Below are 71,618 nucleotides of genomic sequence, written 5' to 3'. Positions count from 1 at the left end.
TCAACTTTTATAAACAACTTTACAAATCATAATTAGTCACTATTTTTAATAATTGATTAATACTTATAATCTTTTATAAATATGTTATGCCACTTCTTCCAAAAAATACAAAAACTTCTTTACTACATGTAAAAATCATGAGTTTTAAGAAACCTTTCCTGTAAGCGGAGGCTCGGTTACTGTATAGCGGAGGCTCGGTCCGCCAACCAAATCTGGGAGGCTCATAGCGTCCGGGGGTTCCCTTCCTCTTGCAATAGTGGAATAAAAACAAAATTCACCGTTTAAATGTAATAAAAGCTTTTTTTGTTTTAATTGAAAAAGCAAACTTAATTGTTTTAGCGGAATTAAAGCGACCTTAATAGAACTGTAATTAAAGCAAACTTCAATATTTTAGTGAATTAAAGAAAAACTTTAGTTGAATTTTAAACGAACTAGATTGTCTTGTAAGAATAAAACCCAATCTTATGGATACCAAAAAAGGCCTTCCAGTTGTAAATACAAGTAAAGAAAAAACCTGAAAAATACGTAAAATAAAAACCAAAAAATTTAGAAAAATTACTTGGTAAGAAGTATAAGTAATTTTTCGTATAAATACTTTTCTTGAAAACCAATGCATTTAAAAAAAAATTACATGGTATGATAAATACGTAAAAATACGTAAGTTCTTTAACCAAAAGTTGAGCATACGTATTTATACGTAAAAATACCTATTAATACGTATACCTATAGAGACTTTGGTATTTTTAGGTTTTCGGGTTAGTAGGGTATCTTAAGATTTAACAAAAACTAAATTTGATATTACATTTAGTACTTATTTTTATTTTCTAAGTTTTCCTACATATAAAATTAATACTATGATATTTAACATTTGAAACTGTTTCTTAATACAAAAAAATAACAACAGAATAATTATAAATGTTCTTAAATAATTTTAACCAATTTTCATCAAATATTTGGTTTCGTCCCAAAACCTTTAATGCCGGGAGAAAAATAACTTCTCAAAAAAGGCTTTAACATATTAATTTAACGATTATGTCAATGACTGTACTGTAAGTGTACTTATGTAAAACATTACAAGGATTCTCCCCAATTCAACGACATTTAATAATATTACGACAGACAACTATATTATAAAATTATGAACCTGCTTAATATGAAAATTTAAATGCTATTACACTAAATTAAATATATATCAGTGAAATGACGACTCCTCTGAATTTTCAAAGTTTCGTAGTCTCAAGACGCCTACTCGACAATTTTCAGAGTTTCGTAGTCTCAAGACGATACTCGACAATTTTCAGAGTTTCGTAGTCTCAAGACGATACTCGACAATTTTCAAAGTTTCGTAGTCTCAAGACGCCTACTCGACAATTTTCAGAGTTTCGTAGTCTCAAGACGATACTCGACAATTTTTGGCCTTCTTTACATTGAACCGTTTGATAGTATATACTTAGTAGTAATTATTGTAATACATTCTAATCCTGACAATATTCACTGTGCTACCCTCACAATATGTGTATTCTGTATAAAAAAATAGTGCCCGAGGTACATTTCCCTAGTTTTAGATTACAGATATGTAATTTCAACATGAATTCATTGCTATTTCATCTTTGCTAAGTTTGCAAGTCAAGATGGTAGCTCACTTGGATGACTTGGATTCCTGGTCCCAGTTTTAGTGGTCGGCTAAAATTTCCATTCCCCGTCCCCTATCAGCTGATGATTTGCCGTGACAGATGACTTTCTTGTGTCAACTGATGAATTGATGAGTTGTGAATGGCTGACATGATCCTGCGTCAGCAGATGAATCGACTAAACAGCTGACATGATCCTGTGCCAGCTGATAAATTGTTTTAACAACTGACATGGTCTTGGGTCAGCTGATGGTGTGTCTGGACAGCTGACATGATTCTCACGTTTCAGCTGACATGGTCCTATGTCAGCTGAAAGATATCAAGGATCAGCTAGTGCTTTGTTTTAAACAGCTGAAAGATTCCTTCTATCAATTGAAATCGGATGAAAGTTGCTTGAAATAGCTGCAGTTGGATTGAATTAGAGTAATATTCAGGACGAGCTGATATTTTAACAAGATATCAGCAGCGAGCTGATCATTTAACAAGATATCAGCAGCGAGCTGATATTTTAACAAGATATCAGCAGGTAACGTAGTAGCCCTGGAACAGATTCGTCTGAAAAAAATACACATTTTATTATTTAAACTTTAAATATTCCAGTTTAAGGGACTTTGAGCGTATTTTCAAGTGACCTTTCATGCAAAGATGACAATGCCCGATTTACAATGGTACCCTTTAAAGGTTTGTCTGATCAAGTATGAATTAGATATCCGTGTGTTAGTTTCTGTTAATTGTTTATTTCCAGTTGCGATTTCTCTGCAGAAGTGACTTGCACATTCCATGCTTATAAGAGGCAATGAAGAAATTCACAGAAATAAACACTTTTCGAGTCAGAAAAACGACTTTCTGTACCTGTGTAACTAATATGAACGCTGTAAGAGCTCCCCCGGCTGACCCTATTTGTGTAGCTGCTCCGCAGTAGAACAATGCTCCAGCCTCACGACATAACCCAGCTATCGACACCTGCAGTACACAACATACATTCAAAACTGCAGTACACACAAAAATAAACATAAAAAGTACAGTGTCCGAATTCAATGAATTTGAGCCGTGTCTTAAATCCGCCAAAAACATGTTTTAATTTAGCGCCGGCTTAAATCTTGAAACAGTGGATGTAATTTTAAGTGGAACCAACCATATTTGAGCCGCGTCTCAAATTTATGCCGCGGCTTAAATTCTTTAAGTTCGGCCTCAGTACACGTAAAGCAAATATCGAACACATTATATTGGGCACATTTCCATTTCTTAATAAGTTCTCCTTAAATCTATTTACTTGAAATGTTTTGATATCATTATTGAAATTAGGTGGAAAAAATAATAAAAACAGCCAAAAGCTATTTTCCACCTAATTGCTTTATACTTGTACTGTTAACATAATCACCAATTTGTAATTATAAACTCGTTTTGTACACAGATACAAGTATTTTATAAATAAACTTTATCTATCGATCTAATCTTGAATTACCAATTCAGGATTTGAACCGGCGGTATGTAGTTAAGCGACCTCTCCAAATAGTTTAATTTAGTCCCAGGAATGAGAATTTATAAATAGACCGATAGTGATCGGTTGTGGGGTTAGTTACGGATAGTTCAACCAATTCCCCATGCCCTTCTAATCACAATTAGAACAAGCTACTCCTCACTGTTCATTATAGTCCCTGAAAGACCGTTAAACTAGACTTGATTGCTTTAGTGCTAACCTTGACATATGAGAAAAGAGCTCCAGAAGCTACCCAGCCTAGAACAGTTAGAACAGCTCCTAGATCTCCCCAAAGCATAACTGGAGAATTCAAGGCAGTAGCTACTATATAGCTGGTGGTAATAATACCCAGTAGTGCCAGTAATCCAACCATCTTCTTGTTGTAGCAAGGCAGGAACATCGCCAAGAAAGCCATCAAAGGATTAGCCATTGCGTTAAGCGTAGCTGCTAAGTGATAAACTGTGTTTCCTAAATATTTTTTTTGAATTAATAGGACTTTAGACGTATTTTAGTCGTGAATTAAAGAGATGTCTTTGCTTAGCGCATGGAATTTTATTTCTCTACAAAAGTGACTGCTGCAGGAACAATGAAGGAAATTGTCTTAATTAAAAAGATTTAAGATAGAATTATTATCGGAAATGCCACTCTATAGATGGAGGGTCCATTTAAATAAATATGCTCCTCCATTTAAATTAAGAGAGTATTTCTCAAACTTCTTCGATTCAAATGATGCCCTCCCCCCCCCCCCCCGAGACCCAGGGGTGACAAGAGTAAGATTAGAGAGATGAGTTTCTATTGTTAGAATGGTTTATAGTTTAGAATAGTTTAGTATAGTTCAAAATACCCAAGATATATGCAATAACTAGGAATTGCAGAGATAGTAAGCTCTGTTTTTTCGCTTTCATAAGATTAATGATGTAATAGTTGGTTTTAGTTTTAAGGCATTTATCTCTAGCGCAGGAGCCTATGATTTTTTATATCTTTTATAAATACTTCGCTTGTCTGTTTGTATCCAATTCACGTCAAAACGGCTGAACCGATCGGGCCCAAATTTTGTGTGGGACCTCATATGACCCCAGGGAAGGTTTATGAATGATCAACATTTCAAAAATTTGCCTCCAACAAAATACAATTTTCAATAAATTTAAAAATCCATTGAATTGTTTATTAAATCCACGATTTTTTTAAAATCCGCGAACTTTTTTTGATTTTGTTTTACAATGAATTCAGAGAAATGTTCACATTAGAAATTATAGATGGGCGCGATAAAAGTCTTGTATTATAGAAAGGATGAACCATTTTAGTTAGACATATTAAGAGACGTAGTTTAACTAACCGTAAACGGTTCAACTACTTCTCGTTTACCTTTAAATACGACTTCAGGCCTATATTTTCTGTTAAACTCTACATTTTTTAAGTGGAAGAAAATCAATCTAGTAGTAATTAGAAAATTATAACATGGGATACTGCAGCCCTAAATGCAGTGCTTAGGATCCTGGATCCGGATAAAATTGAAAATAATCAACCAAAACCTGCTTCAAAAAAGTTTTTGCTCTCATAGCACAAACTTAAACAAATACCCTCAGACTGCTGTTCCATCAAGTTTCAGCATAAGATTAAGCGGAAAAAGAAACTTAAATGTAAAAAATTTTAAATTTGTCAAATAATAAGTAAATTATGACCTGGATCCGGATCCCTTTTTTTCAGGGTCGAATTCTTCGGATCCACATCAAAATAAACTGGATCCTAACCATTGATTTAATGTTAAAAAAATGGTCAGACATGATCCCTCTGCACAACAATTTTTAAGCATGTTAGAATAGTGGGGAGGGGGGCTCATTTGTTAATTTAGGTCACTATTGATTATTCAGTATATAAACTTATACAGTACAGTATATATTAACCAAGGTGATAAATGAAAGCCCAAAAATACCAGATATTCATTTGTATCTGGCTGGAGATTGAAGAAGGTGTGAAGAAGGGCCAATAATGTTTCTTTTACATCAGGCAATATCTTCAGAAAGTTGTCAAGATAAATAATGAGAAACAAGTCTCTTGGGATAGGTCGTGCAGGTTGTGTATTTTGGAACCAGAAAATCATCTCATTTATTTATTTCTTTAAAAAAAAAGTTCCAAAATGAAGTACATAATTTCATTTTAAATTTGTTGTAGTTTCCTAACAATAAACTCTTTTTTGAAATTGATAAGTTATCAAGTACTCCTAAAATAATAAAAAAATATAATCTGTGTATTGAAACACTGTAATATTATCAAGTTATCAAGTACTCCTAGAATGATAAAAAATATAAATCTGTGCATTGAAACACTGTAATAATATAAAGTTATCAAGTACTCCTAGATTAATAAAAAAACATAATCTGTGTATTGAAACACTGTAATATTATCAAGTTATCAAGTACTCCTAGAATAATAAAAAAGATAAATCTGTTTGTAATATAATGAATCTACAAAATACTCTTAAGAGTAAAAAAGATAAATCTGTGTGTTGGAGCAATGTAATTTTATCCGTCTTCAAATATTGACACCACAGCTCCTCGGTGGGGATAGTATTGGGAAGAAGAAATATAAAACAAAATCTAAATAACATGCTAAAAATATTTTCGACAAAAACAAAAAATGAAAGGATTCTAGCCGTGATTTAAAGCTATTAGAGAATGGGAATGGAGCAGGAGAGTTATATATGAGGTTCACTTGTATTTTTTTGTAGCTAATAACACAGATGATAAACACACATGTGATAATTGATTATAGCAGTCGGTAACGTACTGGACAAATCTTTAAAGAACCATCTTTAAACTATCTAAACTATACTATATTGGATTGAGTGCAAAAGCTGGTCAATTTAAAATTTGTTTAAGGTTCTTTGGCCCTGGAAAATATTTCCGTATAAAAAATGTCAATTTGTGCAAACGGGGAAAGTCGTCAGTGGAGCATAACACCCATGTCCGGAGAAGCAACACCTCTTTTGTAATCTTCCCAAAAACATGAATTTTACATTTCTGCAGGTAAAATCTTTATAATCTTTTACTTTTGTAAATTAAATCAAAGAGACAAATATTGGGGGAACCTTGTAAAACTATTTCCTGGGAGTTTAAAATTCCACTGAATGCATTCAAATACCTAATGAGGGCCGGGTTTATAATTTTGCTGGAGGGATTCAGATATATGTCTGAGATCCTGAGCACTGCACTGGTGGAACTGTGAAGGCTAAAAACTACTTACCGTAAGGTAGACAGGAGTAGGATTGTATTGATGGAAGAGCTCCATTGGCCAGGAAGCATACAGCTCCAAGGAGCACCAAAAGAGGATAGATGCTCCCAGGTTGGATTACAGGAGTTACAGCTCGGGGAGATATTTCACCAGAATCATCCTGAAACAACAGGGTTTAGTTTTCAACAAATATTTTCGCTCAATTCGAAAAAAAGGATTTTCAGGGGAAAAGTATCAAGACCAAATAGAGGGGGAGAAAATTTTGTCCAATTTTCCTTTTTTTTGAATTTTTTGAAATGGGTGATATTATTCATTATATATTCTCCAGTCCCAAATCATCCCATATATTGAATATTCATTCACATTTAACCACGTTTTATTGTTCAGATCTAAATACAGGGAACGTACTCAGTGTAAGAAATGGGCCAAGTGTTAGTTTTGGAATTTACCCTAATATAGGAACGTGAAAATTTGTTAAGTTTTTTCGAGGGAAATTTCAGGTCACATGAAATGAATCAAGTGATGATTTTAGTTAGAATCGATAACATATAATCCTGTTATGAAGAAAGGACCCGGAACTCATTAAACCAATTTGTTTTCTCTAAACTTTCTCTGAAAGCGATTCATTCTATTTCTAAAAAGGTTAGATATGATGAATCCGTATCCTTTCTAGGGAACTCATTAATATTTTAAAATGTCTTTTCCAGCAATGAAAATAGTTTAACCCTATCCCTGCTGGGGTACTTGAAAACCAGGATATGCTGGGGGGGGGGGGTCAATTTGACCCCCCCCCCTAAATCCCATGTTTTATGTCCAAATATGACAAATGATACATCATTAGAAAGCTCTTGTGCTCTACTTTTAGAATCTGGAAAAAATTGCAAATTTGCAAAAATAGAATTTTTTATCGCAAAATCCATGCAGTTATATAGAAAAAATGTTTGCAAAAAAAAATTTATCCAAAAAATGAAAAATTATACATTTTGAAAAGCCCTTGACCATGCCATTTCAAATATGCAAAAATTTTTGCAATATTTGAAATTACCTGATTTTTAATCAAGAAAAACTAAAAATGTGCAAATTTCCTTTGACAGGTTATTTGCAAAAAATTTGCAATTTTTTTTTCGCAAAACTTGTGCAATCCGTTTCCTTATGTCNATAGGATGGTAGAGTAGTATCTGAATATATATATCCTGTAATATCTCTTGATTAGGTTGAGTCTAGTATGGTGTAGAGGAGGGTAGAGTAGTATCTGAATACGCGTCCTGTATCAGTTCTCTCTACTCCTATATCCGGCATCCCTTCAACCTTCTCCTAACTGCAGAGAAGGTTTACTGACCCCCCCCCAGCAGGAATAGGGTTAAGAAAAATAAATTAGTCTTTGAGAAAGTTAAAGGCTTTAAACTTGAATGTTGAACTTCTTTCTTTCATCTGAACCCAAGGACGGGGATGCCTGAAAAAGACGTTCTCACAAACCAAATACGATAGGTTCAATTTCATGCAATTAAAAAGAGTCCCGGGGTGTATACTTTCTTTAAAAATCATGTTTAACCCAGAAATTGAGTATTTTTACAATTGTGTGTTCTCTGTAAAACTGAGTTGCGGATTTTATCGAATTTAGCCCTTTTTAAGATGGGAAAACGACGATATCTTTCCCAATGCTGCACAGATAAGATTTAAAGATTGTGAATCGGACATGCCAATCCTTACTTAGAATCTGAATAAAGATTACACCGCAGTCCCTTTAATTTTCCTTACCTTGTCCCTGTGCTGGGTTTGAAGATCCTCACTTGATCCTGATCCTCTCCTACCGCTAGGGATCAATCCTTCTCTTTCCTCTCTACAACCCAGAAATATATATAATCAAGGACGGAGATCTTTGTGATCAAAAGGAGTAATATGAGAACCGTAATATCGTAAATAATACTAAAACTTTTTTAATCATAACAATCATATCCTTTTTGTATCTATTAGTCTTTACAAAACATGTTTAATTATATTCAATTTATTTTCCTTAAAATTCGAGTATTCTCAGCAAAGAGTTTTAAATTAAATTAAATTAAGATTGTACTCAATTTCCATTAAAAAAATGTTACATATGGAGAAATTTCAAGGAAAAAAGTAACCAAAAAAACCCGATCGCTTTAAAAGGGTAAGTTCGGTTCGTTTTTTCTCGGTTATTTTCTTTTAGGATGGTGTGGTGTAAGAAAACCAAATGTTTAGAATAAACACTTCAAAATTTGTAGAACATCTGAGATTTTTGTGGAAACTTTTAAAGATACAAAAAGCTCTTGCCCATCAAATTGTGCATGTTTATACATCACAAGATATCAGGTGGAAACTCTTCGAAATAATTGATAATAAAATCCTTTTTTTAACCAGTGAATTAGTTAATAATTATAAAACTAAATAAAAATAAAAATAAAAATAAATCCAATAAATCTCCGGGTTTCCTTGAAGAAGGTAGGAAGTGAAGAAGAATAAATGCAGTGAGTGAAAGAATCATCATCCCAAGAAGGAAAAGAAAGAAGTCCTGAGCAGTAAACCTCGGTTCCTCGGATACAGGAACCAAGACAGTTGTTCCGTTCGTCAAGGTCTGGTTCTGACAAGTTGGGTTTCCTCCAACACCCTGAGAATATACAGAAATTAGATCAAGAAGTTATCCGTATTTTTTAAGTTTTAAATTGCTCTTGGATATCAGGTTGTCGGAACCCAACAGAGATAACTATAGATTGACAAATCAAGCAATTATGTCTTGACATTCTGGCCGAGTGAAAATCGAGATCAAGCATTGTAAATTCATGTTATCTTATACACAAGTTTTAACCTCAGGTTACCTAGGAATATTGTTGCCGTATTGAACAGAATAGTTTATAATTGCATAAAAATTCCGTGTAAGATATAAAAATAAATGTCATCCGACTGTTTTAAGTCTCTGCTTCTCTGTGAGGAAAAATCTAAATTTTCCAAATTTAAGGAGTGTAATGTAATACATCCATTTACTCTGCTGAAGGGTTTCTCTCAGTTCAATTTATCCTGATTCTAAACTTAGATTAAACATTTTTCAACAGTTCAGTGCTCAGTGAACATATCCCTTAATATTGAGTAGGGGGAATACACCCCCCCCCCCACCTAATAAAAAATCTTGTTTTTAAAGTTCTAAAATTATTTATTGACATAAACTCTACGTTATATATAATAAACCCAAGAAACTCTATAAAAAAAACATTTTTTAGAGCTTAGTCAGTGGTTATTATTCTTTTTAAATATAGAAAATACAAAAAGTATCAGAGGAATAAATGATTAAGAAATATTGTTCTTAATTTCTAAAAAAGGGGGTGATTTTTGATGATTTAAAAAAAAATTGAACGTTTTACCTATGAAAAATTCATTTATTTTCCTTGTAAATCATTTGTTTTCCTTTATCCGGGAAAGAAATTGGGGAAAATATACACCCCTGTAAATTAACTCATATTGAAACATATTTAAAAATCTTTTATAAAGATGATTTAAAGGGTAACCTGTGCTAGCGCTGCGATGGAAGGAATAAACCCGCTCATCCCCTCCCCCACCAGATAGGAGTTGAGGTAGACGTCTCTATACAACCCCATGTAGGGCAGGAACAAGACGGAGCTGGTGCAGTCCACCAGGGACAAGAGGAACACGAAAACAAACAACATCGTCGACCTCTCCACACCAACAATCTGAACGTTAACTGTCGTTGTAAATACAAGTGACCATAAACTTGAAGGGGGCATGCAAGATTCACAGAGGTACCCTCTGAACCTTTATTTGATCAAAAATGTAGAAAATGTAATAGTTTTTAAAAATAGTCAATTTTCAAAGAGAAAAAGATTGTTCGCATTATTGATCAGATAACGCTTTTAAGGATACCGTTGTAAATCGGACACTAAAGCTACGTCTGCATACATTTAAAGTTTTCTCTTTTCTTTATGAAGAGAACTGTTTCCATCTGAAAATATTATATGTGAACTTTAAAAATTAAATTCCCACTTTTTTCATTTCATATTTTTATTGAATGTTAATGGATAGGTCAGTTAATTTTCTTCATTGCAAACCAGTGAGAGTAGATTTGTCCTGGTTCACAATATCAAAACTTGAATTAAATTAGGATAAGAGGATAAAAATTGATAATCTTTGTTGAATAAAAATACGAGAAATAACAAGGAAAACAAAAAATTATGAAAAGGGAAAGAGAAATTTAAAAAAAATGAAATAAATATATCAGAGCCGTTAAAAAATGGCTTATGGAAAGTAAAGACAAAAATAAAAATAGGATCACTTAGTAATAATGATCCGTTTGTAATGGACAATTTCAGACAAAATAAATAAGCATTAATTTAAAACGGGAAAAGGTCAGATATAAAATGTTTCAGAAAATCAGGCAGTATTAAAAATAAGAACCTGAAAACCAGTGATTACGATCTGCCACAGTTTGGTTTCCTGGATCCGAATTTTTTTAGGGTTTTATTCTTATAATTTGGGAAAATAAATGATTTTTTAAGGAAACAATTAAGAAAAAGAAAGAAAAAAGTTGCCTCATAATGTCCAATCAATTTATCAAAACTCTGAAAATAAACACCCCTAAGACGTATCCGAACCCAAGGGGGATAATATCAACTAAAACGAGTTAAAACGTATTGCGTTTAAAACAAAAACAAAACTTAACTATTAACTAATGAGAGATTATTGAAAAATTCCTAATATCTGAAAGGTTCAAGTCTTAGCATAAAAAAGCAATTAAAAAAATTCTTCATTATTTAAAAAATAAATAAAATTTGAAGAGATGTCAACGACCTTGATCCATATTCGCATCAAAATGAAATGGATCCCAAACATTGGAACAACATTATAGAGAACCCAGATGATAAAAAAGTTAATGAATATTCTTTATTACCTCCGAGGTCACACTCCATGACAATGCTAGACCTAATGAGGCTCCGCAACCTAGGACTAGGACGATAAGAATGATGATGTGAGGAGGGGGAGGGCGGGGGAGAAAGGCTCGGAGGAGACTATATCCAATAGGACCAATATTGGCGATCTAAACACAGGATAATAAATTAGTTGGTTTAATAAAAGTATTATGTTTTTTTTTTATTCATTTAACATTAACTCAGGAAAATTATCAGTTCGTTAAAAATAATGTTGGAGAAGTTTAACAAAAACAATTTAAAAATTTTGACAAAATTAATTTTGATGAAATTTATCATAAGTTTAATAAAATTCTTTTTGTTTTGTTTAGCCATTAGATATTAGGACTGAAAATGACAGTCACTGCATAATATTACGCGACCCTAGATAACAGCGACCCTTAAATTTATTAGCGCTGTTAACGATCCACAGCATACACCCCAGTTTTAAAATTTTGAACACAAATAAGACAATCTGAACAAATCAAATTTATTTCCGAGTACCAGACAAATTTAATAATTTCTGTCAAAATAACCATTTTGTTGATAAAAACAAGGAGTTGGTTTGTAAATGCAGATTTTATTAGCTGTAAGAAGTGAATTTATTTTGCATTATCTAAAAAATATCCACAGAAACCAGAGTTTTGGCAATAATGCGAGTTATTTTGACAAAGGTCATTAAAGTAAAGCGAGGAAATGGCCGAGATATCGCAGAACGAAGATATCGCTTCTTAGATAATAGTTAAAGGACACCCGTATAGGATGGAATAAGAAAAATCTAGAAAAGGGAATAGATGTGTCCTTTCAGCATATAATAATATAATCTATATAATAAAGCTCTGATATATTTGTAACCATATATATATTTGTCGGCTACAGATGGCCTAACGGCTGGACCGAATGGGCTGAATTTTTTTTGGAACCTAGGGGTATCCCGGGGGTAATATAGGCTAAAACAAATTCGGAATTTTTTTCTTCGAAAATTTAATTCTTTTTAAATCGATTTAAAAAAATCAAACATTTTCTTTAATTTGATTAAAAAAATTCTATGGGCAATGCCCGGCATTTCAGATAATATTTCATAAATGATCCTTTTATGTTGGAAAAAGGACGCAAGTTGACGGTAAACATTGAAGTAACTAAATACATCCGAGGACGAACATTGCACTGCAAAAACGTGGAACATACATACATCACACAGCTTTTAATTCATAAGATACCTGTACTATAGTTGATAGATACGAGGGTAGAGCCCATCCCTCCGGTAGCTGGTTTACTAGGACAGGGAGCTCCACCCATAGCCCGTTTATTGATATCCAGGAGGATATTCCGAACACAACAGCTAGTAGGTCAACCAGCACAACACGACCTCTGGAATACACAGTTATCATCATTTTTTAGATATTATTTGAATCATTAACATTCAATCCATTAAAAAGGTATCGACGCTCCTTGCCACCGAAGTGTATCAATGGATATTTTAATGGTTTTTATATTGTTCAAAAAGGGTAAATGCAACGTAGCATCGGCTATCTTAACTTCCCTGTGGTTTGAACCAACAAAAACACGAATTAATAATTTAAGAAATATGAGCTTTGTGACGTTCAATCAAGATGCTTCTAAAAAATTCTTAAAATTGTATGTTTTTATTTGCATATCATGATTTGAGTCCTATAGTTTTTCAGTTAACATCATATTTTTAATGTTTTTTCTTATCATCTTTTTTTATTTTGATGGTTTGACGTTCACGAGGTTCCTCAAAAATTTGAAAAGTTCAACAAATCTTTTAAATGATTTAACATGTAACATGTTAATTTATTTTTTTAATCAAACAATGTCTTAAATGTTTTTTTCTCTTGTGATCTCTGTTTATTTTTTATTTTGATTTAGTAAGAACAGAAAAGGGTAAACAAATCAAAACAAATTAATATTTTTTGACGTTCAAGAGGCTTCTTAAAATTTTTTTAAGTTCAACAAATTTTAAAATTGTAATTGTTATTTCCATATCATGATTTGGGTTCTTTTCTATTTTTGGTTGTTGTGATTTATGTTGATTTTTTATTTTAATGGTTTTAATACGATTAGAACTGAAAAGGGTAAAAATAGGGAAATAATTGTTTGACCCAAAATCCACACCAAATGACAAATTTTACAAAAATGCGAGTTTTTTGACGTGCAAGAGGCTAAACAAAAATATTAAATTTTTTATTCTATGCAAAATTTTAATTTTGACCTAAGGTATAACCCTAGACAAGTTTTCAAAACATTCGTTAAAATATATTTGGGTTTCTTATTTTAGTTCTAAATATCCAGAATGTGCCTAAATGTAATTAAAGCAAACTTAAGATACAATTTTGAAACATAATAGACTAAATAGATTTTTTGCGGAACTGCCTAAAAGCTCAAAAATCCTTGACAGAAGAAACCCGACTAAAAAAAGAATTAGAAGAACAATAAATAACTTGAAAATACCCCCCCCCCTTCCTAGTCCGGTGCCCTAAATGTAAAAATTTGAATAAAACCAGGTTTAGAATATTTTGTTATTCTACCTGATAAACTCTTGAAAACTCATCATTGTTGTCTGGTTCAACACTCTAGATATTCACATTAGTTTCAAGTTAACATTGTTTTAGAATCCGTTAATTCAGATCTGTTTACTCCTGTCACATATATTTTCATCGTCTTAGGTATTCACATGTTGATCACCTTGGGACTTAGAATTTGTAATTCACTTTATTTGTTTATTTCTGTATTCGTGAGTTGAAAAGCATAACGTTTAACAGATGTTTATGATTTAAAATATAATTTGTCATGCATTCTTATCATTTGCAGAGAAGGGTTTGGATTTTGCTTTGATTTCTGTTGCGTCATTCAGTGCACATTTTAAGCAATAGCTAGAGAGGAAGTGATCTGTCATCTAATCATGCTAACACTGGAACTCATTGTTCTGAAAATAATTTGTCATTTAAAATTGTAAATTTTAACAAATTTAGATTTATTTTAATTTCCATCTGTTTCAATTTGGTTAGAAATAGAACTAAATTGTTTAATTTAACTCTGAACACAGCAAGCAACACTTTAATTAAATTAATAGGACTAATCCAACAGAACTTAATAGTTTTACATTAATCTGAACAGGGTGTTTTGTATTATATAACAGGGGGTTCACAAAAATTAAATAAGAACATCTTTTTATTTTTAATTTTCTTGAAAATTTAAAATTTTCGGTGTCTTAGTTTGAAAGTGGCCAGGAGAAGTCTATCTTTCATCACTGCGAACTAGACAGAAGGGTAGGGTCAAATTTATTCTACATCTTTGTTACCTGTAGCTCTTCTTTACGCACAAGAATGAGAAAAACATATTTATTCAGTTACACATTACAAATTCCCTAAATTTTTGTTCTTCTCAATAGCTCTTTAATTAAGAGTTATGATTGCAAACATATCAATATTACGAGAAAAATACTGAAGTGTGACGTGTCCTGACTGAACGATAAGTTTTACTGTCTGTATTGGATCGTTCAGTCAGTAAACGAACAAAATAGATGGGAAATGAACGATAATTTTGAGAACATCCCATAATCGATTTTTTTGAACAATTGAAAAAAACAAACGAAATGAGTCGTTCACGAAAGATAAACGAAAAAAAAACTCTAGACTGTCATGTTACCGTAATCATCACTTGGGGCCTCCTTACTACTGCTATATAAAGAAACCTCTCCCACCTTACCCCCCACCCCTTTTTTACTGGTTAGGGGCCCCCGGTCCTTCAATTTATGATCGTGAAAAGAAATAAACCCCGTCAATTTCATTCCTGTTCTATGCTGCACAATCAGTTATGTAGAAAAACAATGATATCTCATTAATTTTAGATTAGCAAAAGTTTGAAGGTGCTATTGTGAATCGATTCTGTGACTTGTTACATGAAAGTACGTTGATGCAGTCCTTTAAAGATGAACAAAAGTTTTGTTATTATAAAATAGAATAAAGAAGAAATAATTTTACATCTAAATGCATAAATTAACAAAAAACAGTACGATGCAACCTTAGTAAACATTGATGGAAAAAAGGGATGCATTCTAGATTACACAAATTCAATTCTTCAGGGGATATTTTTTCGAGAAGGCCTTTTTTACTTTGGTATTTTAAGGGATTTTATTGCTCAAATTTCAGAAAAAATTATTCTTTAGAGGGTAAACATTTTTTTTCAGGCAGATCGCTATAGCTAAAATTGCTCACCAACTCCCTCCCCCTGGCTTCCAGAAAATAAGGTGACATTTGGTTTCTAATTCTGCCCCCCCCCCTAAGAACCTTTCAAGGGCCCCTACCCAGTCCCGGGCTTTATGCGAGAAATAAATTATAATGATAATAATTATTCAGAACCAATTTTTATAATTTCCCATCGAATTTATTTATTCCATTTCTACAGTTAAAAATCAATGTTTTACTCGTAGAGGAATGTTAAAATTCTAGAATATTTTTGTTAATGATTAATAATTAACAATTTTTTAATTCCTAAAATATTAATCTTGACAAGTATAATTGTGCATTGAAGATAAACAATGTTTGCTCACGTTTATTTTCACGTTCTTCACGGAGTTTTAGAGATTCTTAATTTCTCTTTAAAAATCAATAATTTTTTTATGCAGCTGAATAGCTTTAAAATAAAAAGTATTAAAATTCAATAAACATTTTGGAAGATAGAGAAAATTATTGAATACAAAATTTACGCACAAAATTAAAATCCTGGACGCTTAAAAAATCATAAATAAAATAAAATTGTTTTAAAATATGAAGAAAAAAATTTAACAACATAGAAATTAACTTTTTCACACCTCTCAACAAAAAATAATTTTAAAAGTAAACATATAACTTCTTGTGAATATTTGTACTTTAATTTTGCAAAAGTCTATTAGTAAAGGCCCTTTTTCTCGCTCCGAAAATAATTTGTGGGAACTGTTCTCGTTTAATACACAAAATTTGACTTTTAAGTGAACTGTACTTCAGCCATAACATTTTTTAAGCTAAAGGGGAGGATAGCGTTTAACGAAGCGTTATTTTTAATAACAAACCAAGAGTATATAATAACAATCAATAAAAATTACAAGTTTAAAAAAAGATATAACAATGAATGATATGTATTTGTGAAAAATAACTGTTTGTTGGTGTTTATGCCTCGAGCACCCAGACTCAACTGCTTACAAAATAAATACAACACGGAACGAATAGGTTGTCTAAATACTGGTGTGAAGTGAGTGTAGAGATATACGAGATGTGGACCCGCATTTTAGCGTGAACCTAAACATGCCTCACTATGAGACAACCAACGCATTACAAATTTAGGAGGTAAAATTTGATTGGACGGAACCAACTTCATATTAGCTAAATTTATTATCTTCTCTCTTGATTCAACTCAAATCAAATTAGTTCAATCAAATAAAACATATGCTTTGTTCAGAATGGTCCAAAGGCAACAAATTTTCGAGTTAGTATATGCATATTAGAACGGGCAACGGTGCTATGTGGACTGCACAATTGAAAATTGATCATTTATTTATTTATTTTACTCAAACGCACAGTGATTGTATTATGTTTGTGATTGTGTCACCAGCCTCAAAGAGTACAGCAAGTGTTCTTTAAGTGACCTTTCAAGCAAAGATGACAATGCCTGATTCACAACGGTACCCTTAAACACTTTGTCTGATCAAGTACAAATGTTTTTAACTTTAAAAATTATAAATTTCCATTGTGGTTTCCCTCCTGAAGTGACTTACGCATTTCTTCTGCAGGAAAGCATATAAGAATTATCAGAATTAAAACTTTTAACCTAAAAAATCGACAATATCTTTTACAAAATTGATAAGATAAAGGTTGGTTGAGAAGGTACAGAATTTGTTTCCTTCCGTTCAAATAATGAAAAGTTAGGTTTAAATAATGAAAAGTTAGGATCAAATAATGCAAAAATCCAATAATGATTCGTTGGTTTAAAATAATAATAAGTTTGTTTTAAATAGTAGATAACTTTTAAATAATGAATAGTCAGGTTAATTTGTTAATAGTTTGGTGAATATTATAAAGTTATTCATATTCTGAATAGTTTTTCGTTTACTAATCATATACAAATCTAATATACGATAAACACGTGAAACATATCATCTCATGTTTAAGGAAACTTTGACAGTAATTCTTCACAGCTTTTCTGTATATTTACAGAAAACTTTCTCCAGGTTTTTTTCTGGTTAAAACATGTCCGTGCATTTTTATATGTAAAGATATATGTAATTTTTCATTTTAAAACATTACATCACTATACAGTATACACAAGTCACGTTTAACAAACTAACATTATCATCTGAAAAGCACAAAGGTTAAAAAATAAGTCAAATTCAATTATATAACAATCGAAATTACAGTTTTGATGGAAGTTAGTCAGGCGATAATGAAATGACGAAACTGAATATGTGAGTACGGATTGCACTAGAATCAGCTGGAGCTGGAGGAATTGAGAAAGCTAGAGCGCCGACTCCATCAATATTCTGTTATTACGAGTTGTAATATATCTATACATAAACTTACAACATTTATAACACATTATCTATTATCTATTATTATATACCCTTAACTAGGACAATTTTTGGACCTTTCATTTAACTTTAAATAATTCTCATCCTTACATTTCCTCGTATATTCTCAACAACTCCTCCATATGTTTCCAGGAGTATTCTACACACCTCCTCCTGTTTTTTTCCCTGGAGTACTCTACACACCTCCTCCTGTTTTTTCCCTGGAGTACTCTACACAACTCCTTCTTTTTTCCCTGGAGTACTCTACACAACTCCTTCTTTTTTCCCTGGAGTACTCTACACACCTCCTTCTTTTTTCCCTGGAGTACTCTACACAACTCCTTCTTTTTTTCCCTGGAGTACTCTACACAACTCCTTCTTTTTTCCCTGGAGTACTCTACACACCTCCTCCTGTTTTTTCCCTAGAGTACTCTACACAACTCCTTCTTTTTTCCCTGGAGTACTCTACACAACTCCTTCTTTTTTCCCTGGAGTACTCTACACAACTCCTTCTTTTTTCCCTGGAGTAATCTACACAACTCCTCCTATGTTCTCCAAATACAACACAACTCCTCTTATGTTCTCCGAGTACTCAACACAACTCCTCCTTTTTTCCCTGGAATACTCTACACAAATCCTCCTTTATTTTCCCTGGAGTATTCTGCACAACTCTTCCTAAATGTTCCCTGGAGTATACAACACAACTCCTCCTTTATGTTATCTGGAGTACTCTATACAACTTCTTCTTGTTCCTGGAGTACCTTAAAAACTCCAAGTTCCTAGAGTACTCAACACAACTCCTCCTAAATGTTTCCTGGAGGACTACTCTACACTACTCCTCCTTAATATTTCTTAGAGTACCTTAAACAACTCCTTTATGTTCCTGTAGTGATTTACACAACTCTTCCATGCGTTCCTTGGAGTGCTCTATACAACTCCTTCTATTTGTTCACGTGAGTACTCTAAACAGCACCACTTATGTTCTCACAAATAATTTAAATTCAGAATTTCTTTCCTTTTTCTTTCCGTATTAAATAATTTTATATTGTTATAAACTTGGTGATGAATTTAAAAAGAACGGTACCAATCATCAACCCTAGAGGCAGGGAACCCATGGGTATTCCAACTTATTGCTTATCAGATCTCAAAGTAGGGTATATTGGATTAGCTTGAGTAAGACAGTCAAAAGTTTCAATTAAACGATTTAAAAAATATTTGCGTTACTTACACTATTAAAAATTTTGACCCTGAAAAGAAATCTGGACAAAAATCGAACATAAGTAAAGTAATGAACTCTAGGAAGTTTTTTACGAGTTTTAAACAGCGAACCTAAACGATTAAGAACAAGAATACAGGAGAGGTGATTTTTTTTGTACAAAAATTAGTTCGGTTTCCTCTCGGCCAATTTTCATAGCATCAATGTGACATATTGCTCTTTAGTTTTTAATGATGTCTAAATTTTAAAAAAATACTATGCGTGCAAATTCTTGGTAAAATATTTTATTCTAATTGCATCACTAAGAATTTGCTGACAACCCCTGTATGCTTAGTGCAGAATAAATTGGAACAAAACTGTCGCGTAGATATTTTGGTATTTCTTTAAATCTCAATTATCCAGGGCCGTGAACCCAACAGTTACTGTACCAATAATATTTACCTTCTTTGATTTGCAATCAAGAACATAATATAATTAATTACGAATACTTTCACAAAAACGTGGTGTAACTAAGCTCATTTTTTTCTAAAAAAAGTAGCATGTTTTTTAAATACTTATTAAACTTTTTTATTTGACACAAAACATTGTTCCCTAAAAGCACATTTAATATTTATTTTAGGTAAAACTGTGAGCTAAATAATATTAAACGGAAACTAAATAAACGTGAATTTATAATATATGAAATGTTTAAAGAATGAATTTGCTTCCTCCCAACTTCTCCGTTTCCAGCTCTCGATGGTGAAAATCTAAAAATACAAGAATTTCTTTGGCTATGACGTTGATTGGTAAACAATAACATGTATTCTAAAATCAGTCCTAACTCCACTCTATGGTTCAGTTTCTTTTTTAGAATGGGATACTGAACCGTGAACGGTGGATCCAGACCAGAACATTTGTTAGACTTGATTTTAATTTATATTTAATTATTCGTTTTCACATTTATTTGTCCGACCCACGACCCAAACAGTGTTTTGGAGATCTTAACGTCTGATCTTAGGCGTAATATATATTTTTTTTCTTTAGAAATAACGCCTTCTCCATTTAAAATTGTGTTGAGACCAAAAGTAAAAACTATGAGCATGTTTTGTTATCCGCGACAAGAAACATAAATACCGCTATAAAACTATTTTCAAAATTCATAATTGTAATTGGATATATGTTTCATAATAAAAACAATTATCATTTTCATAAGATCATGGATGCAAATTGCAAGGTGTTCACATATTCATTTGGTTAAGTGTTTTCGAACTAATACCCCGGCGATATGCAAGAAACGTTTGCACGGAATGAAAACTATTAAGGGGGTCTCATTTAAACAGAGGAAAAGTAAATATTTTTGTGGGGTTAAAATCTTTAATTGACCTTTTCCCTTCTATTATTTAAATTATGATACAGATCCAAAAGAGAATGCAGAATCGGTGGATCTTAAGTACAACTTAATTTTTAATTTACCTCGAGTACTTTCACTTCCTCCTGTTTCCACCCATTCCCAAAATTTGAGCAATTCTGATGAAAATATTGATGGTATCCATGTAGATTCCAATACTAGCGTTGACAGGATCAAACGGAGGTGCTCCATATCCGACAGGGTGTCTCTCCGCCTTGTTTATGATCTTCTGTGTATCGTAGAGAAGAAAAGCTCCGAACAGGATTAATCCTCCATAGATTGCAACACTGTATAAACCTGAAATATTTCTGTGTATATCACGGGTATATATTTTTAAGATAAAAAAAAATTAAGAAGATTTTTTATATTTTCCTCTTATATTGTAATGCTTATTTTTCAACTCCCATATTTTTAAACATTCCTTTTCTGCAAAAATAAAATTTCACCAAAAAACATATTAAAACCCAGAATGAGAATAAAAGAAATTTTAAGGGTATCGAACATAAGTAGTCATCATTTTTGTCCAATAAAAACAATTGTTTTTTTTCTTGAGTTTCAGAAGACGTACGTTAATGAACGGTTGGATTTGCTTCATTCAGGCATAAATACTAAGGCAGAGTCACAATTATGCCTTAATTTATATGAGGAAGAGAATGACACGATTTTTATAGTGTAAGAATAAAAACCTTAATTACCTGATCCTAAAGCAGTGGTTGGTGGAAGGAACATTGTTCCTAGACTAGCACAGAACACTATTCCCAGACCCATAGCTAGAGGTCCACCCCAGGTTAGGAACTTATCACTAGGAGCACACACTGCTACAGTAGATAATCCTCCAACCATACCAGCAGTATACCACGCAGCACGGGTCAGGATAGGGCCTCCTACAAATATATATTTAGAAAATATTAAAAATCTATGGAAAATTGGGAGTCCTTATTTAGTAGAGGAAATATTTATCCCTAATTATAATAGTTTGAGTAATTAAAAAATTAATTCTCAAATCAGCAGAATTATTATCATGCTAAAATTGGTCGTAACAAGAATGAAAAATGCCTTTCTTTCCGCATCAGCAAGGGTCTGAATATTGAAATAAAACTTTCTACGAACCCGACTGGAGTCTGAATTGGCACGCTCAGTTATCAGTGTTTTCCAATCGTTACACTTTTCATTAAATAATACTCTCGTTACCGTATTTTACTCCAGAGATGGAATTTAAAGAATTTGAGCCGCGGTTTAAATCTGCCAAACCCCGGTTTAAATTAAACGCCGGCTTAAATCTTGAAGCATTTGAAACAATTTTAAGTGGAACCATCCATATTTAAGCCGCGGCATAAATTTAAACCGCCGCTCAAATTCTTTAAATTCCATCTCTGGTTGTCATATTTTCCTTTTCGTTTGGTCTCAAATTTATTCAGTGATCCCTTCATTATTTTCTTGTATAAAACAGTGATTAGGATCCGGTGGATCCGCAAGATTTTGACTTCCTGGATCCGGAACCGCAAAAATATGCGGATCCACGAACCTGATCCAAGGGGCAAAATATCAACCAAAAACTGCAAAAAAAATTTACTCTCAAAACCCAAATCTGAACCATTGAAAAAAGAAAGGTTAAAAATATTTCCTGACTTCTGAATGGTTCATCAAGTTATAGCATAAAAACAAGAGAAAAAAACAAGACAAAAGATTTGAAAATTCAGCTTTGTTAAAAAATTTAGTAAATTTAGTAAATTTTTTAGATATAACCTGGATCCGGATCAATTTTTTTCCAGTTCGGATCCAGGATCCGGATCTGCATCAAAATTATGTGGATCCAAGGCACTGGATAAAAAACCAACCTAGAAAACAGATTGGCGCAATTACAGCTCCGATAACTGCACAGTGTAGGAGCCAGGCTGCCTGCTTAGCACTGGGAGCTCCTTGATATGGGATGGATCTGGCCAGCATTCCACTACCAATCATAGCAGCAATGGATACTCCCAGCGCAAGCCAACCTTGTCTTCCGACGATATTCATGGCTGCAGGGGACCTAGGGAAAACATTGTTTTACAATCATTTTATAATTGTTTTATATATTGAATATTTATTTTAGTTTTTACAGGGTTACCCACAAACAATTTTATTTTTTATATTTATTTCACTGTAGTTAAACTTAATTATTTCTTTGCTACCTGAATACTGCTGCAGCTGTACCAGCAGTTACGAGTATACTGCTGCCGAAATACATGTATGTATCCCTAATTCTTTCCTTCACATATGTCGGCCAGAGAACTTGTTTGTCTACTGCTCCTAGCTCACCACTGAACCCCAGACCGTAGAAGGCCAGTCCTCCAAGACCAAGGACTGCAGCTCCAGCTAGAGCACCCTGTCCTAAAAATACATTTAATTAAAACACTAATATAAAATAATGTGTTTCTATGCTCTCAACCCCTACCACTGCACTTGGTATTGTTTACTGATATAAGATAAATTTGAAAATATTCTAGTATTGATCAAAAAGAACAGAGAAAATTAACATTAGCGGAATCTGCGGAATAAATTAATCAGGAAAAGCACATATTCCGCAGGTTGGGCGCAGGGGTATAGGAAACTTTATAGTTGCACCATGACTCTTCAAGTACAGATAAAACAAAATCCCAAAATTCAACTTCCATTTTTGTTTGTTATAAATCTAAAATTATATGATATATCTTTGATGATTTCATTAATTTATGATAATAAGGGAAGAAAATAAATTTAAGGATTAGGAATAAGTTTTAACATCAATTACCTGCGGATATAGCAGAACCAGATGCAGGAGCTGTTGCAGTCTCTTTAAGAGTTTTTCTTCTAGCGGCTTGACGGGAGAACGCCCCCCTGGCATCCTGGCTGTAGACACGGAGCTGGCCCGCCCCAATTCCCTGCCTGAGCAGGCCGCCACTGTTCCTAATGTAGGATATCATTATTTAACGATTATTTAGAATAAGGTTTCGATATTTAGAGGTGAAATTAGGGCATACAACTTCCAAACAACAGAATTGCATTCTAAAATATTTTTCGTAAAGGGTGTCCCAAATCATTTCGGATCGATTATGGCTCTACATTACGATATTTGGAACTATCAGTAAATTTATGAAGAAATAATCGTTTTTAAATAGTTTATAAGCCTATTATGACAATTTGCATGCAGAAAACATTCGCTTTTTCGAGTATTATGTGCGTGTTTCAGCGTCAAATCTAGGGGATAATCCTATATGATATGGGACGCTCTGTATATAAGCTTGCCGTGATTTTAAATCCTGAGTTCAAAACCTTAGCGTTGAGAAATTGACCAACGAATCTTGTATGTAACCCGGGTCTGTCCTAGTATACGATTTTTGGCCCCCCCCCCCCCCTCCTATCAATTTTGAACATGACCATTTATTTTTCAGCAAATTTATTATTATTTATTTTTTTGTTATTTAGGGTTAGGTTAGGTTAAGGAAAGGCCGAGCGCTGCGGCCACACTTTCTGGGCCGAGCGCTGCGGCTAGGATGGGCTAGGGGGCCGAGCGCTGCGGCCACACTTTCTGGGCCGAGCGCTGCGGCTAGGATGGGCTAGGGGGCCGAGCGCTGCGGCCACGGGTTTGGTTAAGTTAAGACACTTCCTGTCAGACCCATGTACAAAATTGATAGGAGGGGGGGGGGGGTCCAAAAATCGTATACTAGGAAATTACCTAAAACCCTTTATCTAATAACACGAATTCTCTAAAATCACAATGTGGGGGAAAATGGTAAATCACGATTAAAAATTACAATGAAATACATCTAAATAAACGAAGGGACATTTGATAAAAGTTGAGGTTTTAAATTATCAAAATATTTACCTCATAGCACCGCACAATCTTGCAGCAAGCATTTTAATAACTTCTTTGGTTCGTATCTAATTCTCAACTGGGCTTATGGTTTCTGAGAGAATATGATGAAATTCTACTAGAAACTGCAGTTATGCAAGAGTATATTTACGCAGCTTTAATTCCTGTCCTGGAAAACTCTGGAACGGCTGTACAATGTTTGGTTTGGAAGACAATGTCGTCTTCGCACATTTCGTCAATATAATTTTGAGGATTTGTTTTCAGTTACAGTTTCTGAAAAAAAACATTTTTCAACTTATTTCTGCGTACATGACGAGAATTTTGTACATTACAGCACGATAAGCAAATATTGTGCACATCTCTAAAAATGGACTCAACAGAGACTAATTTACTAATTTAGATACAAAATTCTGCAATCCAAGAAAATATGTTTTGAATATTTCCGAGATAACAAATATTCCGAAACACGATCTACAATTATAGCATCTAGTTTAAAATGCAAACAAAAAAACACATCTTATTGTCAGTTTTACAATTACATATCCAAGTAATTTGGACATATAGTGCCATCACGTTGTTGACTAGCTAAGTAGCTTCAATACACCGTACAGCAAACTGAAACATAATCAAGACTGTTTCTATCTGAGCTGATATCTGGCCAGTGTTACTGAACCCCAAAGATTAAGCACCAACAGCGCACGTCCATCACTGAAAAAACGATTATTTTCAGCTTACATTTACAAAATACCAGATATGAAATTAAAAGTGACATAATAAAGCTGAAGCCTGGACAAGCTTTGACCTCAAACATTACAAGATTTTTTGTATAAAAATCATGCACCAATGAAAAAAAAATGCATGTACGAAGAAAAAATGGTTGACGGGGAAGTAATGAAGTATACATCAGAGAGTAAAATTATTACAATAAACAGAGATGCGCTCAGCTCTCGGTTTTCCGATTAAGTTACATGTACCTGGATAAACAGATACCACTAGGACGCTTAGTTGGAGGAGAGAGTTCCAGCTTACAAACAAACTTCAGCTCATTAGTATACAGAGCTAGCTTGTGGTTCCTTAACAGAACAGTTTATTATTATACAGGGCTAACTTTAAAGTTCCTTAAAGGAACAATTTGTTAGTATACAGAGCTAGCTGGTGGTTTCTTAACCTAACAATTTGTTATTTTCCAGAGCTAGCTTGTGGTTTCTTAACAGAACAATCTGTTAATATGCAGGTTAGCTTAATGTAGTTTCTTAACAGAACAATTCGATATTATACATGGATAGCTTGTAGTTTCTTAACAGAACAATTTGTTATTATACATGGCTAGCTTGTGGTTCCTTAACAGAACAATTTGTTATTATACATGGCTAGCTTGTGGTTCTTCACAAAACAATTTGTTAGAATACAAAGCTAGCGTGTGGTTCCCTAACAGAACAATTAGTTATTATACATGGCTAGCATGTGGTTTATGAACAGAACAATTTGTTATTATACATGGCTAGCTTGTGCTTTCTTAACAGTACAATTTGTTATTATACATGGCTAGCTTATGGTTTCTTAATAGAACAATTCGTTATTATACATGGCTAGCTTGTGCAGGTTTCTTAACAGAACAATTTGTTAGTATACAGAGCTAGCGTGTGGTTCCTTAACAAAACAGTTTGTTATTCTTAAGAGCTAGCTTGTGGTTCTTCACAAAACAATTTGTTAGGATACAAAGCTAGCTTGTGGTTCCTTAACAGAACAATTAGTTATTATACATGGCTAGCTTGTGGTTTCTGAACAGAACAATTTGTTATTATACATGGCTAGCTTGTGGTTCCTTAACAGAACAATTTGTTATTATACATGGCTAGCTTGGAGTTTCTTAACAGAACAATTTGTTATTATACATGGCTAGCTTGTGTTCCTTAACAGACAATTTGTTAGTATACAGAGCTAGCGTGTGGAAGGATAGCTTGTGGTTCCTTAACAGAACAGTTTGTTATTAAATAGAGGTAGGTTGTGGTTTCATAACAGAACGAATTATTTGATTTTTTTGTAATTATTGAACCAATGAAATAAACAAATGTTGTTTAAAAAAAAACTACTTGCTGTCAGCAACAATAAAGTTCCCGAAATCATCGACAGCAGTTCCTGCAGGATCATTGAAACAATCATCTCTAGGTCCTGGTTTACCCACACAATACATACGCTCACTTCTAAAAACAAAAGTATTTTAATCGATCTAGACATATCCAAATTGTTCAAAATTAATGATGTAAACTTAAAGTGGCTGAACGATATTAAAATTTTTAGTGGTATATAAAGCAAATTTTATCTAGGAGGTGAAACAGGCCTATTTAAGGCAGTGGGCCTGGACCCTTGGGCAGTCAATAAAGTTTTCAATTTTTTTCCTAGACCTAGGATTTAGGAAAAGTCTTTAACCCATAGTTTCTCAGCAATGTTAAAAACCCCAGCAGGGAGCAGGAATAGTGTTAAGCTTTTATTGAAAGTAAAAATAATCACTTGTGCATTAAAGGGAGAGACCGGCTAGACATGGAAGTTGAGCTGAAAGTGCAGTGTCATGGAGAAACTTTAGGATTTATTTGATACCAATAATACAATTTTCCGATGTTCTACTTTTAAATGAGAAAGTAAAGTAGTTCTTAATGTTTAACCAATTGTTTCAGTCAGCAGAAGAAACGTTTTTAACAATGACTTAATAACACAGACAAAACATGTAAAAAATTGTCTTGTAGACTAATTTGGAACATATTTCTTAGAAAAACATTATCGATGAATAGTAGAACCGTAGAATTGATCAGTTTATTATCATCACTACCTTTGCTGTTTATATAATTGTATTCGCAGATTTCTTCAATAGCTGAAAGACTTTGCATTTTTGATATCTTATTTTGAATAATATAAGTTCGTTATTTTTCTAAACTTGTTTGTATATATGTAACTAGCTTGTAGAATAGTATTTGTTACATGTTTTGTCAACGTTATTTAAGAATTGTAAAAAAATGTTTCTTCTGCTGGCTTTTAACAACAGGTAACATATAACAACTGACTTTACTCTCTTTTTTGTAGACCATAAAATTTTCTCAATTGTATCAAATTAATTTCTAAAGTTTATTTTTACAATACTGCACCTTCATCGTTGAGATGATTAAAGCCGGTCTCTCCCTTTAAAGATTTATTTTTATCAAAGTTGTCACACTTACATCTCCTCAATGATGTAGACCCTGTTTAGTCCTAAATCAGTTACGTAGAACCTGCCATTCCTACTGGAGAGGAATCTACACTTCGAGTTACCAATATCCTACAAGATTTAGTAAAATTATAGAACTAAAAAAAAAAGGTTACTTCTCGGAAAGCTTTCCCATTTAAGCAAAGGTTGAGTCACAACAATAAACATTTAGCCGATTTCCTGAATTTACCTAAGAATTGCGGTGCGAGGTTAAAAACCGCCTGAGATAATATTTATCATATATATTCTTTGCTTGTCTGGGTATTTGTTTGTTTGTAACCAAAAAAAAGTCAAAACACTGAACGAATCGGGTCAATTTTTTGTGGGCCTCACATAATCCCATCATGGGAAGGTTTATGGATGCTCAAAATTACAAAAACGTTGTCTCCGAAAGTTTTGATGCTTCGTAAAATTTAGAAAATTCACGAAAAAATATTATTAAATCCGCGAACTTTCTTTGTTTTAGTTTTATATTGCATAAAGAGAAGATGCTCAATGCTCACAAATAGAGCCACAATTAAAAGTTGAAAAAGTAGGTGAATTTTTGAATATAAAAACATAAACATTGCAAACAATTAACCCTGAATTCCTTTTAAACTTACTTGTCGAGCCAGGTACAGGTGTATTCTTCTCTCTATTAATCCAGTTCCAGTGTTGACACAGACAAGACAGGTTTCAAATATCCCTCGACCTATAATATCTTCAATCCAGCTTCAGTGTTTAAATACAGACAGATGTCATGTATCCTTTCTTCTCTTCTTTAGAAATGGATAAATTTCAAAGATAAAATACAGATAGTACGCCTCTCAACTTCTAATGTTTAATGGCGCATCTTATTAGTGTCACAAATAAGCACGAAGAACTCTTAGCTTGATGCATTACTAAGAATTCAGTACATTAAAGGGACAGTAAGCGTAATTTTAAAAGACACTCTATGCAAAGATACTCCCGATCCTAAAAAATTTATCTGATCAATAATGCGGAAGGCCTAGTCTTTATACTAAGGTTAAAAGTGTAAAACTCTGAAAATTCCTATTTGTTTTTGAACAGTAGAAATAAGGTAACTTTAGTAGAGAATCCGCAATTGGAAATAATCAGTTTTCAAAATCATCAACAATGTATCTAATTCACTTGAACGGACAAAGATGTTAAGGATACTGTTGTGAATCTGACATTGCCATCTTTGCAAGGTGTCACTTGAAATTACTATTACAGATCCTATGAGAACGAATTTTTACAAGAATACCATGTATTAATCTGATCAAAGTTGAATAATTTTATGATTAATTGTTACCTCGGGTTTCTTGAATGATGACTATCCGACCTACTCTATCTTCTCCCAAACCGTAATACCTGGCATTTAATAAACTTGACGTTTAATTTTTTTATTCCAGTTGATAACTAATGGGGAGCTTTGAGCACACTTTGAGTGTTAATCAGTCGGAAGATTTGAGTACGCATAAAGTGTTAATTAGTATGGAGCTTTGAGTACAATTAAAATTGTTAATTAGTTGGGAGCTTTGAGTACCCTTTAAGTGTTAATCAGTTGGGATGTTTGAGTACGCTTGAAGTGTTAATTATTTAAGAGCTTTGAATACGCTTGAAGTGTTAATTAGTGAGAAACTAAGTGTTAATTAGTGGGGAGCTTTGAGTACACTTGAAGTGTTAACAAGTTGGGAGCTTTGAGTAGACTTGAAGTGTTTATTAGTGGGAAGTTAAGTGTTAATTAGTGATGGAGCTTTGATTATACTTTAAAGTATTAATTAGTTGGGAGCTTTGAGTACGCTTAGAATGTTAATTAGTTGGGTGCTTTTAGTACGCTTAAAGTATTAATTTTGTAGGGAGCTTTGAGTACACCTAAAGTGTTAATTAGTGGGGAGCTTTGAGTACGCTTGAAAGTTTTAATTAGTGGGGAGCTTTGACTAGGTTTAAAGTGTTAATTTGGGGGGAGCTTTAAGTACACTTTAAGTTTAAATTAGTGGGGAGCTTTGAGTACACTTTAAGTTTAAATTAGTGGGGAGCTTTGAGTACACTTTAAGTTTAAATTAGTGGGGAGGTTTGAGTAGGCTTAAAGTGTTAATTAGTTGGGAGCTTTGAGAACGCTTAACGTGTTAATTTGTGGGGAGCTTTGAAAAGGCTTTTAAGTGTTATAAGTGTGGAGCTTAGAGTTGATTTCTGACAATAAGTTGAAACTTGAAACTTTTGGATGAAGCTGATAGGTTCAGATAAGCCCTCTCTCTATTGTTAAGGGTACATAGAGTTTAATAATATTAAGGTATGACAAACAGTTGAACCCAATTAAACTGAAATTTTATCAATTTCAGAGGTACGAACAAGCTCAGAGCCTCAGACTAAGTCAGATGAGCTTATTTTATGGATGCATTTTTTATTTCATCCCCAGAAGCCTGGGTTGGATATAAAATTAAAATCACCTCGAATCTGGAGATAAATCAAAGTACCCAGATATTTCCCCGTTCATGTAGAAACCCTGCACCCTGAGTTTAAAAAAAAAATTAACATAAAACAATAAAATTTTAAATAAATAGGACTACTCGGATCTACTTAAAATTTGATTAGAAATGAATCCGGATCAAAGCAGAAAAACTATTGTCTCATATTCACTGAAACTTAAATAATTTTCCAAAATATACATTCTTGTTTTGAGTAAGAGAAAGGAATTAAGTCTTTGCTACAAATAAAATTTTCTATTTTCCCATATCTTTGAAACCTGATGGTGTAAACCATATATGATATTTCAAACTTGGATTATTTTGATCAAACATTATCAACTGTTTAAACTTATTAAGGTCTACGGCATTGAATTGCAAAGATAAATAGAAAATCAGAGTTTGCAGCAAAGACTAACTTCATTAGTAAAATATAAGACAATTAATACAAGCTAAAATATAAATCCTGATGGGATTTGTATTTTTGAGGATTGATCCAGGATTCGGATCCGCATTAAAGGTGAATGGATCCTAAGATGGAGTTTAAAGAATTTGAGCCGCGGTTTAAATCTGCCAAAACCCGGTTTAAATTAAGCGCAGGCTTAAATCTTGAAACATTTGATACAATTTTAAGTGGAACCAACCATATTTAAGCCGCGGCTTAGATTTGAACCGCAGCTCAAATTCTTTAAATTCGGCCACTGGTTAAATAAAAATGTTACCTCAAATCATCGAGAATTGCAAAACCACCATTACTTAAAGACAAGCAGGCGGAGGGCTTGAGAAACGGAAACTGAAAATATTTTATCCATCATTAAGCAGGCTAAATATCATTGATTCTTTCCGACAGTTTTTTTGCCACATATTATTTAATGTCCACTCAAACTAAATTCAAAAACATCAAAACTAACATTTTTACTAGCAATTTTGTTTATTCTTAAGCATATCTCAAAAACGTCACACACATTTATGACCTAGAATTTTTCGGGATTTTAAGGTTTTAAATAAGAAAAAAGGAGTGTACAGTTTTGAGATATATTTTACTCATTGTTACTCAGATAAGAGGTTTAGAGGGTACCATGGTTAACTAGACATTCCCAACGTAAAATTGATGAGGGCATATGAACATATTATTCTGACCTGTGGTTGAACCTCCATCCTGAGCTTGTTCTCCATGTTGAACATGTGAACCTTGTACGGTTTCTCCATCGTCTCAGCGCATACAATGGTGTTGTCCATCAGCTCACACACTCCAATACACCTTCACAGGAAACAATTGTACAATAGTTAGAGATGTCCATTTTACATTAGTTCCGAGGTCATTTAGAAAAATATCGAAAATTCTGAATTATAAAACATTTATTTGCCTCAAACTATTTTTTGTCACCGGTTGTTTGTAGGTTTACTAAAAATAAAACTCAAGACATTAACATACAAACCTTTTCACAATATTGTTCTCCAGTACAGAGCTAGCCTTCAAACTCGGCTTGTTGCCTCTCAAAAGCCCAATGAATGACAACTGCATCTCTAATCAAGACATTATCAAAAAAAAGTTTTCATATATTCAAATAGCTGAATAATGACTACTTTAATGTCCCAAGTTCCCAAAAATAAGCTCAAAATGATAAACTTGTGTAAAATACCTATGAATAAATCAATATTTGACCAAATGTCTCTCTGAAGTACTGAAATAGTTTAGAATATATTGAATTTTTTAAATTGAACTTTAATAAAATTTGGTAGATTTATCTGCCCTCCTCCCCCGGTGGTACCTAACCTACCTAACCTGAAATAGCATAATCACGAGCGGTTGCTTTTTTTCCAGCAGGAAGGGGGAGGGAGTTCAAGAGGAGGACAGACCTTAAACTAGGAATACCTGGAGATGTGTACTGAGTAGAACCTCTAGTTGAAACTGGAAACAATACTTTATCACGTAACTCAGATTCTGTTACTATGAAGATCTTCTCTTTGGTTTCAGGATCTCTACAGATCTTAACTATGGGCTGAGCTAAGACTTCTTCCATAATCTTAGGGTTTAGTTCTTCTCTCTTGGTGGGACAAGTTTGATCTTCGAAGGTCATCTTATTCAAGAGTTTATCCAGATCCTCGATATTTTGCTCAGATGATGTGTTCGTGATACTAGGACCAAAATTATTGAATAGTGATACGTAGTTGAACTACATGGACTAGAAGGAACCAATTCTCCTGAGAGGTGGTTAAACTTAGTCTACGTAGTTCAAATAAATACTTTTCGTTATTGCTTTAATTTGGTTCCTAGAGAGAGGTCTCCTCAGCGTCTTCTTCTTCATTCCTTCCATGTATCCTGTAGACTTCACTGGACTCATGAACTTTACAAATATAAATACATCTAAATTAAGTTAACATCTTAACTACCAAATTTTTAAGTTTTCAAAAATACAGAGTTGCACAAAAAAGAATATGACTTTAGAGATGACTGTACGGAATTTATTCCGTCTTTTTCTTATATTGTTTCATTCCCTGCATCATTCAGTTTACCTTTTTCTTTCTATGCTTAATATAAGTACAAGACAGAAACTAAGTTCAATCTTGATAGATCACTAAGATTAAAGGTTCCATAAGGCATTAATCATGTATACAAATTGAAAAACTCGTAAATTTTAGAAAAGGGCGAACTTTAAAAGCGGTAAAATCAATAAAATCTGTTAATCAACTTACAGCAGTCTCTCCTCCTTCTTTGGTAACTGGAATAACAAGATCAAGAGAATTTTGTGTGTCTAGACGAACCTCCACCGCTGGACTCGGTTTCCTGTTTACTTTCTCTTCAACAAGGATAGGAACATCGGGTTTAATCGGAATGGGAACGCTTATCCGTGACCCTTTGGCAGGAATGATTAGTGGACTTCCTCTAATATTCTTCCCGAAGAGGAGCACAGTGACAGTGTAGATGGTGAACTCATCCAGGAGGATCTCCAGCTTCATGGTTAGCTTGTCAGCACTTAAACTTAACTGTAATATAGAGTGGGAAACCTGATCTTTTCCCAACTTTTTCCTAAACAGAAATGTCAAATATTTAAAAAAATAGATCTAAGCTGGGAACTAGTGTTGGATACCCATAATCTCAATCGCTTTATCTCGATATCCAATCTGGGCTTTATCTCTATATTTCAGTTATTCCTTCAGGATACAATTACGCTACAGATATCAAATAAAGATCAAATTAATCTGCAGATTATCAGTAGTTCCAAATTCTGTTAATGTAGAATTTCTATTTTCTTGTTGAATCTGATAAGAGTTCCAACAATAATTCATGAAATAATTCCGTTGAATCTACAAATATTCCGTTACAAGAGCAAACCCAGGGATTATCTATTAATACCTAACCTAACCAAAATATAGTATTATCAGGGGGAAATATTACTTTTACTGGGATCAGGAAGAACTAAAATAGGTGCAGGGGGCTAAATCCCTCATTTTAATTTCAGTCATAACCAACAGAGCCCATTCAATATTGAAGTGGTTAATTATTTATCAACATATATACTTAAACCCTATGTAAAAGACCCGTACCTGATAGTGAACTTCATGTTTTCTTCAACCATTGAGCAGATGGGTTCCTTGGTTTTAATTTTAAAGCACAAGATATCCCCTAGCTTGATAGTAGTGAGAGAAGTCAACAAAACCAGGCTTAAATCAGTCTCCTTACCCTTGCAAACCTAAGCGTGAAAATATTAAACAAGATTAGAAACATAACAAAAAGATGACATGCACTTTATAGTTGGTAATTTAGGTATTATGACACCTAACATTTACAAAAAAATTACGATAATTTGTGAATGCTTACTTTAAAAAGTTCATGATCTAATATCTAGTAATTTCCTAAAAAAGATTTTTGGACCCCCCCCACCCTTATAAAAAATTGTAAATGGCCAAAGAATGACTTGGCCGCAGCGCCCGATCCCCAATCCTGTCCTCATCGCGGCCGGCTCATAACTTGTCTTAGCCTAATATAATCGTCGCGGCCTTCGTTAAAGAATACATCAAGATTATTTCATCTCGTTTAAGAATTCCATTATTACATTTTTTTCCTCATAAAATTAATATTAATGTTTTTATATTTCACTAAGTTTATTAGATGGAGAGAAGGTAGAAAATAGTAATGGGTTGTCTCATCCTACTGGCCAAAAGCATGAGATCATTTACAGAAGAAATCAGTTGCTGGATATAATATCCTAAATCTTCCAAAATGAGGAGAGAAAGGCAGGTTATCTAGCAAGAACCAGTTCAAGAAATGAAATGATGAAGATGAATCAAGATTTATTGCTTTGTTTTCATTGCTAAGAAATAAGAAATAATTATAAGATCTGAAAAGGAACCCGACATGGAACCCCCAGACCGCCCTCAGGGTGCAGAGCATCAATATGCAGTCTGCAGCCTGGAATCCATCCGGGCTATCACACAATGTTTAACGCCCGTGTGATAGTGATACACTCCTAGTGGCTGGCAGCCCAGAAGGCCAGTTGCTTATCAAGCAACTCCCCATAATGGTAACCCCAGTGCAGGCCACTTGGATGAGGCCAGCCAGTCTACCTGAGTGTTAGAGAGAAGAGACCTGCTGGAACCAGGACTCCAACACTTGCTTGAGTGTAGCAGCTTGCTGGTTGAGTGCTCCAACATCGACACCATCCCCGCCTACATACGCCCGGAGCACCCTGGACTGGAGGAAACCTCCACCAAGAGCGTACGCATCGACGTAGGCCTGAAGGCCTGGGACCCTTCTGACATAGGCAGAAGCAACAGATGAACCATTTTGGAGACAGAACGGACACAGTTTGTAAGATTTGCCGAAGTCGTCAGGGCGTCTATTACCCAAACCAACATCCCCTGCACGGACTCTGCATAGTAGCCATGACAACGGTAAGTCAGTCACATGAGGCTGAAGTTTGAACCAAAAGGTTGGCAGAGGCATGTATCTCAGGGAGACGTGCTCACGCTTCTTGGCAATCACTGTCTGAATGGCCGCCTGGAGTATGGTCCTTCAGACCATGGACCTTGGCTTAAGGAAAAGACCACTCCCTGCCGGGTCTAGGTCTTGGACTGATTTTGCCCAAGGGTCCTCTCCAGACCTCATGACCGAGGCGAACACACTAGTTAATAATGGGTCCCTCCGCTTGTTCACAATCGTCCACACGTACAGGCCGATCCGCTCCTTGATACACTCACCCATGGGTTTAAGGCCAGCATCAATATCCAGCGACACCTGATGCGGATGAAGGGAGCTGGAGAATAAACCTGGCCACCTGGCCTTGGATTCGTTCCAGGGCCCCCACTGTCGTGGCTGAGATGATCATGGCCTCAGTACCGTACAGGACTGCAGGGATGGCGCACCACTCCCAAAACTTGCTATCAGGGTTCTGTCCAGACCTGACCGGGTTAACCCAATTATGGTATGAGCATAGGATCTTGCCACCGTTATCATCCTCTCCTCCCTAGCCTTAACCAAATTTCGTCCTTTCACTTGGATATCGACCCCCAGGTACTTCCCGACCAGGAGAGCCTCGACCTCCGGCTAAGGAGTGCTAAGACCCCACAAAAAGTTTGTGACACTAATATTTCAATGACTTGTTTCCATAAACTATGATTATGGTACCAATTCCACTACTCGAGTCCCGAGCTATGCGAGATATTTTGACTGCTGGGGTACTTCAAAGCCAGTTTTAGCTGTAATGTGGGGGGGCAAATCGACCCCCATCACCTCTTAATTCTGTCTATTTTGTCCTAATATTACAACTGAATGTGGAATTTTGGAAAAGCTCTTTTCCAGTTATAAAGTGAAAAAGCAGTTGATTGAAATTGTGAAAAACATGATAACCTTTTCATTTAAGCTCTGACTGTTCTATTACAAATATGCAAAATCTTACAACACTTGGTTTGCAATAACGAAAAACTAATTTTTTTTGAATAAATTGAAAAATTTGAACAGTTTGATGAATATGTCTAATATAAGGCTTACAGCAATGTCCATATTTTTTTAGGAAAGGTCGGAAAATTTGAACATCCTCTGAATCATTTCTAAAATGAGATATGTTAATTAAACATAGGGGAAGTCTAGGTCAAGATTTAATTGGAAATTTCTGAATAATTAGGTAGAAAACTATACAAGGGAATTGGGGGGAGGGGGGGGGCTTTCTCACAGAACGATTTTAAGACCCACCCCCCATATCGATTTAGTACATGACCAAGATTTCAACTAATTTTTAAGTAACAAAATTCAGATTTATTTAGTATTCTTCAGGGTTAGGAGGTTCAGGGGGTCCGAATGCTGCAACGAGATCAGTCTGGGGGCCTAGTGCTTATAGGGAGCCGGGCGCTACGGCAACATGTCCAACTTTTTTATATGGGGGGTAATGAAATGAAAAAATCTAATTATAAATATGAAATAATAATTACGATCTATAAAATTATAAAAATTCTTCTTCACCAATATTCTAACCTTTCCAAATTGACCCTCATCGTGTGCAGATGTATCACAGGTCATAATTCTCAGCAACAAGTTAGATCAAAGTCCATCAATTATTTCTGAAAAGATTGGTGGTGGTCAATGTTTAAACACACTATACATGTGTTTAGAAACTACAAAATTTCGTGGGACTAAAATAATTTCCAGGCCGAAACATTTTTGTTGATAAAATATCTGATAACTATTTACTGGTTAAATACATGGGTTACCCACAGTTTGAGATTTCTGGTACGACTGTACGGAATTTACTCAGTCTTTATTATTTCAAAATCGGTTTCCTGCAACTTATAAATTGTTTGCTTTTTTGCCAAATCATTAAATACATCTCTTAAAAACGCATTCCAAAAACAAAATTTAGCCTTCAAATCGTTAAGTCGGTGCTAAAGATCGTCATTAAACTATCAACGTTTCTCGTCGACTGTTGATGCATCCATGAGCTGCTTTCGCGATATTTTTATAATTATAAAAAATAGAGGATGCAAATTGGATAGTTTTAGAAAAGTTTATATGTGACAATGAACTTCCAAAAATCGTTCACTAGGACAGACCCACTTTTTCTCTAAGTCTTACTCGAAACATCAAATTCAAATTCAAAACCCGAGGCCGAATAGAAGCTGTGTCTACAAGCGTACAAGTGTACAGAGTACAAAGAAAAAAAATTGTGTACACAAGACTCAGGGGCGCATTAACCTTTCCTGGGGAACCTAGCTTGCTCTGCTCTGTTTGGAAAATAGATTAGCAATATGCAGAGCTGAAAAATTTAGAATGTGATATCCTTAATCCCGATCTGTTAATTAATCTGGAGATTAAAATCATGAGAACAAGCAATATTTAATCTGGAGATTAAGAAAAAGAGTGGATCAAGCATTAATCCCGATATCCACCATTCAAAAGTTCCCAGCTCTGGCAATAATTTTTTTTAGCTCAGAAACGTATTTTAAATATCTAAAAACGCGTTTCTTTCATTCACTAGCTCGTTATATAGGCATATATATTATGGCAAAGCGGCTGGACCAAATTGGCCATGATGCAGTTTTTCAGGCCGAGGGAACCAATATAAGCCAGAACGATAATGTTTTTACCATTTATTCTGCATGTAATGTTCATGGAATCTGCTGGAGTTTATCCCGCATATATATTCTCAAAAATTGAAATTAGTATTTGGTAATTTTTTTTGTAGTTTCATTTGGAAGAGGTACGATGCACATTATATGTAATTGTTTGAGCCTGCAGCTAGAATTGGCTCATAATCTGCTGATTTTTATTTTTTCCATAGCTTTAAAATTTTATTGTAAAATAAACATAAAACAAATCATGTTTCTNAATTTTGTCCTTTTTTTAAAGATTAGAATTACATAGACAAACTTATTCCAAAGTTTTGCAGAGTAGCTTTTCCAAAGATTTAAAAAAGAAGCATAGCTTTACCTCCTAGAGTAAAATTATTTTATATCTTGTTATAGTATGTATTTAACAGTATTAACAGAATAAAATAAATCAAGTTTTTTTTACAGATCTTTAGTTAACGTAAAATGAATGACTATAATAACGAAGGATATAAAACTAAGTAAAAGTTGAAAGGTATGAAATGAAGCCGTTAAATTTGTATAGTTTTTGTTAATACCTGTAAAGTGTAAACCCCGATGTCGTAAATCTTTCATATCTCAAACTATGATTTCTATTAACTATGATAAAGTCTAAGTTTGAAATCAGGTTCCAAAGAAATAGGGATTCGAAAATTTGAGTTTGAGGCAAAAACTTAGTTCCTTTCTTGAAAAATCTTTCACCCTTTCAAAAATAATTTTCCCCCAGAAATTAGAAATCTTCGCAAAAAATGCTGAGTTGGGGTTTATGCTGATATTTAGGAATGAATTGCCAGGTTTTCCAACGCAAGAGGATTTTACTTGCACGCAATTCGAGAACAGTTGCGCGCTATTCCGCGCAACGGAATTCCGACTGAAAATCCTAAATTTGTAGTAAAAAGGATAAAAACATGCCTTTTGATATGAAGTTTTTTTTTACCCAGTTAATAAAAAAATAGTTTTTTCCTGCAGAAGTTAGGATTGTATGCGCGGAATATCTAACAATTTCAAGGGATATAACTGCTGAATTTTTTGGTTTATAAGGATGTCCAATTTTTCTTTTTTTTGTTGTGCTTGTTTGCGCGAAGCGCCATACAAATTTTCAGGGTTCTACTTGCTGATTTAAAAAAATATTAAAAAGGATTTTATTAGGTAATAAATTTCACAGAAAAATATTAGATTTGATTTATATGAGGTATTATCATAACAAATGATGTTGAACAGGGCGAATCACATGGTTTCCACAATCTTCATAGCTTTACTGCACTCGCCAAAGTACATGCTTGATAAATTACTTATTAAATTTTGTTTAAAGTCCAATAATACAATTTTCGAGCGTACACACACATTTTTTAACACATGCCTCAAGATTTAGCAGAGTTAAATGCTGAAGTATCAAAGTTCTACATCAAGTTGCAAAATTATAAAAATAGAAAAATCTAATAAATTGAGGAAAACGTGTTCAGTAATTCTTTCTGAAATAAGTTTGTCATCCAATCCAATATGATATGAATTGTGGAATGTGGATCGCCATTAACCAAAAACAAATCGGATAATAATCATAATTGGCAGGAAAAGTGAAATCTTTACAAAAATATTTATGTTTATGAACAGTTTAATAACGTTGATGAATCAGAAAACATAAATTTTGCTATAATATATTTTTTTTATTTTAACTCTTAGTTATGCGATTTTAATAGTTGAAAGTTGGCACAATAGAATATTCCATAAATACAAGATAGGTCAACACAACAAATTATTTGATTGAAGGATACAAAAAAAAACATTCATGGTTTGATATTTAATCAAATGGTTCCAGGTTAAATACAAAACAAATTCACAATCAATGTATCACAAATTATAAAAAAAACATGGATAACTTTAAGTTCTATGGAATAATTACAGAATTGCTAAATAGTAAATACCAAGTTTGTTGTTTCATCCTGCATAATACAGGCGATATTTAGAACAAGAAGATATGCATAAAAGTGGGGTTCAAGGAATGTTCGTTTTTAATGTTTACTGATGATTATTGATTGTAACAGATTAAGTGCATAGTTTTGATTACTTAATAATTTTATCAACCAAGTCCAATGTGCACTTAATTAGTACATGTAACGTTGTACACAGTACACTGTATAGTTTTAACAAAGGGATAACAATTTAAATTAATTTTTAAATTTTCCCGTTATCCCATGTTAATAATATTCTCCGTCTACTTGTGGGCTCCCATGGCCACCCCGATGAAGTCCTCGTACTGGAAGCTAGCCTGCCCTCTCTGCTCGGTATCACGACCCCGGAAAGAATCTATAAACATTTCTTTGATAAAAACAGACAATATTGAAGGGAAATGTCGCTACCCTACTCCTCCAGTAAGGTAAAGGTAGACACGAATGCCCGGCCATTGCTCAACCTGAAGTCGATCTCTAATTGAAATCTTGAAAAAAGGCCAGATCCAAAAAATGTAACTATGCAACATTATCTTCGAGTAGATTGCTTATAAAAATTTTCTTTTATGCTAAGGTATAAAAGACCATTTCATATTCAACCTGTTTATCAGGATTTTCAGGACACCCATCAAAATATGTACTAATAAATAACTGTTTAACTCTTATCTAAGATGAATTGTAATATTGTAATTTGTAAAATATTTAACTTTAATAAATCTACTTTTAGAATGAAAATTCTTGATTTATTTGTCAAAATTAGAAGATCACACTTTTCGCTAAATTCTACAATAATTTTTTTTTAGTATATTTTATTACTTTTTAAGTTAAGAATTTCCGACCTGTAAGTCTCTTAATCTGAACACAGGATACAATAAAGTTGTCCAGTGTCAATCTTCTTCCTAAAAATGGATCATTGTTGTTTAAAAAATACATTTTTAAAGTTAAATAGATATTTTATTTTTATATTGAAAACCTAGTTGACTTTACAGTTTACACCCGGCCTTATTTTGAAGTATGGATTTTTATGAATTATGTCAAAACCAGTATTTCCGAGGATTCTAGAATATTCCTGTTTAACAGTTTAAACTCAATTAATTTTAAGGTTCCACATTAGGGTGACCCAAATCGCCCTTAAAAAGTAAATAATTAGCACACAGGCCCAAGTTGTTCCATGTACATATAAATGTTCCTAAAAAAAAATTCAAATGTCTAAGAAGTCTACATGTAAAAATCGAAATATTGCTGAATAAATATCCCTCGTTTCACCGCAAAAGGGTGCTCGCCATAATAATTTTGATAATCATTTTTTTCCCCCACAAGTAAGGTTTATTGGCGCGGACCGCAAAATTTTTATTAGACGGTTTTATTTGCTGATTTGGGAAAAATACATACATTTTTGGGTAGAAACCAGCAGAAGAACTTGCCTATGGATGTCCCAGTTTTCATTTCGTTTCCCCAAATCATCAAAAATTACTCCCCCCCCCCCCCCCCCTTCCCTGCAGGGAGTGGGGGGGGGGGGTTAGAAATTAAGAATTAACTATAAAATATTAGGTTTTCATCTTGTTACCTCTTGGATCGTATTTATTAAGAAGGTTTCCAATGAATGTGGGACTAAACCTGTATCCCATCTGTTCAAGCGCTGAAATATTAATATTATTAAAATTTAAACTTAAGCACTATGTATTCTCTTTAAAGGGACTGTATGCGTAATTTCAAGTGACCCTACATTTACCATTTATGTTCACAAAGGTTCCCTTTTAACCTTTAAACATTGTTATTCTCTAACGTAATGTTCAAACTGAAGAGTGAACGCTTGCGTTCAGTGTGAAATCAACTTAACTAACTTAAATATTTATCATCTTATGTCTATAAACGCCATTTTAAAAAATTTTAAAAAAAAACATTTTTTTTTTTCAATTTTATTTATTACCCTTAAAATCTTCTGATTAAAACTTAAAAAGATATCCTGGTTTTGCTATGTAAAATTATGTATTATTGTATTAATGCAGCAAATTGGGCAGACAAACTAGGTGTAAAGGGTACCTTTGTTAGGGCATGCAGAACTTTTATTTGGGGGTCACTTGATACCACGATAGAAACTGAGACTTGAGCTGGAAACTTTTAAATGGACAAAATGTGTTAATCTCATTCTTTCCTCGAATATAAACAATTATATTGGATGTATCTCCAATGTTTTTACCAGCAAGAGATCGTTCTATGTCGGTGTTAGGAAAGAATGAGTGAACTCAATTGGTTCAATTAAACGCTTGTTTAGGACTAATAAAAAAGCAACAAAACAAACCAACAACAAGTATCATGTTTTCCTTCTTACGAGTAGTGATAGGCTATATTTGCTTCCTTTAGTAAGTTTGAAATTAAAGATAAATAGCTCAAGGGCCCGGAATTGCCCGTGGAATAAAATTTGAAGAAAAACAATCTATTTTGTTAGCCTAAGTCACCCCCTAGCTACCCATGAGTGTCCACAAAATATTTCAGCCCATTCTGAGAAGTTTATCGTTTTTCCATAATACTTGTATATATTCAAATAAAACACAACTTTTATAGATTACAGGTTTGAATTGTTGGAGCCTTAACAAGTTCCAAGTGTTTGTGTGATGGCGTCCTTTTTAAAGTCCCAAAACCTCCATATATCTTGAAAAACAAACCAAGATTTTCCTATCATTACTTAAGAGACTGAAGTTGTAAAAATTGCGTAAATATTACTGTATTTTCTCCGTCCCAAGAAGGAAATCATGATCGAACATAAATAGATGCAAACGGAAGCAGTTTGGTACAAGATTACATACAAAGGAAGAGACCTTTTAGTTCCATTCATAGCTCTACTAGAACATTTTTCTTTTCTTTCTAAATAATGTTGTTTCGCATGAAAGAAAGTCATTACAGGTCGTCGTTAAAGTCTCTTTCTTTGTGTATAATCCTGTAGTTTGGTATTGAAGTGGAAGAAATTCTAAAATGAAGTCAACATATTATTCAACAATTTTGTATAAATATTACTACGGGAAAATGGTGGATTAAAACTACTTTAGTTTCTTTGTGATCATTCTCTAAAATAACAGATTGTTAAAATATATAGTCAGTTTGTTTTCAAAATTATCGAATTAAAATGAAAAACCCCAACATAAATCTGCAATTTGAATGTAGACAATGCACGATTGTAGAAAAAAAGTTTAATTACACCTGAGATCAAAATTTAAAGCCTTATTTTTGCGATATTCATATGACGGACTATAAATAAGCTGCTTCCTACCAATTTGTAAGGTTTTTTTTCTTTAAAATGTTTTTTTAGAATATAAAATTTTGTGTTAAACATTTTAAAAATAGATAAAAAAGCATCTAAGTTATATTACCATGTTTTATCCCCCCCCCCCTCTCTCTTGAACAAATCTCTAAATTAAACACAACTGTCTGAAGATCAGTGCCGCTGAATTATACCTTAAAACAAAACAAAACATCCATATATACGAGACATTTATAACCCAAAAACGAGACAAAAAACACGAAACGTGACGATATTCCCTAAAAACGAGACAATACTAAATACTAAAAGCGTAACAAAATACCCTCGACACTTGACACTTTCTCCTAAAAACGAGACAAAATAACCTCGACACGTGACACTTTGTCCTAATAACGAGACAAAATAACCTCGACACGTGACACGTTATCCTAAAAACGAGACAAAATACCCACCGGACAATCAACAAAATACCTTTCTTAAACTCTTTTTCCTCAATCTGTCCTGATCTATCCTTGTCTTCTGATTCATAAACTTCCTAATAATCCGCTCAAATTCTAGTCTAATACAAAGTACGATGGTACTGGACAGAAAAAAATCTTATTATTTGTGACGTTCCGAAAAATAAATGCGTATATCGTGGGTAACAGTTTTGTAGTTTGCAAGCATCCCCCCTTGCCCTATAATCTATTAGTTTTCTTATCTTTCCAAGAATGACAACGTCAATATTCTGAAAATAAACTTTATAAGGCTAAAAGTTGAAAGATTTCCTTCCACTTATTGATGTAAGTAAAGAGCTTGATGAACTCGTTTACATCAATAGTTCCGCTTCCGTTTGCATCAAACATCTCTAAACATTAACTTTATATACTTTACATTCATTAAACTCAAACTGCAGGATAGGTTTGGGGATCGTTTTCATCTCAGAAAACCTTATCCCATGGTTATCCCGGAGAAAACCCGATCCCTGGTTATCCTTGAGCAAACCTAATCCGAGTTTGAGGTTGGTTTACCCTGTCTGAGTTCCGGTTCTTCGATATATCCTGATCTATCTCCGTCTATTCTCTCAAATAATCCTTTCCAATCATTTATATACTTGAACAAGGATCCAAACTCATGGACGTTAATGTTTCCAGTTCTTTTCAGGTCAAACATATCTAGTCAAAAGTTTAAAATAAATTTCACATTAATTTCATGTTTACTTAATCCATTATAAATACATTTTTGATTAGAAGATGTTAAATTTATACTATTTGGTAACCCAATTGTGTATTCAAGTATATATTTGAATTTCAAATTGAGTAGGTCTTAAATCAAGTATCTAAGACTAACAGAACCCTCCAATAAATACAAATTTTTTAAAAACTTCTAAATCAACTTCCCTGTTAAATTTTAGCTTCCTTTTCATGTAAATTGAAATAATATTTTTTTTACTCTATGGAAATAAAAACTGAAAAATTGCTGGATCTAATATTAAGGAGGTATACTTTTTCTATAAAATGATCACACCCCAAAACAAATTATTTCCTCTTTTATCAATAAATATTAAGTTTACCCCTCTTCTACAAATTGACGTCTAAAGATTAGATAAGTTAATAACTGTGTCTATTATCAGAGGCGTATTCCGGGGGGTGGCTCTGGGGGCTAAGCCCTCCCTGAACCCCCTGAAATCTATTTATTTCAGGGGGTTTTCAGGCCAAACGGGTGCTGAGACCCCCCCCCCCCCTGTAAAGAAAACTAAATTTAAGCCCCCCCCTGGAAAAATTCCTGAATACGCCCGTATCTATTATACCGATCATCATTCTACAGGCCTCCTCGCTGAAGTTGCTCCAGTTCCCGTTGACAAGCGCCCTCTGCAGCTCACGTGCATCGATTTGTCCACTTCTACAATATATTCATCTAGTCTATGTTATCACTATTTATTGTACAGTTTGACTCATAAAACTTTGGATTATGAATACAACTTATATTGAAACTGATATTTATTTTATGTAGCGATAAAGTATAAGTTCTTGAAAATCAATTAGTTAAACATCTGTGTCTGTGAACACATATCACAGTTGCCGTGTTAAATGTTCATTGGACTGTGAGAAACCAAAACTGATCCAAAAATAAAAATTCGTATTTATACATTTCTTCAATTGCGAGTGGAAGTAATTAAAGGGAAGAAAGGTTCGAAAACTTTGTTACATTATTTTCATTATTTTAAAGAAAAATTCTGTTAATAAAAATCCTACAACTCCAATTCTATTGGCTTTCTTCTTCAAATATATTTTCTAAAACTATGAACATTCCTTTTTCAATTTCTTGAAACAAAGCTTTCAAGTTGGAACGATAAATATTTTAAATGATAAGGATACAAGTGTACAGAATTATTCAAGACTAAATACTTATTTAAATAAGCATGATCTGGAGTTTTATTCAAAAAAAGTATCTTATAATTCAAGCACGCAAATAGATGAATGTATGTTTAACTACAAATTCTTTTTCAAGAGCGGTATATAATATTCTGAAGAATTATAAACATAGCCTAGAAGAATGAGAAGCAAAATGAATAGCACTTTAGCACTTTAATACTATTTTCCATATTCTGTAAACAAAAATACCTGTCTTGATCTACTGCATTGAACCATTGAGCGATTTGTGGATCTACTGGTGGTTGACCTCCATAACCAGGTTGACCTCCATATCCAGGTTGACCTCCATACCCTCCTGGCTGAGCTCCATACTGCTGACTAGGAGGAGCTCCTCCATATTGAGGGGGCGGAGCTCCTCCGTATTGCTGTTGTGGTGGGGCGCCAGGGTATGCCCCCCTTGGTGCTCCAGCTCCGGGATACGCTCCTCTAGGTGCTCCTGGGTATCCAGACATTATGTTTTTCGCTAAATCTGAAATAACTAAATATGGGAAACTTGAAGCAGTGAGAAAATTAATGGGAAGATGGCGTCGATATTCGTAGATGATATGACGTCTACTGCACAAATATGGAGGCTCAAAACTCCAATGATAACATATATACTTCCATCCTTATCTTTCAGCATTAAAACTTACATTATACTGAACTACGTGACGTGTTCCGGGGCCTTTACGTTTTCAATTAAAGCGTTAGAATAACATGACGCAATAACTGTTATCTTGTCAGTAGTCATCTCATGCAGTGCAGTAACTTCTAGAAGATTTAATCGTGTTGTATGTATTGGTTTGTGAGTCACCACTCTACTCTAGTCTAGTCTCTAGTCTCTACAGACTGCAGAGAGCAGACACTTAACAGCTGATTGAATATACTTGTTTTGGAGATCTGAGAGTTAGAGGCCGGTTCTAGAAAGATGACTCTTAAGAGTGGTATAAGAGCGGTATTAGCTAATACCACTCTTAACGCTAATACCAGTGTTTAGGAAATACGGATTCTTTAGACGCTAATGCTGCCTAATTCGGGGTAGGATTATCTAGCATAGAACAGCTGAAGAGTTCTTTAGTCATCCTAGCTAATACCGGTTTTATCATCCATTCTATAGAAATTTTCCTTTAATGCGCATGCTCGAGCACTTAACTCAGCAAGAATTTTTTAAATAATTGATGACGACTTTTAATGATATATTCTTTATTTATGATAAAAGATTAATAATTCATGCAAGTATTTAATAATACTGGTATATAAGGTAGATTATCCTACCTAAATCCACCCTGCGGCTGGATTTAGGTAACACCACTCTTTATAATACCGGTATCATGCATAATACCAGTATTTACACTTCTAAAGAACGCGTAAGGTAGATGATCTACCCTTAATACCACCAAGCAAGATTTGTAAAGAGTGGTATTTAGGTCTCTAGAACCCGGCTGATAGATGGATAGATTTACTAGGAATCAAAGACGACATATTTCCCCAAACTGGTTTTGTACAAAATTGTACTTTACATTTGTTTGTAAATAAAACACAGCTGTTCTGTTTCTGTAGTAGAAATGATCGAGTATGAACAAAGAGAATAGAATATGATAATTTTATGCGGCCTTCGTTAAAGAATACATCAAGATTATTTCATCGAGTTTAAGAATTCCATTATTACATTTTTATCCTCATAAGATTATTATTATATCATATTTGTGAGGTTCCATGGGCATATACCCAAGAAATTATACTAAAAATAATTCTGGTGTAATCCGACTATTTCAAGGTGGAATAGTTAACATTATGAAAGGTTACAAATAAGTTTTATGCTGTTGTTCTGACTGATCACTGTTTTTATTTTCTATTTTATAAGTATAAATTGGTTCTTAATTTGAAATTAATGCATGTGGTGTGATTGTTTTCTTAGTTTAGTTTGTTTGTTAACCAATTTCTGATGAATTTGCTTGTTTTTCAAGTTGATACTACATTTAGATACAGCATGTATAATGTGCCCTGAGTTTTTTTTAGGTGGGGAAAAGGTATTTTAGTGGGTTGTCTTAATCTATTGAATAAAATCTTGAAATCATTTAAAGAAGAAATCATTTCCTGGATATTAGATCCTAATTCTTCCAAAAAGAGGAGATAAAAGTAGGTTATCTGGTAAGAATCAGTTCGACATGAACTGATGAAGATCTTTGTCTTTTATTCATGAAGCAAGATTTACTGGTTTGTTTTCATGGCTATGGAGTGCTAAGACCCCACTAAAAGTTTTTTGTGACACTAGTATTTCAATGATAAGTTTTTATAAACTAACTTTTTCTGGTTTTGATTGTGGTTTCACCTCATCATCTCGAGCTATGCGAGATATTGTGACTGCTGACTCAGGCTGAGGTATTTTTAAAATTTTATAATAAAGTAAAAAAACAATTAATTGAAATTGTGAAGACATGACAAACCTTTCCATCAAATCTCTGACCGTACTATTACAAATATGCAGAGATTTGCAAAATCTCACCAAACTTGGTTTGGAATGAAGAAAACTAAAATAAAATTGAATAAAGTAGGCAGTCGAGCAGTATGCTTTGAGACTCTGTGTTTTCTATGAAAATGTCCAATGGAAGACTTAAAGTTTAAAGTTCATGGTTAATTTTTTTGGAAAGGTCAGAAAATGTCAATTAATCACAGGGGGTTCCACTCTTCTGTCAGGACTAAGGTTAGGATTCAAATGGATATTACTGAATTAAGATATATCAATACTTCAAAAAACGAAAAAGGTAAGTAAGCATGAAAAGGTAAGTGAGCATGTTTTACTAAAGTAAAAAAGGTAAGTTTGCATGTTATTTTTTAGTATATAAAGGTAAGTTTGCATGTATTAATATAAAAGAAAAAGGCGAGTTTGCCCTGTGCATGTTGTTAGTACAAAATAATTAAGTTAATTATCAATATTTCAATTTCCATTCTTACACGGTCTAAGCGTTAAAGAAAGAAAATTCTGCACCTACAGTGTAAGAATAAGCATTCTTAAACGCAAGGAAGCGAACAATATTAAAATTATTCCTCCTGAACCGTGTAATAATGGGAATTCTTTCATGATAGGTTTACTACTATGGAACCGAACAGATATGATATAATATATATTCTTTTCTCTTTGAGTATGAATCAGAATATTTTTTGCCTTATTGCTATCTTTGTAATCTACAGTTCAACTGAAGAAGTTTGTTCCCAAGGTGGCAATTCGTTCTTCAATTATTTTAATGAAATGAACCGATTAATTGTCGAACTGAAATTTGTTTTGTTTGATTTAATTATCTAATTTTTCTCCCACTTGTCACTAGGTGCAGTATTTATAGATTTTTGTATTAAGAGTATGGGACAGGGGCGTATTCAGGCATTTTTCCAGGGTAGCAGGAGTAGCAGGAGTAGCAGGAGTAGCAGGAGTAGCAGGAGTAGCAGGAGTATAGCAGGATTTAAATTAATTGAATGATATGAAACCCTGGGTTCATACAGAGATGAGAAAAAGAAGAAATATTCTTGACTACCTACCTAGGACAGAAGCAAAACTAAGGTTAGAACATGTTTATTTAATTAGCCATGAGAAAATATCAACATATATACAGGGTGTCCTGATAAGTATGAGAATTGAGTGGCGACTTCGAAAAATTTGCCTGAACTTAAATTTATTAAAATTACAAAACTTGAAAACTGAGAATATGTCAGTCAGTTCAAAAATAATGGTGGATCAAATCTTATAATTCTCAAAGTCGTGCATTAAATTATAATGTACATTGGGACACCCTGTTTCTGCAAATAATTAAATAGTCATACTGCAGACAGGGGCGTATTAAGGAATTTGTCCAGGGGGGGCGTAAATAAATTTTTTCTCTTTCCAGGGGAAGGGCTCAGCACCCGTTGGGATCTGAAAACCCCCTGAAATCAGTAGATTTCACTGGTCCAGGGGGGGGATTAGCCCCCATAGCCCCCCCCCCCCTGAATACGCCTCTGCATACAGAGTCCCTAACCATAATAGAAATGATCAGGGGTCAATACATAGCATTTTGGAATCTTCAATACAAGTGCTTTATCATAGACTATATGTGAAAATTCAAAAAACTTGTCTTTGAAAATATGTGCTAAAATATACACACAATTACGACATAAATAGGTTATTTGATCTTTTCACTTTGAGGACAGAAACTGAGCAAGAAATTTAAAAGGATTAATTGAGAGGAAAAACTAAGCAGTCTGGACGGATCAATAGGAGAAACTGAGTAAGGATGAATCTAAGCAAATACAAATTGGGAAAAGAAACTGATGAAGAATGAATATACATGAGAAACCGAGTAGTGACGGATCAAGAGGGAAACTGAGAAAGAATTTTTGAGAGAATAAACTGAGCAAGGAAGGATTGAGAGGAGAAACTAAGGTGTGAGCAAGAATGAATTGAGAAGAGAAACTTAGCAAGGATGAATTAAGGATGGGTTAGGAGGAGAAACAAAGATAGAATATATTTTTTTTTTTTAGTTCATTTTAAAGGTTTTTTTTATATGAACAACACATTTTAGTTAAAGATTTGATAAATCGGAATTTTTAGTTGGATCTATATAAAAGATCTACTGTTTCTTAAATTAAACACTCTTCTAACAAAAAGGATCGGCCTCAAATCGGAAATGTTAAACCGGCGACCCCTCTTAAAATTCAAATTTATATACAAGGGCACAAAGATGGTACTTTAAAATGAGGGTTTGGTGATGAAATAACCTATTTAGTATTCATGTAGTGATTTTGTGTATATTTTAGCACCTATTTTGAAGAAACAAGTTTTTTGGATTTGCACACCTAGTCTTTGATAAAGCACTTGTCTTGAGAATTCCAAAATGCTATGCCTTGACCCCTGATCATTTCTATGAAGTAAATCTGGTTAAGGAGGACTTTGTCAGTTTTGATTCAGAAAGTATTTTTCTTCAAAACAAATGAGTTATTCATCATTTCCTTGAATTTTTGAAAATAACAAAATTAACTTTTTAATAAATGAGACACAGACTTTAAATAAATGTAGTATATAATGACCTTCCAAATTGAGTTTTTAACCAGAACCTCTATCTACAGAATTTTTTTATCCTTTACTATTTTTTTATTTCTGTTCATGTATTTCTGTTATTTAATATTTTAACATAGTGTAAGTTGCCTAATGCCTATCCTTCCACCCCACCGGTCCTCTCTAATTCTATTTGTCGATCCCTTAGTTCATTTTCTTGCTCATTTACTGTATTATTCTGCAGTCCTTTCCTCTTCATCTCAGAAATGTTTTTTTAAAGAATTAATGTTAATTCTTTTCTCTTTTCTTTCTCAGTCTCACCCTAGGGAAATCAGGGTGAGTAAGTGTATATTGCGCATGAATTAGAATACTTAAAGAATATGAATATGAATAATAAATTGTTTTGTAATAAATATGATTTAGGACAAAGTTTGTTTATGAAGTTGAAAGAATCCAGGAGTTTGTAAGAAAGTATATCTATGTTAGAGAAAATGATCTGTCCAGGTATACACCTGGTGTACACTTGTATAATCAACTATTCAAACTTGTGATTGATGTTGGTGAAGTTACTTTTCTGGCCAGGGGGGGGGGGGAGGAGGTCTTCGTCCATCAATTTATCTGTATCACAAACTTCTGGTTGGACGGATGGATTTGAATTTTTCCCATTTTTTTTCTTGGTCATCTAAATTTTTCTTTCCCATCTCTTTATTCGTCTGTGCCCTTCTCAAATTGTTTCAACGTTCGGAGTTTCGACCAATGAATGGTCCATGACTGAAGTCCTTCAAAAGTCAAGATTTGAAAGGATTTAAAGGGATCAGATTTTTTATTTCTATAGCTAGCAAAACTCTTTAATTCACAACTTTTCATTAATTGAATTAAGCTAAAACTATATAACCATGATATCATATATATATACATGCAAACAAACAAATTACTACTTTATATATCTATAAATATTATTAAATCTTGGTTTTAATTTTTAATTCATTTAAATTTAATTCATTTAAATTATGATCTCCATTTGTCCAAGATAAATCTTGATTTCTGGTTTTAAATTGCGTAAAATTTATATTTAAAGTTACAAAAGTTTTTTAAATTATTATTTTACTTCTGTGACTTCCATTTGTTAACTTCCCACATTCATGAAAATTATAATTCCAATAAAAACCTTTAAAAAACATTTTCCCAGCGGTTTACATTGGAAGGAGAGTAAGGGGGGGGGGGTTGGATGTACATTTCACAGACCCTCTGAACCCTAAATCCATCCTGGTAAAAAATCTGATAAAATATGCTGAATTTAAGATTGATGTAAAATGGTTTAAACTTGGAAATTCAAAAGTTGATTTATTCCAGGTTTTTAGAAGATTTGACAGAGAAGAGTTGGTCAGGTTTATCTCCAGCTAACAGACAAAAAATGATAGTTTCAGGTAAATTAGAAAATTTAGAATGGTTTTTGATAAAATTTAATTGATTTAATTTAATTAATTGTTAATAATTGAATCTGCATTAACAAGGAATGGATCTGTATCAACAAGGACAAATGGGTCTACATCAACATCATGCTGGAAACGGATCATCAAAAAAATATGATTGTTTTTTAAAACATTTAGGTGTTCTGCAGCCCATACTGAAGATTTATCTTGCCCATAAAACCATGGAGAATATGATCACTGCGCTTGTAGGTCAGCTTACTATAAATGCAATATACAGCTTACTATAAATACAATATACAGCAATTACTATAAATACAATATACAGCTTACTATAAAAACAATATACAGCTTACTATAAATGCAATATACAGCTTACTATAAATACAATATACAGATTACTATAAATACAATATACAGCTTACTGTAAATACAATATACAGCTTACTATAAATACAATATACAGCTTACTATAAATACAATAAACAGCTTACTGTAAATACAGTATACAGCTTACTATAAATACAATAGAAGATAAGATTTTCTTTAAAGTATTATTTATATAATTGGAATTGATTGAAACAATCTTAATTGTAATTAAGTATAAAGTAAATAGTTTTTACCTTTGTGCTAAAGAATCAACTTATCATGATAAGTCTCCCAATTTCACAGTTTTAATGGTCCGACTTAGGGATAAACCCATTTTAATTATATAATAAAGCTCTACGCTTATATACAGGGTTACCTGCACAAAGGATGATACTTTAAAGACGATTGTATTCAGGGTTCCTTGTAGGCCAATACCAGAAGCATAGTCAATGGTGCTATGGGGGCTAAGCCCCGCTCCCTGGAACAGTGAAGTGAAATCTATGGATTTTAGGGGGTTTTCAGGCCCCACCGGGTGCTGAGCCCCATCCCTGGAAAGAAAGGAAAAATTAAGCCACCCTCCTGGACAAATTCCTGACTACGCCCCTGGACAAAACTTGTTTTTTTTCTGTGCTTAATCATTTTGTAAACTATCAAAATACTCAATTGATTGCAGAAAACTAAAAACCAAGCTTTAAATCGTGGAGTTTTGGGTCGTCTATTTTCAATAGTTATTTAAATAGTTATTCATACGTTTATGAGGATTGAGGGGGTCTTCATTTTGAGAGGTCCAACCATAGGACCGATGGAACAAAGGGCGTTTAAATAATAGTATAAAAATCATGAAGTTTACATGCAATTGTTGTTTAAACTTTTTTTACGATTCGTTAAACAATAAATAAATTGTTAAATTGTGTTCCATAAAACACGGAATTGACGACATTTGAAATCGTCTTCGATGAAGGATAAAGTTTATCTATTTGCTATTAAAGATCTAGTTAAATTGCAACTGAACCCGGGATTACATTCTTTAATTCTCGGTGAAAGGATATGCTACTTCAGAGACGATTGTTTGGAATTCAGTCAGTACAATTGTTATTTAAATCCTGCAGCTGTATACTTGGGAAGTTATGTCTTTTTTAACATTTAAGAATAATTCCAAAAGTCTAAATTTAACCCTCATGTGGTCAAATCTATACAGGTTTAGGTCGCCATTAAAGTCTCATCCTTTGTGGATTACTATATATAAATCAGAGGAAGACCGTATTTTGGAAATTCCAGTTTTTATTATTCAAGAGTATGTTATTATCGTATTCTCAACTAAAAATTAATTTAAAGTGAATTGGAATTCCCATTTTTATTCTTAACACCCTACATAAAACATCGTTAATTGAAAATGAACTTCGTCAAATTAAAAATTTAAAAATTCTACAATTTGTTAAAATTTTGAACAGTTAATAATATATTTATGTTTAATTATTTAATATTAAACATCGTTAATTGAAAATGAACTTCGTCAAATTAAAATTTTTAAAAATTCTACAATTTGTTAAGATTTTGAACAGTTAATAATATATTTATGTTTAATTATTTAATATTAAACATCATTAATTGAAAATGAACTTCGTCATATTAAATTTTTTAAAAAGTCTATGATTTGTTAAAATTTTGAACAGTTAATAATATATTTATTATTCAGGTAAAACAAGGAAGTTTATCTCAGATGTAAACCAGAAAATAGGATTAGGAAAATATTTAAAGTTGGAAATATGTTTCTTGGAATCCTTGGAACCTTAAAGAGACTGTTGGCGTAACTATAAGTTCCCCTCCATTTATAGAGTGGCATGTACGATTTATAACAGGACCATTTTTTACCCTTGTCAGAGAAACAATGTGGAAAAATCCTCGTTTTTTAATCCAAAAAGTTGATAATTTTTTTAGAGAAAATAATCATTTTGCAAGTAGAATAAAACAAGGCATAATTCCTTTATTTTTGCTGAGAATCGAACATAAATAGAGGGAAGAATCACTTGAATTTACATCTACAGTCCCTTTAATACCAAATATTACAAGGACAAATTTATAAAGTTTTAATCTCAAATTTTATTCAGTAAGGATGATAAATTGGGTTAGTAAGTGCATTTATGTTTAAATTTTAAAAGATCGGTCACACAACTAGATTGTACATTGGCCTGGAACCGGGAAATAAAGTTTCTAACCCATATGACACTACCCCCCCCCCCCGGCTCCGTGCTCTCTTTTTTTAACGAATTTGAAATAGTTGAAGGTTTCGATTGAAAAAATCGAGCAGTGCAAAACTTTATGTTTTTTAGGTGGAAAAAAATGGGAGATCATATTTTCTTAAATTTTGAATAAGTGGTTAATATGTTTCCCAAGTATATTCGGAATTGGGAAACAATTTTTGTGTAAAAAGTATCTAGAAGGGTAGAAGTTCCAGTTGATGCCGCGTAGATCCAAGACGAGTTTTGATTCTTTTCTCAAAATCTTGTTTTATAATATTTGCAAGAATTTGAGACTCCAAGGAATAGTTTTAGTTGAAAATGTCGAATCATCTTATGTCACATATTTTCAATTTACCGGGTTTACCAAATTCTTTGAATCCTAGAGCTGGGGGCCGGGAAAGGTTGATAAAAATGAAAAATAATACCAAAACTTTAACAAAATATTACTGAATTTTATTTTTAAAATCTTTTATCCAATACAAGAAAATTATTAAATATCTGGAATTCCCAATTTAAAAAAAGGTAAAGAATTAAGTACGAAATCAATGATCTATTGTAACAATTAAATTGAATTTTTATGGAATAATGTTGTAGTCTAAGTATGACCTAAATGACTATACTTTTTAGTTTTTATTCTTTTTGATAAATGAAATTTTTTTATTTTCCCTTTAATGAAAATATAGTCAGTTGTAATGTAATATTTGACTTCCTTTAAACTGTAGACAAAATTTCAGAGGAAATTCTCAAATATTGAATATTGACACGTTGTGTCTATTCACAACGGTACCTTATCTGATCAAAGAAGGCCTAGATACCCTTTTTATAAAGCAAAAAAATTAAATGCCGGGAAACTCAAAAGTACACAGTACACTGTAAAGAGGTAATCCACAAAATATGAGACTTTGAAGACGACCTAAAACTATTTATTGGAAGTTTAATAGCTTATAAATTGATTTGACAAAGACAATGTTGCAGGGCACTATGTAAAAAAACAAGGTTCAAATTCGGGTTGGTCGTCTTTGAATTATCATCCTTGTACATTGTAGATCCCTGGACCCAATTTTCAGTTGGACAGATAAGGATCCTTGATCAGATAAGAATTGAAAGGGTACCGTTGTGAATTGGAATCTTTAAATGGAATTATTTGAAATTTGAAATAACGTTTATACCCAACAGTCTTTATAATTAATGTTTAATATTTTCCAAATAACGCTTGGCACCAACAAAAGTTTACAAAATAAATTTTAAATATTTACTGAAGATGATCTGATAGAGAACATTCTAGAGAGCAAGGGGATAGATTATGATGAATTCTATGACGATGAATATGAAGACAATGACGAGGAATATGAGGATGATGTTGACGATGATAATGATGAATACGAGGATGATGAGAAAAGAAAAAATGACAAAGTTCATGATGATGAAAATTTAGAAAAAGACGCCTTCAAAAATTATAAGATTGACAAGAATAATGATTGCGTTGAGAATGAAAATAATGATGGCCATGAGCATAACAAGAAAAACGATGATGAGAATGAAAAAAGTGACTGGGCTTTTCGTAATAATTCTCATGAAAAGATGAAGGATCATGAGAAGACAAAGAAAGATGATTATGAGAATGATTTAAATGATGATGATGATGAATGTAAAAAATTTGGACCATGAGAATACAAAGAAACAATGATGAGAATGAAAAGAATAACGGGGCTTTTCTTAATAATTCGCATCCATTCGATTTTACAGATTGACTCATATCTTGAATTAAAATAAACGTTCTGAAGAATATTATGATAATTTTTATACAAATTATTTTAAAGAATGTGTGGGATAAAAATACTATGAGCAATCTTTGCAGGAGATTTTTAAAAAAAGCATTCTCTGGGTTGGAATTTTTTAACGGCTAAATCTTCCTACACGATAAAGATTAGAAGGCTTGTTATCCGTCCCACTGCTATCGTTGACTACAGTTTATTTACAAGTAAGCCACTCCATGCTTACATTAGTTTTCAACTTTCAGTGTTTGATAATTTTAGTTTTTTAGTTTACGATTTGTGCAATTATGCAAATGCATAATTGCACAAATTCCACCCCCTCTCCCATAATTGTTTGTGCACTGCACTCAGCTTAACAAGAGATGCATTTTAAAATAAATATTTAAGTTNGGTCCTTGGAAACTAGAATTTTTAATATTTAATATTTTTGAATTATACACAGCTAGGGATAAATATATAGCTTAAGGATTTAGAAAAGAAATGAAATATTCGACATCAACTTGTAAGTTTGGTTTTCCCCTTGATGATACTTTTTTCCCCCTAGATGATACTTTATTCCCTCTAAAAATCCTTTATTTTTTGCTACGAGATAACAGGTACTAAAAACGATTTTGCAAGAACTTTTTTAGGAAAATATTCACCCCTTATTCTAAAGAAAATGATCGATACTTTTCATCTGTTTAATTGTTCCCTGTTCAATGGTATCTATTTATTATTCATATTTGCAATTCTTTTAATGTCAAGTGAAGCAGGGGACAAAAGCACGAGTCGGAACAAACCATGAAAATATTTCAGTTAGTCCAAGATTTGATTGGTAAATTTACCATTTTAAAATTATCCAAATAAACAAACCGTATGATGGAAGATACCCTCCATTCAGACTTTTCATACAGACGGTAATTAATGAATATTATTGTGAACTAGACTGAAGGAGAAGGAGAATACAACATTACTGGTCAGACTTTGTGACGTCTTAGCTCATCTAGTTTTTATTTAATGCACATGTATAGACTTTGTCTAGTAACAAATAAGAAATTCAAAATATTTTTTCTTCTGAATAGCTTTTTAACTAAAGGAGTTATAATGGACTGCATGGCTAAAATTTGGTCTTGTTGCTGAGCTTCTCTAAAACTTGTATTTTTAATATGTTAAATGTATATTTTATAAGATAATATGACACAACTGGTTCCCGGCTGAAAATCCGAAATTCCATGATTTCATTTTTTTTTGTTTTTTCCAATTCTATTAATGTCAAGTAAGGCAGGGAACAGTGCCACGAGTAGGGACAAACCATAACATTTTTGTATAATATTCTTCCTTAATATATAAATATACATATACATACATATATATATATATACTAGAAATTCAAGGCGCTTCGCGCCCTTCTTTCTAGCCTTAGAGGGCGCTTCGCGCCCATCTTCTAAATTAATTGTAAACATGTTCTCTTTGTGTACATCGTAAAACTAAACAAAAATAATTTGCGGATTTTTACAAAAAATTTCGCGGATTTTCAAAATTTTAAAAAATTTAATGACGATCGAATTTTGATAGAGACAAATATTTGAAATTTTGATGATTCATAAACCTTCCCTGGGCTCCCTAGATGTCCCACAAAAATTTGGGCCCGATCGGTTCAGCCGTTTTGACGTTTATTGGATACAAACAAACAAACAGACAAACAAACAAACAGACAAGCCAAATTTATATATAGATATAAGATCACATAAAATATTTGGGCTCGACCGCTTTGGCCGCTTTTACGTTTATTGGATAGAATCCGACAAAGAGAAAAGCAAGCTAGTATATATATATACATCACGAGATATGAAGTTAATTTCGTTCAGATTTCGACAAATCTGGTTTTATTTAACAACGAAGGCAGACCACATTTTGGAAATTCCAGGAATAGAAGAATTTTGTGGTTATTGTTTCAAGAATCATAGGTTGACGAATGAATGTCACAAATAAATGCCAAGATTAAAGACGACATTCAAGTCGTCTTGCTACTGTCATGTTTCGTGGAAAACCCTGTATAATTACTTTATCCATGTTTCGTCTTGCTACTGTCATGTTTTGTGGAAAACCCTGTAAAATTACTTTATCCATGTTTATATGATTAATACTGACACATAAAGGTATCTTTATGTATCAATATAAATATATATATACATATATATTATCAGATTAATGTTTGGCCTAATAGTTAAGAACCCAGGTGGTATTGAACTATCTTTGTCGATCTATCACATGATATAAATATTAGGAATACCACAACCAACATCTATAATATAGATAGATAGATATAAACGTTGCAATTGTCTGGAAGTCTGTTTGGGTGCCTATTTGTTTTTTTTCAATCCTTGTCCAACAGAAGTAGGTGAACATTTTTTAATGCACTAGGTTTTTAAGACGCTTTGCGTCCATCTCCTATTTCAATTGTGAACATTTTCTCTTTTTATACATTGTAAAACAAAAACAAAAAGGTCGCGATTTTTCAATAAAAAATTTTGGGATTTTCATAATTTTTCAAAAATCAAATTTTGTTAGTGGCAAAATTTTGAAAATTAAATCATTCTTAAACCTTCCCTGGGGTCGTGTGAGGTTCCACACAAAATTTGGGCCCGATCGGTTCATCCGTTTAGACGTTTATTGGATACAAATGGACAGACAGACAAGTAAAGTATATATATAGACTAGGCTTTTAGGGCGGTTCGCGCCCATCTTTTTCAATTGTAAACATGTTCTCTTTGTGTACATTTTAAAACAAAGAAAAAAATTCGCGGATTTTCAAGATTTAAAAAAAAATTTACAAAAAAAACTTTTAAACACAAATTTTTTAAATGTTGATCATTCATAAAACTTCCCTGTGGTCACATGATGTCCCACATATATACGTGAGATATACAAAAAAAGGTGTCTTGCTAAACATGACAGTTGGTGAATAGTTCAAAATGACTTCTTCCATGATTTTTCAAGTTGTTTGATACCAAAAAGAAAAATAAAAAAATATTAGATGGCATACATTTCATACTAAAATTAATTTCGAATAAAAAAAAATAAAAAAGATTTTTAACGAAATATCTAACTGACAGTATGTGGAAGAAGACATTCAGAAATATTCAGCAACATGTCATGTTTCGTGGGACATCATGTATTTTTGCAAAATATCAGCTAACCAAAATTAGCGCCGTAAAAAACTGTTTAAAATTAATTTTTAAAAAAGTAATAAAAATTCATGGATATTTTATGAAATTGATAAATACATAAATGTGCGGGCTGTATATTTAAATCATGCATTCCTCTAAATTTACTACTAGTAGAGTAACTAGAGTTTAGCAAAGAAACCCGTAAATAATTCGGAATTTCAGTTTCTCAAACCATGATACATTTATAAACTAGTTTATAAATACTTTATAAGCTAACTGCTTGGATAAAAAGTACACTGCCTGTTTTTCCAAATGTATTTAGCCTGGTTTGCTCTCTAATTATGTAGGAAATAAACCCTGGTTTGATTTATAACAATTTCACCAGGCAAATACAAAATGCATGTTGATCATGTTGAAAACATTAAATGGGTATAACTTTGATATGATGGGGGCAAAACTGCATAAAAAAATTAAATGGGTATAACTTTGATGCGAAAAAAACTGCATGAAATAATTAAAACGTTTAAAAAGGAAAATGGCCACCAAAGCGGCTTTGGGTTTACAAAATTTAGCTTTTGATTATATATTTGTTTTAAATCTTACAGATAAAAGTAGAAACAAAAAATGATCACCGTAATAGAAAAAAGGATTTGATAATAAATTGGTCTGGTTCTTCGGTAGCTAGCTGTAAAACACAATTCGGGGAATTTATCAAATTTTAAGATTTTCATTTAAATGGAATTCCAAAAAAACGGTAAATTTATGATATGATTTTGTTACTTGTTTTGATATAATAAGCTTTTTAACAAAGCAGGAATAGAGATTCAAATTTAATTTCAATTTCATTTTATTTAAATGGGAAAAATATTTTATGACACTATTGTGTACTTTATCATTCTTACTCACTTCACAGTGAATTTCATAATGAACGTGCTGTAAAGTAATCATCGTACTATAAAGTTAAATTTGCTGTACATTAACACGTGTGCTATAAAATTGGTCCCCGGATTTTCTCCAAAATAGTTAGGATATTTCCAAAATATTTTTAAAAATCAAATGGAAATAAAATTGAAATCAACTTTATATTTTGACTTCAGCTTTGTTTCAAAGCTTATTTGATCTAGAAATAGCCATTGAAATAAGACAAGTACACAAACGTTTCATAAAATAACCTATAGCACTATTATTTTGGCACGACGTGCTAGAGAGTTTTTGGACTTAAATTTTCTCTATATCTCGAAGGTTCTCGCCTTTTTAGATTATATTTTGTCCCTCGCTATTAAATCTAAAAAGGCTTAAACCTTCTCGATAAAGAGAAGATTTCTGTCCAAAAACTTTATAACACTGCGAACCAAAATAACAGTTTTATAAATAGTTACCAGAAATGATTAATATCCAAAAAAAACTAAGAAAATCTGGGAACCAATCAAAACTTTATAACACTGTGCTATATTATACAACTAGTTTAACATTATATAGCACAATGATTACTTCATAGCCCGTTAAAAATAAATTCACCATGAAGTGAGTATGAATTGTAAAGCACACAACATTTAAAAGATTTATTTTTGATGACTTACAAATGATTAAATACATATTTACGAGAATGAAAAAAATATCCCAAGCAGTATTTTTTGACTTAGTTGTGTTTGGCCTAGATTCCTGAAAATACAAAAATACAGTGAACTGAGATGATGTTGAGATAAAACAAATAAACTGGAGAATAAAGGAAAAAGAATGGCGCAGAGCTGCAGTAGAGAACAGGCGCTAAACAAACCTCCAGGATTTAATTAAACTTGGACAAACTTAAATAGATTAATAGACAAAACAAGGTTAAAACTTTGTTATTGATATCACAATTTAATAAAACTAATCAGCCACCATTTAATGAGTTTATAATTACTCAAAACATTTTAAAATTGTAAGACCATTATGGATTTCGTAGTTTTCAACATTGTTTATGAGTTTAGTATCAATTTCTATTGAAGGTGAGAAATGACGGATATCCGAGGTTCGGTTTCTCTGATCCGTGTCCGAGGTTCATGGTTTAGGTTCAGGTGAATCCACTGTTCCAGTTTAGTTTCATAACTGCCGGAACAAGTATCTCCGGGGGGTAGATAGATTAGGTCCGGAGGGATTAGTAATTCTAGTCAATGGAAACTATCTTACACTTGGAGCTATTTTACATTAGAAGCTGTTGCAAAGCAGGAGGAGCTTTTCTATGCTAGGAATTATGTTTTACAGAAAGATAATCTTGTTTTTTAATCTGAAAATTGACCATTTAAAGGTTATTGTTGTCAAATTGGTATACAGATCTTTGATGATCACTTTCAATAACGTTTACAGTCCCTTTATGTAAAAAAGTAAATGTCGACGTTTCACAAAACTAAAATAAACTGGGAAAAGATTTATTTCAGTAATTATTTATATATAAACTTCGATATATGCCCAAAAGTATAAAAGTATGGTTTCATCTAAACAGTATTATGGTTTCATCTAAACAAACAGTATTATGGTTTCATCTAAACAGTATTATGGTTTCATCTAAACAGTATTATGGTTTCATCTAAACAGTATTATGGTTTCATCTGAACAGTATTATGGTTTCATCTATTATGGTTTCATCTAAACAGTATTATGGTTTCATCTAAACAGTATTATGGTTTCATCTAAACAGTATTATGGTTTCATCTAAACAGTATTATGGTTTCATGTAAACAAGATATTGGTTTCAGTATTATGGTTTCATGTAAACAGTATTATGGCTTAAGGATCATACTGGCTTCATTCTAACAGGATTATGGATTCAGGATCATACTGGTTTCATCTTAACAGGATTATGGATTCAAGATCATACTGGTTTCATTAAAAAGAATAATGGTTTCAAGATTATACTGGTTTTATTAAAAAGGATTATGGTTTTAGGATCATACTTGTTTCATCTGAACAGGATTTAGGATTCAGGATCATACTGGTTTCAACTAACCAGGATTATGGATTCAGGATCATACTGGTTTTATCCTAACTTTATTATGGATTCAGGATCATACTGGTTTCATCCTAACAGGATTATGGATTCAGGCTCATACTTGTTTCATCCTAACAGGATTATGGATTCAGGTTCATACTGGTTTCATCCTTACAGGATTATGGGTTCAGGATCATACTGGTTTCATCCTAACAGGATTATGGGTTTAGGATCATACTGGTTTCATCCTAACAGGATTATGGATTTAGGTTCATACTGGTTTCATCCTAACAGGATTATGGGTTCAGGATCATACTGGTTTCATCCTAACAGGATTATGGGTTCAGGATCATACTTTAACTGAAAAAGTTTTATACAGGATTACCTGTAAAGCCCCAGAAGTTTTAGAATACTACACGTAATATACATTATTTATTACATTTGATTATTGGTTCCCTGTTACTTACGATCATCCTTTGTTAGGAAAATCTGAATTTAGTCCCAAAATTTGAAGAAAACCTATATATTTAGTCTAGACTATATGGAATAGATGTTTATGGTTTAACTGCTGCATACACAAATGAATTGTTTTAATTTTAGCGAGGGTCTTTATTTACAAGGATTTATTACTCTGAGTTCTCAGAAATTTAGGTTTATGATTTAGAGTTTATAGTAATTAAATAATTTAACTCTACTTATTTGAGTTTGTTTTGCACGAAGCAAGGTTCAGGGAGTGTCCAATAGACATAAATATAAATCGTCTTTGATTTCCAATGTTTAATTGATAGAATGGAATGGGTCTCATAGGCTTGTCAAAATATGTTCGGTGATATGTTTAAATTTGAAAAAAGCTTATTTCTTTAGTTAAGATCTAAAAGAAAAAATGTTCGTTCAATTTTTAAGGTGAAAAAACGGCAAACCACATTTATAGGAAGACATGTGTTTTCGATATAACCTGTGTTAAGTAAACGAATTGAGTCTTTGCCAAAAACTCAATTATTAATCCATTTTATCTTTGCAACCTGCTGGAGTAATCCTTTGAGATTTCAAACTTAGAATATTTATTATAACAGACTTCATAGTTTGAAAAATCTGAGGTTTACGACATTGGGTTGCAAAGATATAGAGTTTAAAAACTTTAAGTTTGCAGCGAAGACTCAATTACTTTCTATAAGAAAACTACATGAACAAAAAATAAAATACTAATCACGGACGATTTGAAAGTCGTTACTTGATTCCCATGTTTATTAAAGGACCCTACAGGACTAGTTTGTTTTAATACAAAATCGTGAACATTCCTATTAATTTTCTTCATGTAAAATAAATATATCAATTAATGGTTGGACTTCGACATGTAGGTCGGATTTCTATTAATATTTATTCAATAAAATTAGTCATTATTTCTACTTAAAATATGAATAATTTAACTGTAATTACCTTCAAAAATCAACAGCATATTTAAAGATTAAAGTTTTTACTGGCTCGAATGGAAAATTTGGCCTTCAAAACATCTCAAGCCTTGATAGACGTCTTAGTATGCTTAATCACGTTCAGATTCAATTCCATTTTTTAGTGAATAATGTCAAAGTTAGGAAATAAGATGAGCTTTTTCATCTATTTTATAACAAATTATAATTTTCAAGAAGTTAATCTTCCAGCTTAACTTAAATACATTTTTCAGAATTTTTTTCTTTTATTTTTATATACTTTCACTCATTTTTAATATTATTAAATATTTAAAAGTTTAATATTTGAAGCAACGACTAAACAAACAGTAGGTGGATATTTCGTGATAAAAGAATGGGTTTTTACCAATCTTAATGATATTTTTAACAACCTGTTTCATTTATTTATGTTCCTACTCCAGGTTTGGTAATTTTCTTCACATAAAAAAGTCAGCAACTCATGGCAAAATAGAGAAGAAATACTCTTTTCCCCAAAACATTAAGGGAAATCAAGAAATTTCAAGGTTTTTAATTGTTTTTTGGAGAAGAAAATTTTCAGTGATAATTTCGTAGACAAATGTTGTAGCTGGGCTCTGGATATTTTACTGGTCAAATCATCGGGTTATATCTTTTGCCAAAGTCAAGATTTTACAAAGTGAAATAGATGGAAACAATTTTGAAATATGTTGAATTCTCTAAACATTCCGTTTTCGTTTTTATTTGAATTATCAAGAAGTTTTATCATGCAGGGTTTCCCACGAGACATTACAGTAGCAAAGTCGTCTTTGATCTTGAAATTTATTTGTGACATTCAGTCGTCAACCTATTTTCATATAACTACAAAATACTTATAGTCCTGTCACTTAAACTGAATGTGGTCTAACTTTTTTTCTGCTGTCAATATACCTGAGAATGAGATATTAAGTGTTTCGTCCAGATTTCAATTTTATTAAACAAAACTAAAATGTCAAAATCTTAACAAAATTCTTTATATCTCCGGTAATATTGAAAGCACAAAAAAGGCAGACCGCATTTTGAAAATGCCAAGACTAGGGGTATTTTCCAATTATTAACTAAAGAATTTTACTTCTAAAAATAGGTGTACGAATAAATGCCGCAAATTATTTCAAAGATCAAAGACGACCTTCAGTTCTGCTGGCTACTGTCATGTTTCGTGGGACACCCTGTATAATCTATGTAGGTTAAGAAGGATAAATACAAGTATGGGTGGAAGGTCTATGATATTATCTAGTTTAGGAAGGATACATATATTTAGGAGGCTAAGTATGTCAAGAAAGTTAATCATCTCAGGTCGGACAAGGATGTCAGGGAGGGCAAGGATGACAGGAAGTTCAAGGATGTCAGGGAGTTCAAAGATGTCTGGGAAGAAATAGGAATGTCAGGGAAATTAAGGATTTCTGTTAGGTCAATGATTCCAAGGAGGTCAAAGATGTCAGGAATGTCGTGGATATCAAACAGGATTTTAAAAAGCTTCAAGGTGTCATATGTCTGGAAAGTCAAGGAAGGTTGCTCAGTAATAAAGCCGGATTCTTTTAAACTAATATTAAGTTTCGCGGTTAAATCTAGATTTAGGTTTGATGTTTATTGTAACTATTTGGAGAGGAATACAGACAAATAGTTTAAAGTGAAACGTCCAACCTGAACCTTGAAGCCTCAACTAAATCCTTGCAGGTTGAAATATCGATATTTGAGGAGGAGGAGAAAATAGAAATATGTTTACAATTTCTAGAACTTCTTTCAAGTTTTCAACTTTTTACCAGTTTTGAATATAAAGATTATTCAATAACTAAAAAGTCCGATATTAGTAAATACGGTTAAATGAACCAAAATAAGATAAAAACATCTTTTTCCCATGATTCACTAATCAGAGTTATCTTTTTAGTTAGGTATTAGGAAATGGATAAGTGAAGAAATGTTTTAACTTCTTAGGACTGAGCATGTCACTTTTTAAAACCCATTCGTTAACGGTTAGGAAAATTTATCTAAGTTTATCTAAGTTCTTGAGGCCCTGAGAAATTTCAAAATTGCTTGACGAAGAAGTTAAACCCAAGTATATCGGAACTAAATTTTTAAATACGTTTCTACAAATGACCCTCCATGCAAATATTGCACTGCCCGACTCAAAACGATACTTTCATTAAATTAATAATATGAAATAAATTGTCGTTTTTAAGGCGTAAAGTGTTTAATTCTGATAATTGCTTTATTTTTTCCTGCACTAGAAATGCGCAAGTAACTTCTAAGAGGAACCACAAATAATTGATTTTCAAAATTATGAACATCTATATCTAATTCATACTTGATCAGACAAAGCTTTAAAGGTTACCGTTGTGAATCGAGCATTTCCCTTCTACACTGCATCATGTTGCAAAGATAAATAAAACTTACAGTAATAGGACAGTAATCAATTAATTTCAATCAAATTGATGTTAAGGTTGTGACAAAATCAATAAATTAAATTTAATCTAAAAAAGGTAAAAATTGTTAGTTTTTCTTAATAGTTATAACATGATAATATCCCTGTGATAATTTCAAGATAATTTCCTCTCACGAACGAGTTTGAAAATTATAAATACTTTATCGACACTTGAAACAAACCACCAGCTACCAGTATTCTGATGTCTTCAGATTGACCAGAAATTTAGAGAGCTATGTCATTTATGCATCGATTTTCATGGTCCAGGTCGACCTTAGGGGCAGATTAGAAGGGGAGCCGGCCAACACCCCCCCCCCCCCCCTCCTGGAGGAGGGGGTCCCCCCCCCTCCTAAGGAAATTCATGATATGAAATAAACAATGTATTTAGTTTGATTTTGTAGACTCTTATTTTTTATAAAAGAAGAAATTGGAATTTACTGCGTTTTATTCAATTTTTAGGGGGTGGGCCTTGAGGGGGGGGGGCTCCAAAATGGTCCCCTCTCTGAAATATTGGTTAAATCCGCCCCTACTCGACTTTGAGGTGTTGCACGTTCTTGTCTTTTGGTTTTATCTGAGATGGAATTTAAAGAATTTGAGCCACGGTTTAAATCTGCCAAAACCCGGTTTAAATTAAGCGCCGGCTTAAATCTTGAAACATTTGATACAATTTTAAGTGGAACCAACCATATTTAAGCGGTGGCTTAAATTTAAACCGCCGCTCAAATTCTTTAAATTCGGCCACTGACCAACTAACTTATTCTTTTTCGAAGTCCATTGATATATTGAAACGTGCTCTAGATTCAGTTAAACAGGAGCAAGGGTGTAACGCAAGGAAAGATAATTGCGGTCGTGTATACTTTGCGTACACATTGAAACCAGTTCTCTTTGGGTGGAATTTGTAAACAATAACAGATGCATCAGTGTTCGTTTAGTATCCGAGGAGGTTGAAAGCATTAAATTTTGATAATTTTGATAATTCACATAATAGTTTCCTATGACAGAATATTTCATTGATTTTTTATGTGAAAGATGGATCCCATGTCAGGCTTTGACATCCGTCTTGTGTTTACATTACCGCCCAGAGACAGTACACTGCAGTACAAAAGATGTGTACACTTCTGAAATAACTTTCCTTGCATTAAATCCTTGAACAGGAGTAGCTTTGGTAAAATATTTTTGCGTGACTGTGATTTTTGGTTGACTGTGATTGTGAGTATTACTCCAATACTCTATCAATGTCTCGGAACGGAAAAGAAACTATGGAATCATAATTTAGTAATAATTGATCCAGAGCCGTCCAGGGGGGCCCAGGAAAACTTGGAAACTTAATAAAACTTGCCCTTTCATTCATTACTTTTTTACTTGATGTAAGTTATTTCAATTCAATGAGTCAGATATTTTCAATGTTCATATATTTTGTGGTTAAAGGAAGTTTCGTATATCTATCAAATAGTTTCAGTATGCTTCTGATATTTCCTACGGTTTGAATGATGCTATTTAAAGCACATGGTTTATTTTTTATGCTTACATTTAGCTTCATGCTTTTGATCTTAACAATAGATAAAGCTACACCATACAATTATTCTTAAAGGAACTCCATGCATTTTATGCTTACATGATGCTACATGCATATAATGTAGTAGTGTACAATTTCATGGCATGGAGCTACATGCATTTTATGCATAGAGCCACATATAGATCTTATGTTTGCATAGAGCTAAATAGAATTAACATATCATCATTTGCTGAGCTACATGCATTAACAGATTTTAAATGTATCTAGATTCTAGATACATTTAATACTTGCATAGAGCTATATACATTCAATTTATGCATAGAGATACATATAATTCATCTTTGCATCTAGCTACATACATTTAATATTTGCATAAAGCTATATACATTTAATTTATGCATAGAGCTACATACATTTAATTTATGCACAGAGCTACATAAAATTCATCTTTGCATGTAGATACAAACATTTAATATTTGCATAGAGCTACATACAATTCACCTTTGCATGTAGATACATACATTTAATATTTGCATAGAGCTACACACATTTAATTTATGCATAGAGCTATATAAAATTCATGTTTGCATTGAGCTACATACATTTAATGTTTACATAGAGCTACAAACATTTATGTTTGCACACAACTACATGCATTTTTTTATGCTAGCATAATGTTTGCATGGAGCTACATACATTTTTTATTAGCAGGAAATACCCTGCATTTTAGAGTTTCAGAAGCTTTTTATATTTATAAAGTTTTATTTATGCATGAAACTAATAGAAACTTATGCTTTTGTTTTGAAGCAAATTAGTAATCATTTTTGGACATCAGGTTGGTTCTACCAAAGTTTCTGATAATTGTTTATACAATCTTTATTGATTATGGTTTGTTGATAAACTTTATAAAGCTCTGAACAGACGAATAATTATCAAATGATAATGTTAAAGAATAACAAATCAACTAACTTTTCTTACTGAAAGTGTAGACATGACGTAGAATAATTAAAAATATCTTTAAGTTACTGAATTTCTTTTAACCAAAACGGCGGCTTTCTTTTAGCCGTGATATCCAGGATATTGTAGAATCATAAATATTTTCTGTTTTGTTCAAATTTTTAGGTCACTTAAAGCTAACCATACAACATATTATCTGTGATGGAACATTCAAGTCATATTGTGATTTTTAATTAAAAATCCTTTAAAAATATTGTAAAAACTTTAAACGTTATAATATTTAGAATACATAGTCAAACAAAAAAGTAAAAACGCAAAAATCCGTATTTTAATGAATGCAAATGGGTTCTAAAGTTAAGGCTCATTTGATTTTGACGAGGAACTCAAATTTACTTTGAGATTATCTTTAAATTGTTTTATTTGTCTAAGAGTATTTGAAATACTTTTTTGCCTTCGTTATTTATTGTAATTACAATTATACCACTTTGGAAGTTGTTAGAGTTGGAAGTGTTACGATTGACATATCTTAAAAAACCTCATTAAAGGTAAAATGGGAAGGTTTTATTTTGTTGACAGCGGATTTTATTTTATCTCAGATTTCACTGAAATAACTTTATATTTTACCTCTATACATTTCCTGGCGACAAATAGGTGAGCACACTGACGAGAGCTTGGGGTGAAATGTGAGTTCCGGACGAAAAACGGATGCAGTGTGCATCTCTCCTTTCATTTCTCTGTCATTATTCTAAGAAACCATAGACTGGTAGCTTACCAAATGATCCAAATTTGTTAACAATCCCTTTAATAGAAAAGAAATAATATTAATGAGAACATAAATATTTGTCCTGGAGTGCGCAGGGCATGAAATATGAAATATGAACGTTGATATGATAAAGTTGCCTCCAGGGACCTGCACAGCTTGAATATAAATACTCTGTGATTAGTTCTCACATTTTTCAGACGATGTTTGTTTTGGGGGTTCTCTTAGTTCTCTTAGTTCTCCAGCTTTCAGAATCTAGCCTGCAGATAAACCAGTACCTTCAGGTAAAACAAGAGAACACTGATCTCAAACTCTAATTTTTCGGTCCGTATATCTTTGCAACCTAATGGTAATTATTCTTAGTTACTGTTTCATAGAAGATTTTCAGATCCCGATTTATCCAGATAAGATTTACAGAATCAGATTTATTTAGATAAGATTTTCAGAGCCAGATTTATCCAGATAAGATTTACAGAATCAGATTTATTTAGATAAGATTTTCAGAGCCAGATTTATCCGGATAAGATTTACAGAATCAGATTTATTTAGATAATATTTTTATTACCAAATTTTCCAGATAAGAATTTAATTCTAAATTTTTCTACTTTCAATTGAAAGTATGTTTTTAAAGGGCTTTTAAATCTTCTTGTATTTTGAATTATATAAATATTTAATTTTTTACAATTAATTACTTTACTTTCTGGCAAATCTGGGTACCTAAGATCGATGGTATTAATAATCTTATAATTATAACGTTATAAGACTTATTTCATATCATGTGCTCCATATTCAGATTTAGCAATTCACATTTTTAGTGAGAACCAGAAAACTTTTTTTTCTTATACTTCAGAAATGCCGCGAAGGATTAATTGTAATTTGTAATAGTTGCAAATGATAAAAGTCTAAAAACGTTCAGAGTTGGTAACTCAATTGTATTGTGTATATCGGGATCAATGCTTGATCTTGATCTTTTGTTAATCTGCAGATTAATTTAATCTTTGTTCTATATCCCGCATGGTAATCCAACCCAGGACTAGGAGGAATAACTGAACTAAAGATATCCTCATATTACAAGCAGATATCGAGATCAAGCGATCGGGGGATATACGATCTTATCACACACAAAAGTTTTTGTTCCCAGCTCAGGGCTCTTTTAAAGAATAGTTTAGTTGCAATATATAAGATTCTTCAGAGATTTTTCATAATTAAAGAAAATTGAAGACGACGAGAATTACAAGTTTTCTGGTTCTCACTGTATCTTTATATATAATATTTGCTAGGGTGGAGTATCCGCGGCCCTAGAGAGTCGTGTGTCTAGAATGAATTTAACCGTAGCTCAGGGCTCCACTGCTCGGTTATCCTGCAATATTAGAAATATAGAAGACGACGGGGTAAATATATATTTTTAACTTTTTCTTTATAAACTTCTATTTGAAAACTGAAAATAGTCAATTTTGAGTAATTTTTCAGTTAACGTGCTATCAACAATTCGATCTGATTTCTTGCACGGTCTTTTCTTGAAAATGGCTAGGAATAGAACATGCAATATATGCTTAAGTTTCTATGTAATGCGGTTCTACAGAATTATATAATTTCTAGAAATAAGACCCCCCTCTCTACTCCCATCTCCTCCCAAAATAATTCATAATTTGAGCCATATAGGCCTTTACCTGATCAAAACTTAAATTTTGGCAAACATTGTAAATAATATTTCTATATAAATATAAAGTAGTAACCTTAGTTTGTTTGTTTTAATGTCCGATCATAACTCATGAAAACCTGGACTTTGCCTTACATTTTGAATGGTGAACTCGGTCGACCCACGGGAATGTTTTCAGTTGAGTTCTAAGTTCTAGATTGGGTTGAATTTTGTAGCGGAAAACGAAAATTTAGTTTCCAAGCTATAGAACTCTCTAAACGAACTAACTATAACTTTTTATAGATCAAGAATATGTCTATTTGTTTTCATCAAATATTTTGTATTTACATTTGCAAAGAACTTTGAAGAAATGTTGAAGAGCAGAGTTGAATATTTATATTTGTTTCTTTTTACCTTAAAGGTTTTGGATAAAACTATTTAAATTGAAGCCATATATTCGAATAGATGAAACTATACACTTATCTAGAACATATATTTGATAATTTTTATCTATTCATTTTAATAACATTATCATATTTAGATTTCATGGATCGGATTAAAGAATTATCATATTTAGATTTCATGGATCCAATTAAAGGATTATCATATTTAGATTTCATGGATCCAATTAAAGGATTATCATATTTAGATTTCATGGATCCGATTAAAGGATTATCATATTTAGATTTCATGGATCCGATTAAAGGATTATCATATCCTGACGAATGGACAAGTAACCTACACCAGAGATGCCAGGTTCTCTATTCTTC

At 32.7% G+C, this 71,618-nt stretch overlaps 6 protein-coding genes across 14 annotated transcripts in view; 2 read left to right on the top strand and 4 right to left on the bottom strand.

Moving 5' to 3' along the window:
• Positions 1–889: 889 nt before the first annotated feature.
• On the bottom strand, positions 890–14,243 carry LOC111702882 (riboflavin transporter 2). The gene is made up of 10 exons (XM_023474677.1): positions 13,826–14,243; positions 12,497–12,647; positions 11,261–11,407; positions 9,864–10,046; positions 8,796–8,971; positions 8,101–8,182; positions 6,355–6,502; positions 3,332–3,579; positions 2,484–2,594; positions 890–2,186 (listed from the first exon to the last, which is right to left on the bottom strand). Exons 1-10 carry the CDS (start codon positions 13,849–13,851, stop codon positions 2,151–2,153), a joined length of 1,308 nt encoding a protein of 435 aa, XP_023330445.1. The 5' UTR covers positions 13,852–14,243; the 3' UTR covers positions 890–2,150.
• A 5,362-nt stretch (positions 14,244–19,605) lies between these two features.
• Positions 19,606–24,514, bottom strand: LOC111702883 (growth hormone-inducible transmembrane protein). The gene is made up of 7 exons (XM_023474678.1): positions 24,286–24,514; positions 23,212–23,366; positions 22,613–22,811; positions 22,280–22,470; positions 21,137–21,325; positions 20,507–20,738; positions 19,606–19,800 (listed from the first exon to the last, which is right to left on the bottom strand). Exons 1-6 carry the CDS (start codon positions 24,315–24,317, stop codon positions 20,518–20,520), a joined length of 987 nt encoding a protein of 328 aa, XP_023330446.1. The 5' UTR covers positions 24,318–24,514; the 3' UTR covers positions 19,606–19,800; positions 20,507–20,517.
• Positions 24,515–24,543: 29 nt separating this feature from the next.
• Positions 24,544–36,542, bottom strand: LOC111702881 (uncharacterized). Of its 6 annotated transcripts, none has more exons than XM_023474670.1 (15): positions 36,431–36,542; positions 33,508–33,653; positions 32,656–32,989; positions 32,233–32,306; positions 31,835–32,097; positions 31,398–31,485; positions 31,099–31,219; positions 30,681–30,751; positions 29,944–30,006; positions 28,806–28,864; positions 28,114–28,211; positions 27,486–27,583; positions 26,367–26,477; positions 25,248–25,346; positions 24,544–24,981 (listed from the first exon to the last, which is right to left on the bottom strand). In XM_023474670.1, exons 1-15 carry the CDS (start codon positions 36,473–36,475, stop codon positions 24,912–24,914), a joined length of 1,740 nt encoding a protein of 579 aa, XP_023330438.1. In that variant the 5' UTR covers positions 36,476–36,542; the 3' UTR covers positions 24,544–24,911. The 6 variants fall into 6 exon arrangements, with proteins under 6 accessions (XP_023330438.1, XP_023330439.1, XP_023330440.1 ...); XM_023474671.1 differs by having other exon boundaries at positions 28,114–28,202; positions 36,431–36,541; XM_023474672.1 differs by lacking the exon at positions 36,431–36,542 and adding an exon at positions 35,951–35,977.
• A 2,125-nt stretch (positions 36,543–38,667) lies between these two features.
• On the bottom strand, positions 38,668–45,656 carry LOC111702875 (peflin). Of its 2 annotated transcripts, XM_023474665.1 has the most exons (7): positions 45,348–45,656; positions 44,534–44,625; positions 43,512–43,591; positions 43,216–43,279; positions 41,053–41,124; positions 40,325–40,384; positions 38,668–39,843 (listed from the first exon to the last, which is right to left on the bottom strand). In XM_023474665.1, the coding sequence occupies exons 1-7, from the start codon at positions 45,608–45,610 to the stop codon at positions 39,752–39,754; spliced, it is 723 nt and encodes a 240-aa protein (XP_023330433.1). In that variant the 5' UTR covers positions 45,611–45,656; the 3' UTR covers positions 38,668–39,751. The 2 variants fall into 2 exon arrangements, with proteins under 2 accessions (XP_023330433.1, XP_023330432.1); XM_023474664.1 differs by lacking the exons at positions 43,216–43,279; positions 43,512–43,591 and adding an exon at positions 43,755–43,898 and having other exon boundaries at positions 45,348–45,655.
• Positions 45,657–46,387: 731 nt separating this feature from the next.
• LOC111702874 (protein PFC0760c) lies at positions 46,388–55,993 on the top strand. Of its 3 annotated transcripts, none has more exons than XM_023474661.1 (7): positions 48,256–48,355; positions 48,636–48,693; positions 50,587–50,667; positions 51,517–51,590; positions 51,774–51,845; positions 53,659–53,706; positions 55,464–55,993. In XM_023474661.1, the coding sequence occupies exons 1-7, from the start codon at positions 48,283–48,285 to the stop codon at positions 55,868–55,870; spliced, it is 813 nt and encodes a 270-aa protein (XP_023330429.1). In that variant the 5' UTR covers positions 48,256–48,282; the 3' UTR covers positions 55,871–55,993. The 3 variants fall into 3 exon arrangements, with proteins under 3 accessions (XP_023330430.1, XP_023330429.1, XP_023330431.1); XM_023474663.1 differs by having other exon boundaries at positions 48,296–48,342; XM_023474662.1 differs by lacking the exons at positions 48,256–48,355; positions 48,636–48,693 and adding an exon at positions 46,388–47,841.
• A 13,104-nt stretch (positions 55,994–69,097) lies between these two features.
• Positions 69,098–71,618, top strand: part of LOC111702873 (limbic system-associated membrane protein) — a 12,893-nt gene continuing 10,372 nt past the window's right edge. Inside the window, exons 1-3 of the mRNA XM_023474659.1 lie at positions 69,098–69,493; positions 70,490–70,600; positions 71,534–71,618. The exon at positions 71,534–71,618 is cut by the window's right edge and continues 32 nt beyond it. Of these exons, the coding sequence (XP_023330427.1) occupies positions 69,413–69,493; positions 70,490–70,600; positions 71,534–71,618 (277 nt within the window). The 5' untranslated portion in view covers positions 69,098–69,412. The remainder of the gene's footprint in view (positions 69,494–70,489; positions 70,601–71,533) is intronic.

The sequence above is a fragment of the Eurytemora carolleeae genome, unplaced genomic scaffold, assembly GCF_000591075.1.
Source record: "Eurytemora carolleeae unplaced genomic scaffold, Eaff_2.0 scaffold521, whole genome shotgun sequence".
Lineage (NCBI taxonomy): Eukaryota > Metazoa > Arthropoda > Copepoda > Calanoida > Temoridae > Eurytemora > Eurytemora carolleeae.
This window is presented reverse-complemented; position numbering and strand designations above follow the sequence as displayed.

Coding starts and splice junctions, on each gene's coding strand:
- LOC111702882 (XM_023474677.1), bottom strand. CDS start 13,851: ATGATGAGTTTTCAAGAGTTTATCAG. Junction 10,047..11,260: donor CATGGAGTGTGACCTCGGAG/GTAATAAAGAAT, acceptor GTTAACGTTCAG/ATTGTTGGTGTGGAGAGGTC. Junction 6,503..8,100: donor AAACCCAGCACAGGGACAAG/GTAAGGAAAATT, acceptor CTGTTGTTTCAG/GATGATTCTGGTGAAATATC.
- LOC111702883 (XM_023474678.1), bottom strand. CDS start 24,317: ATGCTTGCTGCAAGATTGTGCGGTGCTATGAG. Junction 22,812..23,211: donor TGGTTCTGCTATATCCGCAG/GTAATTGATGTT, acceptor ATGTATTTTTAG/GACAGGGTGCTCTAGCTGGA. Junction 21,326..22,279: donor TGCGCCAATCTGTTTTCTAG/GTTGGTTTTTTA, acceptor ATATATTTGTAG/GAGGCCCTATCCTGACCCGT.
- LOC111702881 (XM_023474670.1), bottom strand. CDS start 36,475: ATGACCTGTGATACATCTGCACACGATGAGGGTCAATTTGGAAAG. Junction 30,752..31,098: donor GGATGGAGGTTCAACCACAG/GTCAGAATAATA, acceptor AAATATTTTCAG/TTTCCGTTTCTCAAGCCCTC. Junction 28,212..28,805: donor CATCATTCAAGAAACCCGAG/GTAACAATTAAT, acceptor GCTGGATTGAAG/ATATTATAGGTCGAGGGATA.
- LOC111702875 (XM_023474665.1), bottom strand. CDS start 45,610: ATGTCTGGATACCCAGGAGCACCTAGAGGAGCGTATCCCGGAGCTGGA. Junction 44,626..45,347: donor AATGCAGTAGATCAAGACAG/GTATTTTTGTTT, acceptor AATATATTGTAG/AAGTGGACAAATCGATGCAC. Junction 43,592..44,533: donor GGCCTGTAGAATGATGATCG/GTATAATAGATA, acceptor GTTAATGTTTAG/AGATGTTTGATGCAAACGGA.
- LOC111702874 (XM_023474661.1), top strand. CDS start 48,283: ATGAATCAGAATATTTTTTGCCTTATTGCTATCTTTGTAATCTACAGT. Junction 48,356..48,635: donor TGAAGAAGTTTGTTCCCAAG/GTGGCAATTCGT, acceptor GGGTTCATACAG/AGATGAGAAAAAGAAGAAAT. Junction 51,591..51,773: donor ACAAAAAATGATAGTTTCAG/GTAAATTAGAAA, acceptor TAAAACATTTAG/GTGTTCTGCAGCCCATACTG.